At 40.0% G+C, this 72,089-nt stretch overlaps 2 protein-coding genes across 2 annotated transcripts in view; both read left to right on the top strand.

The window, feature by feature from the left end:
- The window catches only part of ADRA1B (adrenoceptor alpha 1B), a gene marked incomplete at its 3' end in the record, with an annotated part of 16,404 nt that extends 646 nt beyond the window's left edge, over window positions 1-15,758 (top strand). Inside the window, exons 1-2 of the mRNA XM_082006440.1 lie at window positions 1-526; window positions 15,187-15,758. The exon at window positions 1-526 is cut by the window's left edge and continues 646 nt beyond it. Of these exons, the coding sequence (XP_081862566.1) occupies window positions 1-526; window positions 15,187-15,758 (1,098 nt within the window). The remainder of the gene's footprint in view (window positions 527-15,186) is intronic.
- Window positions 15,759-30,244: 14,486 nt separating this feature from the next.
- TTC1 (tetratricopeptide repeat domain 1) lies at window positions 30,245-61,912 on the top strand (the record flags this gene model as incomplete). The annotated part of the gene is made up of 7 exons (XM_082006267.1): window positions 30,245-30,568; window positions 41,620-41,680; window positions 43,559-43,671; window positions 45,701-45,737; window positions 47,466-47,614; window positions 53,711-53,765; window positions 61,779-61,912. 7 exons carry the CDS (start codon window positions 30,245-30,247, stop codon window positions 61,910-61,912), a joined length of 873 nt encoding a protein of 290 aa, XP_081862393.1.
- Between the last annotated feature and the right edge of the window lie 10,177 nt (window positions 61,913-72,089).

Below are 72,089 nucleotides of genomic sequence, written 5' to 3'. Positions count from 1 at the left end.
GATAGATATATAGGGGTACGTTATTCTCTCCAGTATCCAACTTTGGTAACAAGAAGAAGGGCAATTTTAGCTCTCCTAGGTGTCTGGGTCCTTTCCATGGTGATTTCTATTGGACCTCTTTTGGGCTGGAAAGAACCAGCACCCAAGGACGATAAAGAGTGCCGTATCACTGAAGAACCATTTTATGCTTTGTTTTCTTCTTTGGGGTCATTTTACATTCCTTTAATCGTCATCCTCGTGATGTACTGTCGGGTCTACATAGTGGCAAAAAGGACTACTAAAAACCTGGAAGCTGGTGTTATGAAAGAAATGTCCAACTCCAAAGAGCTGACTTTACGGATTCATTACAGGAACATTCATGAGGACACATTAAACAGCACCAAATCCAAGGGTCACAATCCCAGGAACTCCTTAGCTTTCAAACTTTTTAAATTCTCTAGAGAAAAGAAGGCAGCCAAGACGCTGGGAATTGTGGTTGGCATGTTTATCTTGTGCTGGCTACCTTTCTTCATTGTTCTGCCACTAGGTAAGTTGGTAATCAAGGGATTGCGAGGGGCGAGGGAGGAAGAGGGTTAGTTGTTTACTACAAAAATATCATAGAAAAAAATCAGATGAATGATAAGTAGGTATCATTTTGAGCACTGCAGTGAACAGATGAAAGGAAGGGAAGTGAAAGTAATTTACTTGTGATGTTGGCTTTTTCAAAGAGTCATGCTGAAACTTTGTAAAGTGTGCAGCCTGCAGAAAGTCTGCTCATCTGGTAGTTCTTCTCAGTGATGGGGCTGATGTCAAATCAGGGGACTGTATCTTCAGAGTTTAAATATTAAATCCCTTTTATGGTCATTGTTTGAATTCAATTAGGTTTCAGAAACATTTTTATAGGATGCTTTAACAAAAATCCTAGATAAGAACACAAAAAGAGTTTCAGCACTGAAATGTTGTTGTTTTAGTTTACTGTTAGATGTTCAGAGAGTACATTACTGTACAGTAATGACAGTACAATACTTCTGGCATTATTAGGTGTCTTAAATGGAAATTAACCTGATCTAAAGATGAGGTGCAAAACTCTCCTGAGCTTTGGGAAACTGAAAAAGTTCTAGTTCTCAGTTCAAACATCACTGATCAAATCCCAAAAGCAAACACACAAAGGCCACTGATCCCCACAGAAAGGTTCTAATCGGCTTCAATAGATCTTAGTTCAGGCGTTTCAGGAGATTGCCATGTGAGCTTTTGGCAGCCAGTTTGTTCACTTCCAACATTAAAATATTATTAAAGGATTTGACCTAGCCTTAACACAGTGCTCTGTGTTCCCAAGTGCTTGTGAAATTTGCTTATATTGTCTTTAATACTAGCACTACCTCTGAAGTGGAATATCATTGAATTACTAAGCTCTCAAAAATATCTGTCCAAAATTCATTTCTCCGAGACACAGCAATCTGTCAGCCTAAATATGGAAAGAGGTGGAAAAAGAAAAGGGAGAAAAAGCCTTTATTAATGTTCTGTATTCATGTTTACTTAGTTACCCTACCAAAACATTTCTAATTGAGTGGTAAGCGAATATTTTTAGGGACTGTTGTAGAAAACTAAACTGAGTGCAGCAACCTGGTCCTGGTGAAGTGTTATAAAATTACAATTTCAGTGAATATGTAATATAGTTTAGACCAGAATCTTTACTGCAAGACACCTAGCTAAGCTATTGCAGGGAAACTTTATAATCTCTAGCTTAATGTATCACAAACTTAAAAATCTTTATGAGTCAAGATCTGCATAAAGCTAATGTTAAGGATGTAAAAAATCCCAAACAGAAGGAAAATTGCGAGCAAAGTTCTCTTTGGCTACTGAAGTTTAAGTTCTTGTGCAGGTTCTTAAAGAAAGTTTATACCATAGAGCAAGTTTCCAACTACTGCAAAAATACATATCTGTGGATAGAAATACATTTTCACCATATGGTACCAGTAGTACTAGATACGTAGCTAGTAGGTCATGATCCTTTGATAAAGTAGATTCTCACCTTGATTTTGAATTATTGAAGGAACTTTGGGGAAAAAAAGCAAATGTGAATGCAGTAGAGCATATCCTTAGCTAGCAGAAGCCAGTATAGCTACTGATGCTGTTTAACAAACACACATGCTGACCAATCCATTAAAAACATTATGGTCATAGGGCAGATGCAATGTGAGAAACAATTATGTTTCTTGAAAGTGTGTCAGCTTTGCCTTTGAGAAGTTATTTCAAAACTCCTGTTTTTTGCTGGGAGGTTTAATGAGTTGTTGCTTAAGACACCAGAGTGGAGAATTTATTACTTGTCACAATACAGTTTATGTCTCATATAAATTGTGTCCAAGGCATCAGTGAGGTGACAGGCTGAGAGCCTCCAGCACAGCACACTGTGTGCTGACAGAGATGCCGGGTGGGCTGAAGGGCTAAACCCACTGCTGTGGGCTCTGACTCGACACAGACTGAGTGCCTGTAACCCCCAACACGCTCACTTCAGCGCTGTAAGCACTTGGTGCCCCACAGAGCTGAGGTTCAGAAAGAGTTGGCGTTGTGGCAGTTAGAAAAGTAAAAAAATCAGCATCTTGGTATTGTAACATAAACTGCTGGGTCTCCTGTCCTCTGTCCAGTAATCCTTTCAGAGGCCCAACTCTTAACTGACAGCCTTTAGTCTAAGAAAGGGGGAGAAAACCGTATACATATTGTCCAATACAGTAGCCAAATGCATTTAAATAGCAGATACTTTCCCTTTGTTTTGCTGACTAGGAATAATGCTGGTTTTGTTCCTTGTCCCTGATCTCTTTTTTTAATTTATTCAGAACACTCCAGAACCTTGTACTTTTCATCTCTGTTTATCAGTGGAAAGTTAATTAATGATGTTAGGCACAACTAAAGCATTGCTCACCAAAACAGGCAGGGAAAAGACCTTTTCCTGACATGCATAACGCAGCCATTCTTAACTGGAGGAGATGGTAGAGCAGTGGAGGAAGACATCTTAAGGAGCTTGCTGTGTGCTGCTTTCTTTATAACAGAAATCTTTTGCTTTGTGTCTTGAAATGCTATTAAGAACCCTTACAAAAAGCGCACAATGGTACGAAATCAATTTCAGTGATAAGCAAACTGTAGAATCCAAAAGGTACTGATGATTTACAAAACTCTCCATAGGTGCCCTGGACTGCTTTAATCACAACCCACGTGCTCATCACTGCAGGACTGCAAACTACAATGTCTTTTCTGCTACTGAGTCCAGACTAGATACTTAGCTTCACCACACTGGAAGGATAGGCTTCTTCTTAGCCTGTACTTTTCAGACCTTATATTTGCACCATTAACCCAAATCATACTCTCACATCTGCATGTTTACTTTTTTTTTTTTGCTCCCTGTTTCACTCAGTAATGCCATGACTCTGCAGAATGGCATTAGTAGAGCAGCTCTGGATTTCTGAGGATCTAACCACAAAACATTTGACAAGTCAGTAATCATTTCTGCAACACCCCAAAACCATGTCTTAACAAATGTGCTTATATGTAGAGGAGTTTCCTTGATGTTAAAAGTGTTCTCAGGTCTTCTACTAGTTTCTCAGACAAAATTATAATTCTTCCACTCTGGCATTTCAATATATTCCACAGCTACCCATTTTGATATCCCAGACAAAGGATTATTGCATCAGGTGGCAGATATATGCTGGGAACTGATGAAGTGCTGAAAGCAGGGATATTGCTTGAATAAACATTATACAACAAAGGAAAAGAAATAATATTAACATTTACAGAGTGTTTTTTCAAGCAAGAATCAAAAGGCTTTACAAGGAAAGCGCTCTGACAGAGCTCTGTATACAGCTACAGAGACGAACTACAGCACTGACACTATGATGTACTGAGCATCATGAAACGATCAGCACAAAGAATGACCCACAATCTCTTTTTGCAGGACTGGACCATGCTGCCTTTAGTGTTAAGCACCTGGTGATGCAACAAAACTGGTATCAAAAAGAATAGCGATATAGAGCTATAGAATATAGCTCTGATAGCCCACTCTGATACATCAATTAACAGGAATGAGACTAAACTTCTACTTAGTAGTGAGGGGGAAACGTAAGATCTGTCATTTTGGATTCATTTTTTTAATAAAGGTATTGGCATAAAATTGGATATTTCTTTGTTTAAAGGAGGGAATTTTAATGAGTGTTACCTTATTTCTGCAGGGCTCTAATCTTTAGATTAAAAGACTATTTTACTCAGCATTTTTCAGCGATGCATATTTATTACAGTCCTGATGCCTAAGAAAGGATTTGTATGAAGGGCAAGAAAAGAAACATTTATTTTAAAGAAGCAAGATATTTAGTCTTCAAAGCCAAGTCACTGAATTTATGGCACAAGAAGTTGTCTCAAAGACACATATGTCTTCATTTCATTTTTTATGCTGTACCACAAATAATTTTGAGTGGCAAGACAACTGTTTACACAGCCATAGAGCATATATGAATGTGCACAACAAGGGTATACATAGAATCGTAGAATCTTTGGGTTGGAAGGGACCTTTAAAGGTCATCTAGTCCAGTCCCCCTGCAATGAGCAGGAACATCTTCAACTAGATCAGGTTGCTCAGAGCCCCGTCCAACCTGAGCTGGGATGTTTCCAGGGATGGGGCATCTACCGCCTCTCCAGGCAACCTGTGCCAGGGTTTCACCACCCTCATAGTGAAAAATTTCTTCCTTATACTTAGTCTAAATCTGCCCTCTTTTAGATTAAAACCATTACCCCTTGTCCTATCGCTACAGGCCCTGCTAAAAAGTCTGTTCCCATCTTTCTTATAAGCCCCTTTAAGTACTGGAAGGCTGCAATTAGGTCTCCCTGGAGCCGCCTTTTCTCCAAGAAGAGAAAAGGCTGTTGTTCTCCAGTAACAACCCCAACTCTCTCAGCCTGTCCTCACAGAAAAGGTGTTCCATCCTTCTCAACATTTTCGTGGCCCTCCTCTGGACCTACTCCAACAGGTCCATGTCTTTCCTGTACTAAGGGCTCCAGAGCTGGACGCAGGACTCCAGGTGGGGTTCCACCAGAGCGGAGTAGAGGGGCAGAATCACCTCCCTCGACCTGCTGGCCATGCTGCTTTGGATGCAGCCCAGGGTATGGTTGGCCTTCTGGGCTGCAAGCGCACATTGTCGGCTCATGTCCAGCTTTTCATCCACCAGTACTAACTCCAGTGTAGATCAGCAGAGCATTATTCACTTCCCAGTTCAGAGCCTAACTCCCCTTGCTCCCACAAAACTTGTGATCTTATCCACTGAAGTCAGAAACAAAATTCTTGTAACTTAACTGGCAGTGGGATAAGGTCCCAAGAGCCTCATAATGAAGATACAACTGTTTTGACTATCCTTATATATTCAGCTTTTGAAACCTCTCTATGAAATAATAAAAAAGAACATAAAAATATTCTGCATGCTACAGGTCAGCCAATACAAAATTATTCTTAAAATAAAATGTTTTTCAAGTACAGTATGTAGATTTATGTTACATAAGGCCAACCTCTGCATCTCTGCACCAAGAATACCAAATTAGGCCACTTAGCTTCCCATGGGAAACACTTCAAGGCATTAGGTCCGGTGCTGTCAATGCTACTGGGTTCTCCTTCCTGTAAGGCTTTAGGCCTGGTTTGTCTTTCATCTCATTTTGGTCTTGTCCCCTCTTCCCCTCTCTAACTAGCCTAGCTCTCTAGATTTGGAGGCCTCAAGTTAATAGTTATACAGAATTTGGACAAATTAATGATACATGTGGCAATCTGACCCTCTGCCCACTTGCAGGTCAATCTCTAGTACAATGTCCAATTGCACAGGTGATACCAGGAACCTGCTCCTGCTATTTTCTAGCCAATTCCTGTAAAACTAAACATCATAAGGGCATTTCTTGACTAGTACAGCATGTTTTGTCACACGTGGAGGACTAGATTATTTCAAGATGATTCATATTACTACTAAAATAGCCTCCCTTAAACCCTGGTTTAAGCCTTTTGGTTTGCAAAGGATGCCAACTATCACTTACTTACAGACTTCTATTTTTTAGAACAAAGTTGTTTGTTATCAAAGCAGATGAAGCTGCGCAAATTCTGGGGTACTTCCTATGTAGGCTTTTGATTTGCAGGTCAGAGGAACAAAGGGAAATCTTGAAGTGTAGAGTCTTCAAAAGCAAATACACAAAGCAATACAGAAAAAATACAAAGAAATCAACTGACCGTGACTATTCAACCTCAGGGATGGCAACAACTCCTATCTCAGGTGATCAGAAAGCTCTAAGGAAAAAAAAAAGCAGCACTGAGCCACTGGGCAGCAATATGAAATCTCAAAGCTATTGAAATAAAAGACAGGAGAGAAGTGATAATTTCAGAGGAAACATTGCTTTCAGCATCCAGCAAGGCAGTGGACACAAGGTCCTTATGCCAAAAGCATTTGCAAACACATGTGCTACTGCTCAGATTGGCAGTCATGACGAAAGCACTGTTATACAGGTGTATATGGTCCTAAAGCATTGAGGCCATACCTTAGGATATCAGCTGCATGTTCTTTAGTGTACCTATCTGTGAAATACAGACACGAACAAAAAGTGATGTGTTTTTTAGTATCTTCACTAAAGTCCTCCTCAACAGCCCATTGCAAGACTTTGAGCTATTTTGATGGGCTTTCAAGTGATACCGAGAAACTGAAAAGCAATAACCATCAGTCTCTAAGTAACAAAAGAGAAAAAATGTAATGGAAGTTCATATAATATCTTTGTAGCTGTGTTATTCAATTCCATGCTAGAGTCCTATTATTCACTAATGATGTCCAAGACAGATTGCCTCAGTTATGTCAGAAGCAAGAAGGGGAGAAAAAGACACCAAAGCATGCCCAATAATTGAGGGTATTTAAGTACAATAAATGAAATGTCAACACACTTATATTAGCTTTCCTAGGCTCCCTTAATCAGCTAATCCTTTGCAAAATAAGCATAAACTTGGCCCATATTCTTTCTAGTTAGCAAGCTGCAAAAGTCTGTAACTCATTTGGACAAAATAATAATAAAAATAATATCATGTTTCTGTCCCTATCTACTGTCAGTTTTAGAGTACCGAACGTGATTCTTACTGAAATTGACCTTGATTTTTATCACATTTATGTGAGGCAACATAATTTAAACACACGCGAATTCTCTCCATGGTGTAAGTCATCACAGCTATTCTGGACCGAGAGGTGGTAGACTAGTATGTGCAAGGATATATAGGGTTTGTGACAAAAATTTAAGTGCTTGATGGAATTTTTCAGTGTCTCATGTATTTTCTGTATGTCATGTGTTTTCCATACCTTGTTTCTCCATATTTTGTTACTCAAGATATACCTGGAACTTTTGCTAATACGACAACTATGGAGAAAAACCTTGATTCTGTTACTTTTTTTTACTCTTCCTTTTTAAACTACAGCTTTCCTCTTTTTTTTTCTTTCTGGGCTGGGCAAATAAAGCTCCTATTTGTCTTTTCCATTGGCCTTCTAAATACTAACTTGCAAATGGTTCTGTTGTACCATAAGTTTTTAAAAATTATTTTTGACTCTCAATGCTTTGAGCACCAACGCCATATTTTGTATTATGCTGTAGGAAAGACAATCAAGGACTGCAGATCAGAGCAGGATCTCTGGAAATAATAGATTATCTCTTAACTTCTGCCTATCAGAGACAATCTGACCATGCCAGGAATGCCAATGTTAGCAGCTCTGTGGTTAAACACATAGGCACTGCCCCTTTAAAAATGCAAATACAGCTACTCTGCTTTGCAACTGCTTGTAATATAAGAAAGTGTAGCAACCCTGGGTTTTAGTAAAAAGATCTGATCCCTATCTGTACTACAACTTCCACCCGCAAAGCTTCAATGGAGGTAAAGTCCTGGTTTTATTTTGGCCATTCTAGATAAATCTCTTTTTTTGGAGCCTTTAAAAGGCTCTCAAATTTGAGCCATTGTGAATGAAGTTCATGCAAGTGTCATAGAAAGGATTTGTTCATCTGAAATATGAGGCAGCCTTTATCAGAGATAGATAGTGTGGATGATAAGAAATTGTGGATTTTAATTAGGATAAGAAAACAGAAGCAATAACCTTCCTCAACCTACAAGACAGCAAGGAAAATGTTTCCTTAGGATTTGCTCTTATTCATGAACACGTCCATAGGGGGAAGTACTCTTAATGGTCAGATTCTGCATTTGTGTATGTCTGCTACTTTCATTTGCCTGCTTAAGAACTTGTGTAAACAGGATCAGGCCTCAAGTTGGTAGGAGTTACTGAGTTTATTTAATACCAATAATACATTGGTTTGCTGACATTTATTTCCCTGTTTGAATGGGAGGAAGGAATGCATATAAACCACTTTTACCCTGTCAGGACAGTTAGGGGAGACTTCTCTGTCTGACTTCCTTGATTCAACTGGAAAACAGGGAAATTAAAGACTCAAGAGCTGAGGACTGGTTGAATGATACTTTCACCACCCCTCACAAGTGTTTGCTCACTGTAGGGCCAGAAGGCTCCAGCAAAGATAATCCCACAACTGTTATAGGTAGTCAGTTCTAGGGCATAAATTCCTCACAACCAGGACACTTTTCTTAAGAGCTGGCCTAGATCCTTGGACATACACGTAACATAGCTATTAATACAATGAAGAATGAAAACTGCTGTACTTGCGACTGCATTGTATTTGTATTTCTATTTCTCCTACATTATCTTCTGCAATATCATTGTCTAGTCAGTTATTCCTTATTTGATATTTCTCCTTCCTCAACACACACAGAGAAGTTACCCACAAACACACGAGTGCAGCTCTGCACCATGTTGTGACTACGGGGTTGCTGTGATTCCCATGGCGTCCCCCAGCCTGGCAGCCCAGCCATCGCTGGGATACGCACCCTGAGACATCCCACAGAGAAACCAACGTGCTCGAAAACCATAACCAAATGCTAGCCATCATCACTTGTTTGTAGTAATAATGTAACAATCTTTCCTTTCATTTTCTTTATTGAATTTTATTTTGTTGATTTTGGATGCTCTTCCTATTTCTCAAGATCTTTTTTCACTGTTATCCTAACCCTCTTCTCCAGAAGGCCTGCAGTCCCTCCCGGCCTGATCAACTCTTAATTTTATAACCATACTCTCTATTTCATCCTCTACTGTTTGTAAACTGCAGGGTTTTTTCCTATAATAAATAAGTCCAGGGGAATGTAAACAAACATTGAATGCTGGAAGGAAAAAAATCAGGAGCTTTGGAAATCCAATTAACTTTAAAACCTTGGCATGCTGACTTGGTTAAGCATGTGGTAAAAAGGACTGCAGAAAGCTTAAATAAAAGTGTAACACATCCTTTCCGCATTCTCTAAACTCATTCTCATAACAATTCTGGTCAGAGGCAGCTTATTACTTTTACAGTGAGAATTTTACTAGCAATACATATGTAGCATTTGAGCTTTCCCTGTTCATTCAGAAGTGGCTGTAACTCAGCCATTGGCAGCTACCTGCAGTTACAGCTGTAACAGGAATCACAGTGTGAATTGCAGGGGAGCAGTGGAGGTTCCCAGCCAGGCCATCAGCAGCCATCTACTGCCTTGCACTGGGAAAGTCTCTCGTTGATCACAGTACAAATTTGATCAGGTCACTTTTCACAGGAAGGCTGAGTTCCATCACGAAACAAATTTCTTGCAAAACAATACTCATTTTTGCAAAAATTGTCTTCTTGAGAAAAGACTGAGAGACAGGTTTTGATATTGTTGAAGCTTCCTGTTTTTCATGTTTCAGAACTCATTTGTTACCATTTTGTATTTTGCAATGCTTTTCATTACTACAGTGATTTTTTTAAACACTGGCATTTTCTCTTGTGGAGAATGTTGAAAAGTTCAGATTTAACTCCAGTCAGAACAACTCCAATCTGCACCAAAATGGAATAATTCTCTCCTCTGAATGAAGGAGGATATGTTTGCCTTCCAAGGTTACCTTAACTATTTAAATTTGACCAGATTCTATAACAAAACTTCCAAATACTTATTACCAATCCTCTAACTATTTCTATTTTATGGTATTCAAACAAAATGGTGGCTTTCTCTGCAGAATACCCCCCACTCTGTGTTTCGAAACACTTCATTTTCTACTTGTAATGAATAGAGACAAGTAGTTTCAAATTTTATGTTTTGTCTTTAATCTTAAGACAATGACAAAAACCTATGTAGTGAAGCTCTCCTTCTACCCCATTATTGTTTCACAACATATTTTGTTGTAGCTAGTTTGCTATTACTGCAATATCAACTGACACACAGCAAAGCACTTAATCAACTCCAGACCATTTTGTTTCAATAAAAACAAATGTTGTATTCTAAACAGGAACATACACTCATCCTAGGTTGGCTCTCATCTAAGAAAAACTGGTTTTAGAAGACTTTGAAATGTGATTTTTTGTAACAGGCAGAAAACATAGGACCTGACAACCCAAAACTCATCCATAGAGACCTCCTTAAATCCAGGAAATTCACAGTGCTGCCCAAGTATTATCTAATCTAAGTATCAAATGCTTGATTCTGAACAGAACTGATGACCCTATGAGTAATTTAGATACCTAATTGATATGAAATACACAACTTATTAAAAATTCATGTTTAATTGATAGAAAATCAATTATCACAACATAAATTGATTAGACAAGAGATTAGCAGTTGCAGTTAAAAACTAAGACAGTCATAAGGAGAGTAGAAATAAATATTTAAGAATTAAGAGGAAAAAAGGCAATAAGTTACTGGAAAGTGAACACGCATGGATGGAAAAAGGAAAAGCAGAGATATTAAACAGAAGGCAGACAGCAAAAGCGAATGTGGTTTATTTTAGACTAAAAAATATTAAGAGTTTAAAATTATTTAGCACATAACCTTCAGCTGATAGCTTTTACCTTCCTCTAGCTCAGATTGCCCACTGGTAAAATCAGGAGGATGGCACCAAGTTAGGATGACTGACTGATGAAAAGTGCTATCTGAGAGTAGATGAGTCGTACCCTGTATATGAACTTATTCTCACGGGGACTGTAGTGACCTCTCTTGTTGCTAGGGTATTCTTGGAATAATCATCTACCACATGATTTTTGAAAAAAACTAGGAAGTAACAGCGCATTATACCATAGACAATATTCATAGATTAGATCCATGTCCTGGCCTGGCCCAACAACATCCAACTGTATCAGAAATAGCGTGGCCAGCAGGAGTAGGGAAGTGATCGTGCCCCTGTACTCGGCACTGGTGAGGCTGCACCTCAAATACTGTGTTCAGTTTTGGGCCCCTCACTACAAGAAGGACGCTGAGGTGCTGGAGCGTGTCCAGAGAAGGGCAACGAAGCTGGTGAGGGGGCTGGAGCACAAGTCTTATGGGGAGCGGCTGAGGGAACTGGGCTTGTTCAGTCTGGAGGAGGCTGAGGGAGACCTTATCGCTCTCTACAACTACCTGAAAGGGGGTTGTGGGGAGATGGGTGTTGGTCTCTTCTCCCTAGTAACTAGCAACAGAAAAAGAGGAAATGGCCTCAAGTTGGATATTAGGAAAAATTTCTTTACTGACAGAGTGGTCAAACATTGGATCAGGCTGTCCAGGGAGGTGGTGGAGTCACCATCTCTGCAAGTGTTCAAAAAACATGTAGATGTGGCACTTTGGGACATGGTTTAGTGGGCATGGTGGTGTCGGGTTAACAGTTGGACTTGACAATCTTAAAGGTCTTTTCCAACCTTAATGATTCTGTTATTCTATGATTCTATGATTCAGAGCAGCTGCATATATATGCATATGTAAATACATATTAGGAAGCATGGAGGACTTAAGAAGAATTCTATCCAGTTTTAATACATCAGACTGAAATAAAAGCAATTAACAGACTAGTCTATAAATTAATGGCTTATTTACCAAATTTATATTATTTGTTCAGAAAAGCATACTTCCTCACTTTCTTGTGAAAACTTAATCTACTAGTTTGTGTATAATTTAAGAGTTAAGCAACACTTGCATTGTGTTGTTTGCAGAACCAGGAAAAAGTGGAGAATGAAGTAGTGTTTAATGAACAGTGTTTTCATTAACTCCTTGACATTTATTCCTGAATTTCATAGTTTCAAAACCTTTCTACTATTGTAGCTAAACACTGATCTTTATTTTTAAATCACACCACCACATAGCTTTCCAAACTGATCTATGCCCAGATTTTCTGTTAATGAGTCAGTGAGGGTCCTGATAGCTTTTAAATGACTGATTGGGGCTCAGTCTTTTTTCTAGAATCAGACCTGAACACAAGGTGCCTCCATCAGTCAGGGTTGCTATGAGGAAATTCTCTGCTCTTTTGTGTTGCCACCCTTTAATATAAAAGAGCTTTGCAAATGCTTGCTGCAGCTGCTGAAAAAGGCCTGCTGTCATTTTCTTTCAAATGGCATTTGAAAAATTATCATGAAAGATAGGCATAAGCTCCTTACATTTATTTCTTAAGGAATACTTATTACTTGAAGCAGTTTACAAAGATTAGCCATTTTTCATCACTCAGCTTTTTAGCTTTTTCCTTGTTTGGTCTCTTAGCCTTTACTGTATATAGTCATCATACTGAGTTTATGTGCAAAACAGATTATACAAGCACAAGTCATTTCTCTGCATTGGTTCCCAGTTTTCTTCTCTGCAGCTTAGCTCATTTTATTTGTCCTTGGAGAATTTCACAAAATTTATAAGTAAGCTTCCTTAATTTTTTTTTTTTATTTTATTGAAAACTGTACCACACCATTTACTCTGTCCATTTAACCTACCTAAAAATATTTAAATCTGGTAGAGGAATGTCCTGTAGATTTTCAATTGTTACAGCAGGAGAGAAAGGCAAATCAACTGATCTGGAAAAACTCACCACTACTCATTCAACATTCACACATAAGAAAAAATGTGTGAATGTTGCTGTCTCTTTAGCCACTTCACGAGCTTTGCTCAGATTTAAGAGCTAAAAATCATTTCTATTTTAAAGGAGCTCCAGAAAACAATTTAAGAAATTTATAAGTATGAGCTCCAAAATGTTCCTTATTGTACATAATAGTGCTTTGTACTTGTTTTGTAAAGTCATAAAGCTTCTCTTTACCTAAACTGAAGGGAAAATATTAGCAATGATTATTTACAAAATTAATCCTGAAAAGGTTTGCAACTGTGCATGTGGGAAGTTTTGGAGCATCTTCCTCATCTTGGCTGCAGTTATAAACTTAGATAAACTTTTCCTAAAGCTTTGTAAGAATCTGACACCCATTTAACAGCTTATACCATAGAATCACGTGAATTGCCACTGAATCTTTCATCAAAGAGTATGTAACACTAAAAAGACACAGTTTAAGTGCTTGCATTGGCTTGAGTTATCTGATGGAAGTTTAACAAATACAATTCATCATTTCTCTGATGTTAGACATGTTGTACTCTGCACTTTCTGCAGTATCAATCAGGACTGATGTAGGATCTCCATCAGATGGACCAAAGAGGCATTTGTCAAACCCTGCAAGTCATTAGCAGCAACAAAGCAATAAGGGACAAGGGTTCAACTTAGAAGAGTCTTGCACATGGAATAAAAGGCAGTAAAGTGCAGGAGTCATGAAAGAAATACTATGAACCTTGTAATTTAAAACCTCTATTTTAACCTTAAGGGCTAGCATGTTGCTTAGCTCTGAGGCAATAGCTAGATCTAGTGCTAGTTGGCACCATCCCAAAATATTGCCAGGGAAAAAATCTATTACTCTGGATTCACAGGATCCTTCCTGACTACTACTGCCCAAGTGAGGGGGAGGAAGAGTCTCTCCAGATAGCTGATGCCATCTCAGCATCTTATTTTCTCTTCTGAGCCAGCTCAGGGACTAGGTGACACACCGAGGAGAGCAGTGCATGTGTGAAGAATGGCACATGCTTACATCCCTTTGGTTTTCTTGTGAGCTGAGGAAATTCAGATGCCCTATAGTCAGCATCAGGCCAGCAGTGTCACCTAGATAAACAGCAGCGTCTGCTGTGGCACGTAAGAGCTTAAGAGCTATTTACTCAAGAAGTTAGGAAGTGTTTTTGCATAGTTTTGTGGCCCAAGCCATGGCCTCTACATTGCTATGACATGGGAAATATGCCTAGAATCATATCCCTCCCCACAAAGGCATCCTGACAGTCACAACTGACTCAGCTGCTTTCACAGCCCAGGGAATCTGAAACCACTCCAGTGTAAAAGGTCGCTCTTCTCACAGATGTTACATTCAGGCTTGAGTGTCACCTTCCATTTGAAAAACTCTTCAAATCTAACTTCAGTTCTTGACATAAGAATCCCTGCTCTTTGATTACTTTAGTCAGACACAAGGTGTTTTCCCAGCTGGAAAACTGCTGAAAGCCTGTTTTCTTCAAAAATATCATACATTCTTTTATAAAGCGCCATTTGCTAAATTTAGCTGATCAATTGCATGTTTTTAATACTAAAAGTACATTAAATGGATTTGCCAGTATGAGTTTTTCATTTGGGCAGCCTCTTTAGGGAAATTATTTCATTGTGAACAGAAGAGGAAGTATTCATATAGTAAATTCTTTGTTAGGGTTACACCATTTTTATGAATGCCTGAGATATGGGAAGTACCACAATTAACCTCAGGTTTCAAGAGGTTTGTACTATCATAATGATCTAGATAAATGGGATGATGTTTAGGAGCTGCCACAGGATATATTGGAAGTTATAAGGTATGTCTGAGGACACTTCTTCCAAGAAGCCTGGGAACAGTTAGATCTTTTTCTTCAAAAATTACATTTGAAAGCCCTTTGAATAAGGCACAAACTTATTCCATGTGTGCATTGTGCAGCAGCTGGGACAAAGGAGGTTTGATCTTTTATTGGGATCAACAGATGTTACTGCAACAGATGTGTACATATAAACACAAGGACTGCTTTTTATTCTTTAATTCTACATTAATTATGTACTCCTTTAGCTTTCAGATGGTGGAAAGCATCTCCTTACTAGCTTTAAAAATATTAAAAATAACATTTTATTACCAAAAGACCAAAAATGAAAGTAAGATGCATTAAGAATTTTTAATAAACAGATTCTAACAGTGATCTGATGGGACATTTACCCTTCCTAAAGGCAGGTAAACCAATCATCTCAGATATTGTCTCTGCTTGTTTCTTCTGGACAGGATCTCTGTTTTCGGCTCTGAAGCCCCCTGAAATGATCTTCAAGGTAATTTTTTGGCTTGGCTACTTTAACAGCTGCTTGAATCCAATCATCTACCCTTGCTCAAGCAAAGAGTTCAAGAGGGCTTTTATACAGATCCTAAAATGCCAGTGCCACCGTCGAAAGCAGTTGGGGTGGTGGGCCTACAGCTACAGAAACTGGAATCGGTGCTCCTTTGAACACCCTAGGAAGGACTCTCTGGAAGACAGCGGGAGTTTCCTAAGCGGCAGTCAGAGGACATTATCTTCAGCATCTCCCAGCCCTGGTTACCTGAGCAAAATCACTCACCAACATATGGAGATGTGTACATTCCAGGAATGGAAAAACTCCAGCTCTTTCCTGAGTCCCTTACAGGAAGGCAGCAGACAAAAGGACCCATGCCAGTTCTTTACCTTCAATATCTTAACAGAGCGCAATGGACACGTTCCTGCTGGCAGCCAAGCTTCCAGCAATGGGGACCACGAGGCCATCTGTGACACGCTGAATGGCAAAACCAACTGTAGAGAAAACGATGCTGGAATGAACAGATTCTAAATGGTCTGTTATTCTAAACAGTCTGTTCTCTTTGTACACTAACCTGTTTGACGTTTAGCACAGGTAAAAAAATGGACATTTGCACAGTTTCTCAGTATAGCACTAGAAGGAAGCCAGTAAGGAACAGGCAGATTTGTCACCAGGGTGGCAAAGTGCAGGGGATAACCATATTCCCAGTCAATTGCCAGCGAGACTACTGAAGCAAGAACAGAATGCAGGGAAGGTGCCGCATAAACCCAGGGAAGTGCACATCCAATTATTTAGCTGTTGTGGAAGTGCTGTGGAACAGCCAAACACATACGTATATAAAAAGAATGTATAAATACGGGGGTGGGCAGGGGAAATGTGTATGAATGTGTGTGTGTACATGTGTGCTAGCCGCACGTATGGATGCCTGAGAGTGGTAGTGAGCAATGCAGTGTTGTTTGTACCTCTCCAGGGTACTAGCTGCCGCTGATTTTGCCTGTAAATTCTTATTGTTGTTGTACTTCACTGTACATTAGCACTTTAGAAATGGAAAACAATGTCAAAGATTAAAGTAATTTCACAACAGTTTAAATGCTTGCACCTATTACTATATGACTGGAATTCAGCCAAGTTCCCTCATCACAATTTTCACTTCAAAATAAAACACTCATAGCAGTTAATTTTGCCATTGTAACTCCTGGGATGCTCTTGAATATCTCTGCAGTTGCTTCCTTTCTGCGATTCCCTTATCACCAAGATATGTAACTCCTCTATCCTTCACCAGGTTCCCTTCTGAAAGTTTGAAAATACAGCAATAATGAGAGCTCACAATCTAAATTTCAGCACATTAGTAAGTGTCCTGTACACATACAGGCTACCAGAGGACCTGAGCAACACTCATAAATCACTCCAAATACCTCATAAACACTGTCGGGGACACATCACAAAAGAGCACACACTGCTGGAGGCCCAAAACACAGTGGTAGGACAAATACACTGAGCCCCTGGTTCTTCCTGCGCACTTTGAAAATAGTATTGCACACTTAGAGGCTTTTACTTTGCCACTCAGATAAGAAGAGAAAAAGTCAAAACAATGGAGTAGTGTTAAGTTTCACTGTCAATATTTTTCAGCTCAGTAATACAGTACTGTAACAGAATTCCTGAGACTATCTTCTAGGACATTTTAGGTCATGTTTGGAAGTTATTTTCATCTCTTGCAATTAAGTGTGAATCATTAAATTAATGACTGATTTTTTTACATTAAGCAGTACAAACCGTGAAAATTGGTATTTACCCCTTCCTCCAACCAAGACTTTCCTTATTAGGAATTTTAGTGACTTTTTTAAAAATTTGAAACAGAGAATGAGCCATAAACAGATGTACTAAAAACACTTACGGACAATTTAACAATGCAAGGTCCCAAGGGAGAGCCATTTCCGTTTGTTCCCTTAAATGTGTATTCTCTCATTAAGTTGACAGGGATGGATGTGGCTTGTGGTTAGATGAAATATCCCCCAGCTCCATGACCAATGATAGGAAAGTCATGTTCCAAGGTCTTCCCATGGTCATATGTTACAGTAAGCGCCACATAAGTATATTTTGAGTCTTATCCTGATTTAAGTTATGGCCAACCTCCTAATTTAATAATTCCACTTTGATTGTGGGGAAGACTAATTTCCTCTTAAAAGGACAATGCTTATAAAATGTAAATGTATTATAAAACAGATAAACAAACTCTTGCTGCTCATATATTGAGGCTGCCATAAAGAATATTCTATCTAGCTGTGATATACCAGCATGAAGCTATCCTCTTTGGGCCTCTAAATGGCTGAGAACTGTATTTCTAACCTGTTACAATTTTTGGAGGGAACCTACAGTAGTCTGTCAAACACTTTTGGGTTTTGTAAAGCTTCTTCAAAAATACTGTTAATTGTAAATAAACTTATTTACTCTAACCACCTGAGAGCACACTTCAGCTAAATTTTGAGTCACATCTAAGTTGTATAGTGTAAAGTAAATCCAAGTAGTGTTATCCATATTTGAGAACTCCTAAGTGATACTGCAAAGTTTCAGAATAAGTATCATTCCATTACTCTAAAGCCTTTAACTATGTACCTCTCAGAGACTGATCATTCTTTTAATTAGTTTCTAGTCCTAACAAAGGCTGTGTGATCTGTTTATCATTCAAGCTCCTTAAACAATGACATAATTCTCTAATTATCTATGAAATCAGTTAGGCTTTTATCCCATACTGAAGTGACCTATGAGTACTTATCATCTTTGTACATTTTTACATGTAATGTTAAAAAAACTGCAACGAAAGTTCCCTTCCTGTTTTTTTTAAATCTATAAAAAGATAATTTCATCCCCATTTTAGTACTGAAAAAACCAAGCTTTCTCTAAACACTGTAATTGATCAGGAGAAGATATGCATTAACATCATGCTAGTCCGTGCCATTGAGAGTATCCAGCGCCTTTAAACTTATGAATCATATACCAAAGTCCTCAGAGAGCCAAATACCCCAAGACACATGTCCCATAAGCCTTAAAGAGTGGAGAAGAGAAGGCATTCCACGGGCAGACAGGAATATTTTTCCCCAAGAGCTACATCGCTCTTCTGTAAGTTTGAGCTGGGAAGGCTGCTGGACTCTGCAGGGACAGCAACATGGACTCATCCACCCCTGCTTAGCTTGCCTTCTCTCACAGCCATCCACAGCCCTGCTGCTCCACCCATGTTTTACCTAGCATGAGAGGCACATTTGAACTGCATGCGAAACAAATGTGGCTGAAGAGCCACAGGATCTCTGCCCTGTAGTGCTTCCCTTCCTCAAGCCCAAGTCCTGCAAGTATGTTAAGGGCAACCTCCCTGGGGACCTGACAAGGTTATGCTGCCTTGACAAGAAAACAGGAAAATAAGAAAAGCTTTGCTCGGGTTTTCTGATACTAGGGAAAACAAGAAGCGGAAAAAAGTTTATTCACCATGTTGAAGCTGGAAGACAAGAAGTTGGAAATAATCACAGGCAATCAGAACAAATATATTCTGCTGTTTCTAAGACATATATTTACATCGGCCCATTTTTCTTAGCATATTCTTTAGGCCACATTAAGGGATCATCTCATACAATACCTAGCATCAGACAGATGAAGGAATGACAAACTGTAGGCTCCACCACAGCAACCAGGTATAATAGAAAGAAGTGAGAACAAGTTCCGGCAATACTTGACATATACTTCTGATATCATTTTAACAAATTATGTCTCATTCTTAATCACTACCCAATTACATTTGAAGACTGGAGAGCCTCCAACTTGTAACTGTAACAAAAATAAGATGGAAGGATTCTTAATACTTCTCCAAAATGTATTTCTCTTCTCCAAGCTTTTTTCCAGGTCATGTACATATCTTGCCATGCCAAACTCTCCATAGTCTTGTATGATATTACATGACTTCCCAAAAACAAATAGATGACTGCTCTTCTAAGCTTTTTACTTTTCATCTCATAAATTCATGGTTTTTGTAGGGTCCCATACAGCCTGTTCTTATACTAAGCAACATTGTACCAGTGGGGACTCATCCATGTAAATACGCTAAACTATGTAAGACTTCAAAAGAGTCATGTCACGTCTGCTCATAAGCTGCCAACAACACCTACTTCATCTCCAGCCACAGATTCAGTGAAGGTACAGGCAATAAAACTATACTTTCGTTGGTAGGTAGGAGGGACCACAAAGATTACAGAGGAGAAAGTCTGACATGCCACCTTAAAATATGAAACCTTTGCAAAGCCACCTGACTTCTCTAGAACAAATCTATTCTAAATGTCTTTATTTTTACCACTGGAATCTTCTACGACCTCCATCAGGCAAAGCCAGCCCAAATGAGGACATACAAATTGCCCTCTTCCCTTTGTTAGTCCTTCATTTGTTGAAATGTTTTCCTTTAAAGGAAAAACTATTTGGGTCAGGGCATCATCATCAAACCTTGTGGGACAAGCCCATATTAGCCCATTCTTTTAGTACAGCCAAAATTAATTTGACAAGCAGAACATCCACAGTCTAGTGAAATGGCAATTGGCACATGATGGTGGTCTATCAGATGCAACTACACTCCATCATGCATGTTTTTTATGCATATTAACAGGCCTTCTGATGAACCTATTTTGTGGGCAAATAGATTTGCCTCCAAAGAGGAGTTGCTGCCATTTAGCACAGAAGGTGTTCATAAAACACTGTGAATTTCTCCAGGTTAAGCTACTATGCAGAGTTTAATCACTAACTAGGGGCTTGTACAAAGCCATTCAGTTGAGAGGCACAGCTGTAATGGCTCACAGGGTATTGTTACAGCCCAGCTGCACATAAATTAAACCCATTAGGCTTCAATGCACTCAGCTATTACAAGTGCTTCTGATTTTTGAAAAGAGTTATGGTAAAATCAATCCAACTGAATGAGACTGAAACTCTAGCACATTCTACACTTTTTACTCTTTGGAAATACAGTTTTCTATTATCTTTCCAAATGTTACAGGGAGAGAAGAGGGGACATTAATATTATAAAGTGCAGTTCTAGTTTGGAAAATGTAAAAATAGCAACTTTCTATTCAGCAGATGTGCTCTCAGCTCTCAGTTTCTGTGTTTGACTTTCACCTAATACAAATGAGCATAAAATTGCACAACACAGGAGATGATAATCCACAGCAGCTATGGTGTGAAAGTATTGGTATACTAACAACTGCTTATTCCTGCTACTGGCCACAAACTAACCAGCTCATTCCCATAAGAATAAACTGCATTCTGTTTTGATAGACTCAACAACAGATATGCTTAGCCTTTTTCCAAACCAGGCTGGCAATGCTATGGCTCACACACTTTGTTAGGGCAGAACATGGTATTGCAGGGATGATGCATCAGACAAAGAACCACCACTTTCATCCTGAAGTGCTCAAAAGGAAATATTTCAGAATATGAAGACACATCACACTAGTTTAAGTCACTTCAGTGGAATCAAAAAATGTTTCCACCCACTATGACTTCTTTGGGACGGGAAGGGGTACAAGTTACCTTCTTTGTGAAGGATGTTATTTGTGCAAAAGGTAAGTCATGATTCCCGAGATCAGTTAAAACACCTGAAGCAGTAACATAGTGATCAGGGCACTAACCTAAGAAAATTCCAGCCTCTGCCTTAACAGCTGTTTTTATGTTTCACCTCCAGGCTGTATAATAATCTGCACAGACAGTGCATGAACCAGAGAACAGTACTTCTCCCTTTCAGATGGCTGTGAACAGCACTGTGGCATGATATTCCCTCTCCCTTGTACAATGGCTCTTGAGGTCCCAGCTATACAGTAGCATGGGTTCTACAGGAAACATCCAGTAAAACTTTTTCCTCTAGAGTGAAGAGAAAATTGAACCCACGAGTCCGTCTTACAGAATGACTGCTATGCCAATTGCCTTTTTTTCAACTGTTGGGCCTCCTCTAACTGTGTTTTTAAAAAAGAGTGAGCTTTACTCTTCCCTCCAAGGAACAGTTGAAAGTGCCTACTCTCAGCAGATACAGCTAGTCTGTGGATCCCAAGCGTTTGGAGATACCTTCCTGCAGCATATAGCAAGGTCCTTGGACAAGGCAGGGTTTCAGGATGCCTTCTGTCTCCCCAGCAATGTCCTAGTACATACCTGCAGACAGCTTTCAGCTTAGGGTCTCCCAGGTAGTCTGTATTAGATCCCATTGTCAAACACCTAACTCTCTCCACACATTGCACAGAATCCATAGACAACAGTATTTTGTTGTCTTTTGTTATCATCCTAGATAATCCTTATTTATGCAGGCATATTTTTTCCTTTTATCAAGTATTTTTCCATACACTTGTCTTTCTTATAAAAGTTTAATACTTTCTAGCAGACCTATGTAAAGCATTCAGCAAATATGTTAAGTATGAAAGAAAACATCCAAATGCTCACAGAAGAAAGGGGCTATTTTACATATAAGTAGCTCACTGGAGCCATCTGCTCAGCTGAAATTACAAGCAGACAGAAATGATATATCTTCTTAAGCTTTCTCTATCCTTTACTTCCTATTTTAGGTTTGTATACTTATACATGCAAACAGCTTTAAACTCACTCATTATCCTCTTGGGATGTGTAATTATTGGTTTGTCTATGAAATGGAAGAGAAATTTCTCTCTGAACACATAGTAATCAAAGGATCATCAACCATGCTTTCTGTGGCAAAGTGTACAGAAATTTTTTTACTCCATTCTCCTGCCTGTGTAGAGATATTTGTGCCAGACAGCTGAGAACAAGCATGACGTTTGAAAGGCATCAACAAAGTTCATATATATTGGACAATGCGTAACATTTTCTGGGAAACAGAGAATGAAATCTAGATATAAAAATAGATGTGGTTTAGCCTATTCATAGAAAATTCTGGATTCAGGAACACAGACCTTATTCCAATATATTATGCACACCTGCTTTCACCTTTAATTGTAGATGAATATATGAATATATATAAAAGTTTGCGAATAACGTATTGCTCATTAACTTGCATGAATCTTTACCCTGGTATTTTAAAGAAATGAGGCTCACACAATCATTCTGTCTGTCCGTCCGTCAGCTTCCTTTCCCATCCTCTTCTTATCATCCTTGGAACCTCTTCACTGATTTCTACCAAATAGAACAAAAAGTTAAATTAAGAAAGATAATAAATTCTGTATTATAAAAATTTGTGGCTGAATAGAGGGAAGGGACTCATATTAGCGCTTACTCTCAGGAGAAGACCTTTGTACGTCTGTCCCTTGACCAGTTAAGCTGTTAAGCTTGCACATGCTGACTAGCTAGTCAGCACACACATAGCCCAGAAGCAGCTAAGTCACATGTTCTCATTTGCCTGATAATACAGGCAAATAAGACAGGAACAGGGCATGTGGGAGGACAACATGGAAGACAAATAAGGGTGCTGAAAATACCAAGTGAAAGGGAGAAGTGTTAAAAGGTAAAGTTGCAAATCCATAAATCAGCCTTTATTCATCCTAATGGTCACAGGACAACTTGTTATACCATTTTTATCTGATTGGCTTATAACTAAAATGAGGAGATAAGCAAAGATGCCCTATAAAGAAAAGCAAGGCTATTATGTCAATTTATGTCACTACGACATGGACAGATCCATCTGCATTTCTCTGTTCTCTTGCCTTGGTTGTAAAAGTATGAGGTTAGGTTCCACTCATACTCAGTTGTAATCTATGGTTTGGCTTTTTCCTAGAATATCCATAATTTTAGGAATATCACATTCAAATATAAGTACACAGTTCTAATAAGACTAATCTCAATAATTTTTTTCTGCTTTTTAGTCATTCACAATGATACATCTATTGCTGATTTTAATCAAGCACTGGCTTAATGTTAAAGTTGCATTTTTTATTTATTCCTGTAAGCAGTGAACTCCATAGAGATCACAAATGCGTCTCAGTGACTTCACTTTTCCATTAGCATTGTTGAGGGTGTGAGTCTGAAACCAGTGTAAGAAGCACACCCCAAATGAAAGTCACTGGTAGGGCACGCAATCCTACCAAATCAATCAGTGACTTCACTATGGCAAATCCTGCTTTAGATACTCAGTTATGTGAATTGGCATAGTTTTGAGCTCAGATGAGACACATTCATTTACACTGGCTGAACAATGACCATCCTGCCTCTACAAAAAATGTAAAGAGTGAAAAAGGCGAAGAGTAGTCTTAATTAACAGTCTGGACCCTTACTTTATAACCTGTCAAGTAGAGTCAAACTGATGAAAACAATGGAAGGCTTGAAAAAATACTGGGAGAGTGTCATTCAGATAAGTGGAAGGTGACAGTTAAAGGAAATCTGGTAGTGTTACTGGAAATTTCTTATGGCAAAATATATTAGCTTGACCAATGAAGAACATGTTCCCTATCTAGTAGTTCCCATCATCTTTATATGACTCAAGCCAAGACATGGAAAAAAAGAGAATGGATGTTCAAAATTAATAAGAAACCTTCACAATTTTTTTAATAAGTCAACCTAAAAAGTGGATGTAGTGAAACTTTAATTTATAGGTGTGATTATAAAGCCTTTAATTGCCTATTTCACAATTTCCTTTAAAATGTTCATTGGGAAGCACAATAATTTGATTCCACTGAGACTTGTGTGCAAATGTTTAATTATAGCAAAGAACTTGAACTTTATATGACCTCTGGAAAATGGTAATTATTTTTTCCTTGTTTGATTTGTTGAGCTTTGGTTTCTTCACTATGAAGATCAAAAAAGCTGTCCCAAAAAGTAAATTTAGCATATGCTCTGGAGCCTGAGGTAATTATGGAACAGTTCATCCCTCTTCTTCCAGTTAGCTTAGAGTCCAGTCCTGCACTAATATAAAACAGGGGAGCTTCAGCCCTGATTTCAAGAAGAACTGGCTCAGTTTTACAAGGAAAGGCATGGGGACTTGGCTTTGAAAATCCAACATCGCCATCTATTGGATTTCTATTCCGGGTGAGATTCACAAATACTCTAATCCAGCTAAAGAGTTCCCTAGATTTTACACACTACAAATTCAGCCTCTAAGAGTACATCAGGAAGACTTTTTCTTGAGGCAGCAAGAGAACTTAGATAACCTATCTTCAGTTTCAATTAAGTCTCTTTCAGAAGTGATGAGTTCCCAAAGCTTGGTTTGTTTTGTCAAAACGTTTCTTTTTTTACAATAAAATCCATGAACTAAAGCTGATTGGCAAGTTTACAGAAAAAGAAGTCAACTAGCTAAATTCTGCAGATGTCTTTAAAAATCCCACCCTTAAAGCACATAAAGTGGCAATTTGGTTTCCATAGAAATTAATGTGTCTTGAAGTTTTATTCTCTTTTATTTTTAAAAAAGAGAGAATGATGTTCAGGCAACTCAGAACTAGAACCTGTAAAAAAAGGAAAGCTGTGAAAAGCACCGCTTCCTTTGACTGAAAGCTTGCAGATGTAACATGCATTGTTTTAGTAGAAACTCTTTCATTCAATCTTCATTTCTAAAATACATCAGTTCTTGTGCAAAACATGAGTTTACTATAACAATAACAACAACAACAACATAATAACAAAAGAGAAGCTATTTTCCAGAATGCTGAAGTTTAGCAGCAGAAACTGTACTCAGCTGCAGTACACACCAGACAGCCTATCTGCACCCTAGCTGTGAGTGCAATAATTCTTACGCGTCTTTGCAGTGCTGGTATTGTACCAGGATTGCACCCAACGTGACTTGAAGCACCTTAACATCCACATTAATAAACCTTGTTGTATGCCTGTTCATTTACATTATTCATGCCTTAAGCAGCACAAGCCTGATTTCTTCTCAAGGAATGCATACTTTTGAAATACATCAAGAGTTACCAGCAGCAGATGCTTTATAAGCTTGAGTGTAAATTAGCCATTTTCACCGAACAGCAAAGGCGCCTGCTTTCATGACTGGGTAAAAATAGAAAGTCCAGCCTAGAGATCCTAGTGCAACACTTAATTGAGAGGAGTTGCACTTAGGTGGGCAACAGAGCAAGACCAAAACAGGTTACAGGGAAAAGATTCTTTTAAAATGCAGAATTTGTAACTGAAATTTGTTGTAGTCCTCCTGTGCTCCTTCTGCAAAGCTTAGACATTCTTTGAATAACAAGAAGCATGTATATACATCGCTCAGTTTGTGTGCCTCACATTGGCTCTACCTTGAGAATCTTCTGCTGTAAATATTAGTATAAAGAATGTCTAAAGACTGCAAAATTCAAATGCATATCCTCATAGCCTCTGGCTGTTTGAATCCAGGGTTTTGGTTCCGTCTACTGGCAAAATTTAAACCTCCCTTCAGGATCAGATTTTAAATACCTTAACACCTTTAATATTGTATGAAACCAGAATGGTATGTGAGACTTAACAAGTTTAGGATCATCTCAAAGTTACATGGGAAAATCCACATATTCCTGAGATCTATAAACATGAAATGTTCATCAGGAGAGCTCAGAGCTGCAATAACTCACAGTTCATGGAAGCATTTAGAAAACAATGCAACCTTCTGGAATGAAACATTAGAAAATTGTTATCCACAAAGACAAATGAAATATGTGGGTATCATAAGCCTGCAGGAATGAGTACAAGCTCTAGTAAGCAGAGAGCTGCTTTTATTTACCACAAGACCCAGGTACTCTTAAGGATGATTTTTTTCAAAATGCAGGTACATCTTTTTTTCTTATGCTCAGCTTTCTTGCTTTTTCATATAAATCAAGCAAATGAGAAAACACATGAAATTCAGCAGTAAAGTGTCACCCAATGTGTCCCTGAAATCACTGTAATTATGCACACAGATTAGATGCCTAATTGTGTGCAGAACCATCTTGAAAATATGGCCATAAATACTGGAGCTACAATCTCCCAGTGTGAGATTTAGTTGCCAGGTATTGTTCTCAGGACTTTGTTCAGCATAAAATCAGCTGGCCTGTACATTCGAATGATTGTATGTCTGTTGTTCCATTTTATGAACATTTTACACTTGGAAATATGAGAAAGTCTTATTGTCTTCAGACTTGTTAGAGGATGTTTTAGTGAACTCAAGGATATTAGGTTATGAATTTCCGTAACTTTATTAAAAGAGCAGAGTCATTTCACCAACTGCCAATTAGGCATTGCTGCAAAATAGAGAGTAATTATTATGAATTTTAAAAAGATATGGTTATAACAATCTGAATAAAATGCTCTACTCCTCCCAGTTGCTCTCTTGTCTTCTATAATAGTATTAATAGTTATAAAAGGTAGGCAGAATCTAAGTTTATCTTGAAAGAGGTAAGAAAAAAAATTTGTATACAATCTAGTTGAAAACTTTCATGCCAGAAACAAAAGAATATCAAATCTTTCACATTGGTCCTCTATATTTCTTTCAGCAGTAGTGAGAAAGCTAGTCAACGCAACATTCTTCACTTCCTGCAGCTTTTCTTTTGGCACACATTGTACTTGAGTCTGTTGATCATGCCAGATAACATCACCATCATCATGCTGTGGGTTTGGGAAGAAACAGGAAAAACTCTGCAAGTTCTTGCTGGAAGAAAGTATTGAGATATACACTCTCTCTGAATTTACCTCTTCAACTTATGATTGGATAGCTAAGGCTTCCATCACTGAACTCTTACCCAAACACGTCTACTTATTCAGGATTATATGTTCTTGATTTTTTTCAGCAGGTGTTCATGTAAACAAACATCAATGCTCTGAAAATTTCCTTAGCACCAAGAAGATTAAACAAATGATACCAGGTTTTCATTTTTTGTATGTATACAATTTTCAGCTATTCATACACTTCCACTTACAGCAATGAATTAGAGGTTCTAGAAGACTGATTAAAGCAGTAACACGTTCTGTGTTTGAACAAGTAAGATTCAGTGGTAAAAACAGGCAACTGCCCTATAACCTCCAGGCTAAGTGTTTCTTACCAAAATGTGCATGTTTGAAAAAACTGTAAGACAACTTGTTCTTCTATTTTCCAAACCTAAAGTAGCCTATGAACACAACACTCCTGTAAGGAATGTTAAAGTGTAAAGAAGAGACAGTGCGACATACAGACAGTTAAGTCAGCACTTGGGAACCTTAAAGACAGAAGTCATACACATTGACTACATTGATACCTAATGAGGGGTTAGAAAGTCTCTGCCTCTTCATTTGCTACCTGGAGGATTGGTCCCTTGATGGTAAGCAGAAAGCCTCTCGTTCTCCTGGAGGGTGTCTATTCCCTGAATACCAGTGAAGTCTTTGGGATTTGACTAAAATAAAGACTAGCACATCACTCTGGATGGGTTGCTGACCCCTGATATCCAGTATTATTCTTACCAGTTCAATTCCTTCTAGGGATGAAACACCATAACTAATTCAAAGCCCTGTCCTCTTTGCACAGCCAAAGGAGATTTAAATAGCATTTCAGCAAATTCAAAACTGCATGGATTGATTTTGTACCACAGCCGTAATTTCCTTCTCCCTTTTCAAATGGCATGATATTTAACAGGACAGTGTAAAGGTTCATAAATATTTTCTGTAAGTCAGAATAAATTACACAGTCCTAGCAGAACAGCAGAAAGGAACATTTTTGTGGGCTAAATCATTGCAGCTGGGATCTTGGAGAATGCTGAATCTACTTTTTATCCGGAGAGAGAAGGAGAAAAGCCAGCCATAGAGCTCCTGTTTGCTTTCATTGTAACTAGCTATGCTCTTGCCAACGTAGTGCAAACTATTCCAATCTCTCATTTATACCCACATCCATCACTGGCACCAACAGACTCCGTCATCAGAAATGTTCATTTGGAAGCATTGACCAAAAAAATTAAGACCAAAAATGAATCCGGCATCCAAATCTTCAATTTCTACCCCAACTTTGAAATGCCAAATATCCCACAGGCCTTTCAGGCTTGAATCAAAGCCTGCTGATGTCAGCTAGTTCAGAAGTCAGGACACCTCTCAAAATAGTTCTAAAGAGGAACCTCCTCCTCAGCACCCTCATATGGGATAGATACAACTCAGTCCACTAACGGATTTCTGCCAGATTTAATACTTTCTTGGTATTTTAACAATGGTGGTTGCTAACTCCAGAAGACCTGACAGGGCTTTAACAGTCAGGATATTTCCCCACAGTATTAGGGGAAAGAAGAAAGGGAATCACCCACTCAATAAAGGATTGATTACCTTCTGTTTTTACTGTGTCCTACTGATCAGAACAGATTCTACCTAAACCAAACCTGGAACGGCTTATATAGTGCAGAGGCTTTTTGGTTGTTGTTGGTTTTTTACATTGGAGTTTTTTTCTTAAATTAGACCATTTGAGAACTTATTTAGAGGAACATTTTAAACCCGTCTTTCATCAGAACTTGCTTCCTGAAAAAGCTGTTTAGAGCAAGAAAAAAACCTCATAAGAGTATGCTTTAACTGCTTCATAGGGTGGCATAGTGATTTTCAATGAAAAGGCATTGCTTCACATGCCTTTAACTTCAAAACTCGTGAAAATTCAGTTTTGTTTCAAAATTTGGGGATTAACATTTGTGGGGCACACAAGGAATGCATGCAAAACAAGATGAAAGGGAGTTTTATTCCAGTCCTTGATTACATAGAATGCAGTTTTGCCATGTCACTGGTATAGAAGAAACAAAACTGAAGTCTGTACTGGAAACAACCAATTAACGGTGCCTTAGACGTGATGCAGTTATCACAAGCAGGCTAAATAGTCACTCGCCAGATAAAGGATCCACTAGGTTCAAGTACTGCAGGCGACAGAACCTGAAACAGCATCACTGGTCTGCTGCTGTAGATATGACCCCTGCTTTTGTCCATCACCAAGACTTTCCTATTTTCTTCTCTCTTTTTCTTTTTTTTGGCTGATCACATTTTTACCTTGATTTATCTTTTCAAGCCATGTGGTACTTGCCCAAGCCTGCACCTCTCCCACGTCACCCCTTAGCTTCCTTATTTACCACACACACCCCGCTCCCCAGCTGTGCCCTCACCGCGGCGGGGAGACCTGGCACAGGGCTCTACCATCCATGGGGCTTCCCACAGCTTTAACTGCGCCTGAGCCCCTGGGGAGCACCTGGGGCGTGTGCAAGCGGCCCGCGTTAAAAAACTCCACCCCAGCGTTCCACGCACACGCGAGTGCGGCCTCGAGGGGAGAGAAGCTAAGGCCAAGGGTAAGGCACCTCACCTCACCTCAGCCCCCGCCGGGCGCGGCCGCCGCCCACACCCACACCCGCCCCCGGCCTCGGCCTGAGGCGAGCCCGCGCCCCACCGGCGCGAGACACCCCAAACCCGCGCGCGTTATGACTCCCGTGCCTCCGCGCGACTGCAAGTCCCAGCAGCCTGCGCGCGGCCTCCTCCTATTGGCCGGCGCCCGCAGGAAGCGACCCGCGAGGTGACGGGCGAGGGGCGGGAGCGGCGGCGGCCGGAAGGGAAGGCGCAGGTCTCTGGCGGGGCTGGGAGCGCGGCCTGGGGTGGGCTCGGCCCGGGGGGTGTTGGCTGCAGCCCGGCCCCTTATCTCAGGGGGCGGTGTAGGGCTGAGGCGGCCGAGCCGGGAGCGGCTGCCTGGGGCCTGGCTGAAGGGGAGCGCGGGGCAGGCGGGACCGCCGCCGCCGGGAGACTTGCTGCACGCAGCCCGCAGGGAGCCGGGGTGCGCGGAGGCTGCTGAGGGCTGCGGGTAGGCAAATGTGTGTGACTTCAGTGCCACTGCAAAGGAGAAGCTGCAGCATAGCGCTGTGCCGTGCCGGTCCTGGCAGTCTGAGCTTGTGAGTTAACTTGTTTATGGGACCAGTGTACTGGCCCCATGTCACTGTACAGTGCCTAGAAGAAGCATGTATAAGTTGTTCCCTCCCCTGAGGGGTAATAGTTTCCTTCCGGTGATGTCAAAAGTACTTTTAAGTACTTTAGAGATTCCTTTGCTGACAAGGCATTTATATTATACTTATTGAGGGTTATTTCTTTCTCATTTCTAAAAACCTAACCCCTCCGAGGAGTCCAACATGGAAGAGTTTAAAGATGTAAGGCCACTTGAAGAATTACTTGATCACTTAAAGCTTTCTGATCAGAAGTCTTCAGAGACTGGCCCCAAAGATGCACAGAATCCCAAAAACACTGAAAGTGGATATACACCATCTTCAGCCAGAGAACCCACAACAGCAGATGAGTGTTTCCATGACTGTAACGACTCATTTGAGGCAAAAGAAACTATGCTGGATGATGAAGGGAATTTACAGGATGATGAGAATAACTCAAGGAAGCAGACAGAAGTAGATGAAGAATACTTACTAGAACTAGAAAAAGATATGCCAAAGGAAGAAAAACAGGTAATCCAAAGTACCAATGCTGAGTATAAAAAGACAGTATTTTCAGTGTCACGTTTCTGAATGGTCTGTGACTGGTGTGAAAATGGACTTTTAAAACTCTTTATGTGTCTAGTTTTATTGTTCTTAATTTCTTGGTTTAGATAACAAATATTTTTATTAGCTTTCCTTACTCTTCTTAATCATCACGTTCCGTTGCAGACTTTTGTCTACTTTCACCAGTGCGTAAGGTTACTGTGACTCAGTTTATAAGAAAAAAATCCCCCTGTTTGATGTTGTTTAGTTTTGTGCATGCATTGTTTTCTCCTGAGTAGCTGCAGGGTGCTTTTCCAAAACTCCGAGGAGCAGGTTTCAGGATAGTTTTCATACCCGAAAGGCTAGTTTATGTAATACAACTAATTTAGATTAAAGTTGAAAGTATCCCTATCGATTACTTTAGCTTTAAACAAACAAAACATACTAAATGCGCGGTTTTGTTTATTTTCAATGCAGCTACATTGGACAAAATGTTTGGATAACAAAGTGGATAATGTTGTGGGGACTAATGAAGTAGGTCTTGGGGGAAGTCCAGCAGCCTCTGTTATCATGTTTACTCCCCTGTAAGTCTGTATGAACTAGGTTTTTTGGACCCTCAGTCAGTGGTGTCACTTGACAGCAGTTAGTTTTCAGGGTTCTAAAACATCATCAAGTCAGTTAGGTCATCAAGTAGTTAGGAAAAAAAAAAATCCTATTTCTTTATATCTTTTTTGAGAAAACTTGTTAAATCTTTTTCAGGACTAGTTTCCAGATTTCACTCTGTTCTCTTGAGTAATGCAGTGAATTTCTGCTGGTAATTATGTTATTTTAGTAAATGGTAGAAAGCTTTCTACCGATTCATGGAATATTTTTTTTCCTAATTTTTTTCAACTTTAGTGTGCAAATGGTGGGGGAGTAAGGATATTAAACTAAAACCTATATTCCAACATACAACTCTTGTAATTTTTTTGCTTTTTTTTGACCACTCTATTTTTGACAAGTTACATAGTTTGGCCTCTTGAACAGATCATTATTCAAAGAACTGATCCAGCCACTTAAAATCTCATTGAATTATCCAAATGAGTAGTTACTTGTACTGAAAATTGAAATAGTGACAAAAAATACTACTATATTCTTTGGCAGTGAGGAAAAGGTGGAATTCTGGCGTATTGTAACTTATGTGAACAGAAGACTTCAGCATGAATTAGGCCTTATTTAATAAAAGAAATAGTATCCTTACTGGAAGGCTAGCTGCACAATTTGGATCATAGGTAACATTGAATAACTGATTATGGAGAGAGTGGAGTAAGGAGTGGCAGCTGACAAGAGAAGGTAGGCAGCATCTTAGGAAAGCATTACTTCCTAGGGAAAGATACTGTATTGTATTGCTGTAAGGGTTTTATTCTGGAAACTCCCAAATCACCAGGAGCAGTGGAAGTTACTACTGTAATGGACAAGTACTACTAAAATGAGGCATTTGATGAAAAAGCAGAAATGAAGGGTCATATCAATTTTTTTTTTCTAAAGTGACTTTATAGAGGCTTATTACTCTTTTTGTACGGGCAGACTCATCTTTTCTAATTCAACTGACTTTGTAAACCTGGACCATGCTTTCTTAACTGTTGGCTAGCCCTGTCTGTGTTGTATAAGTAAATAAATGCTGGCTATACATTGCCCAAAAAAGATGGAAAGAGGGAGGGGCTTGGCAATAATTTGATTATGCCATGGTCTTGCGCTGTCAGTTACTTTAAATAGAGAATGAGGGGCAGATAAGTGCAGAGCTAAGATGCCAGAGGCAACCAAATGTCTAAATTGTTTGTTACAAACCAGTATACAGAAATTTAATCAATTGTGGCTCAAATTTTTCCCTTGCTTGGGTGGGATATCTGATCAAAATACACCAATGAAGACAAAAAGGTAGTTTTTCATCTGTAGTACAGAGTGTCATGTTAATGTAGAAGTTCCTTGCAGTGGACAAGCAATATGGAACTAGTGCAGATGGGGAGCATAGACTTAAATCTCCTTGAGGTAGGAATGAGGCTAAATGTAACGCTTGTCTGCTGCTTGACCTTGTGGGAACCACTTTGTATCTCTCTCTGGCTCAATTCTCCTAGGCTGTCTGCTTAGGTTGTGATCTCCAGTGTCCTGACCATCTTGGGGGCCTTCCACTGGACTCCCTTTGAGAAGTTGATTTTTTTTTTTTTTTTTTTGGTACAGGGAACACCAAAAATGGGCAGTCTCCAAATACATTCTCTCAGATGCTGAACAGAGCGCAATAATCACTCTCCTTGACCTACTCACTACACAGAAAAAACATTATCACATTGCCCTTGTGTCTTTTCCAGTTTAGACTAAATGGACCTTTTTCTCTACTTGTATTTGCTGCTTGTACAAGGATCATTGTCATCATGAGTCATGATCAGGCTTCTGCAGCAGCCTATCACTTGAAGACAGCTTGAGAGTTTCATAGGCAAAATGCTAAGAACTGGGTGGAAAATTATGTCATAGAATTAAATTCTAGAAAGAGCAGCAGGCCTGGAAATTGAGGCTCTTTTCGTGCTGCTTTTGCTTCTGTTGTATTGTTAGGTAATCATTTAATTTTACACATCAATTTTTGCCTTCTAAAATGAGCAAAAGAATCGTGAATGTTGAATACTAGCATTCAGCTTTGTGGAACTGCATTGAAAGGTGCTATGGGAGTACAAAGTAATAACTGTTTAGAGCTGGAAAGATTTCCTTAGATAAAGTATTGAGGCAGCTGCAGTTCTCATCTTTCTGTAGGTTTATTTCCAATGGTTTAAGCAATTGTGCCTTTCGGCTTGGTTTATCATTATACCTAATGAAATGGAGGGATTCCATCTCTTGGTATCTCCGTAACTATTAGATTGGCAATATTTATGTTGTGAACTTCGTTTATGTTCCATAGAGAGCTTTCGGAATGAATTATTTAAGCAATCTTTAAAAGGCAGCTCTTTTTTTCTCTTAACAAAATATTGTTGGTATCTCTTCTAAGCAGAGCTTGAGAAATCCAGAAACCAGAGATGAATTAGAAGCTTACGGCAGTTGTTGTAATTACTGAAGTAGCCTATTTGCATGATCTTATCCTGCATCACCTTACATTCTTTGGGTAGTAAAACCATGGGGATGCGTCATTCCTGAATTGCCTTTCCAACCTTCCTCATATTACTTGAATTGATGGTTACAAATTTTATTTTATTTTTAAAAATGGAACGTTCTATATGTTTTGATTATGAAAAGAATCTGTTAAATGATGGAGCTTTTAAGAAAATATACTGCAGTTACGGTCTGAAAAAAGCTGCTGTACATCTGTTTATTCAGAGTTTTGCAAACATTTTAAACTTCCTTCCAATTACTTAAGAGGTCATTTTTGAGAAGGGCAACATGATTTTGCTGGAGAAATGAGGCAGCAATAATCAGAACTTGTTTATTTGACTGTTTAGGTTGTGACCAGACACTCAGCAGCAGTTCTGTGTTTGCTACTTCGGCAGTCCTTCATCAGTTATTCTCAGCCCCCTGCTGCCTGCTTCATTGTGCTAGCACACCTCTCTGTGTGAATGTGCAGTGAACCAGTTAGGGGGAATGATTCAGATGAAAAATAGTGCTGTATTTTTAGATCAACGGCAGTGCTGGTAAAAGTAGACATCAAATAGCAGCCTCATGATGGCATACAGGGATAGGTGGATTTTCTTCAATTAGACTACTTGCCGAAATAAGAAAAACTTCCTATGAACTGTGGTGCAGCATCAACCATAAACTATGTACTGAAGTCATAAGGAGAGCTGGATGTTAGCCCTGCTCAAATCAGATTTAGGTATTAATAGTATTTTTTACTATTAATACTACTTAATAGTTTGGATTTTTTTTAAACTAAGCCCATTGTTATGTTTTATCAGCTTTAATAACTGAGTTCTTTTGAACGATGTTCTCCCATAACTAGGCTGTAGAAAAGAAGGTCTCTAATTTATTCTGGAGATGCAAAGACAGATTCCAGTCCTTGCTCTGTGTATTTATGTGTATCCTGTGTGCAAGCTTTCATGGCAGCAGCTCAGACAAGAAATTCTCACCCATGCAGAAACTGCTGCAGAGATCTAAGTGAAGGAGCAAGTGGCTGTGTATTTTCTCTGCTGTATTTTGAGAGCCCCATAGAGTGAGACTTCTAATTTTAAGCAACAGGAATTACTTCCAGGGAAACAGTACCAATACCGTAAGAAGTCTTCTCTGCAAAATGAACCAAAGTAAGAACTTGAAGGGATGCTAAGACACAACCCTGTAAGAAGTATTCTTAGAAACAGATGTAGCATAGAGCCTGGTTATTTGCCAGGACTTGTAACTCTGAGCTTTTTAAGAATTAAGCAGCCTGAAACAAAATTCACTTTTATAAGATGATGTTGTTGTTGTTTCAAAAGCATGCTGATTGCTGCCTCAGCCGAGGCACTGAGCAGTAAATTGCTTTTGATGCATTACAAACAGATTTTTCTGGTTAGTTGTCATTGACAGTGATGGCTTTGACGTTGGTCTAGTCTGCAAAATTAATCAGAAGACACCCAACAGCTGTTACATAGTAATTGTTTCAGTCTGACCCGGTCTTCTTCTGGAGGGACACCCATTAATTATGAGTTTATCCAGCAGCAAGATTCTGAATCCCTCATGCTCTTCCATCACGACAGATGTTCTTTGGGCCTTGTCTGGCAAAGACTTTAGCACCTGGCCTTAGTAAGCTCTTATTTTGGATATAGAACACTCCTTTCTAGCTGCTGTGAGACCCTGGAATAAATACGTAATACTCTTCAAAAGCAGTTCTCTTCTTTGGGCTGTTGCATGTGCATTAGAGCTACAGCTGGCTCTAATCATGCTCAGCTTCTACTTTAACACTAGGAAATGTGTCAGCAAAACAAGGAACACAGCTCTAGTAGAGATTTTTCATTAGTATCTTGTTGGCAACTCTGTAAGAATTAAGTGAAACTGATCTTTGGGAAATAGTACTTTTGAGTAATACCTGAGTTTTTTTCAGATCTGGGCTAAACAGTAAAATTTCCTTCCTTTTTTTCCCCCCCCTGTTTTCTCCAGGAGTTCTAGGCTGTGTTTGAGAACATTGTCTTAATCAAGAAATTTCCTTTAAACTGTTCTCCTCCTCACCCTTTCTTCCCCATGCTTCAGGGTGATCCCTGTTCTTCCATAAATTATAGCTTCTGTAGAGAATTAGCTTTTCCAGGGGTTGAAGAACTGGTTTGTGATTTCTTCTGAGATAGTTTCTCAGGTGTAGTCATTCATTTCAGCAGTTGGGGTTCTCCTAGTTCTGTCAACATTGTACAGTAACCTCGACTCTGTCAAAGTTGCTGTTTTTTCTGTAGTATTTACAAAATAAAAGCTAGGGAAAAAAATGGAAGATAGGCTACAATAACGCAAGTCATATTTTGGAGCAGTCCTCAGGTGTTGATCACTTGGAGATGGTCTCAGAACTCTTTCCAGGAAGAATTATGTGGTTGCACCAAAAAAACCCCAGGTTATTAATACATGAGACAATGCAACTGACTGCACAGCAGTAAAACTTATTACATAAATTACTGACAGCTACCAATAAGGAATATATCTTTTGTTAAGAATTCTCATTAGCATTCAAATTATTTTGTATAGCAATAAAACTTGCAAGACAATTGGGTTTTGAAGGCATCACAATGCAATCTTGTGGAATATAATAAAAGGTGATCCCCTTATTCAAATGACCTACTTTAATAACCTGAATCCTGTATGCAGTATAGCACCAATACTAAATATGCTATTATTTTGGTCAAATTGGAGGAGGAGATGGATTGCTAGACTAAAACTGCCCTGTCTTATGGCTTGCAAAATAGGACAAAATATCTTGTTATATTTTCTGAGTTAATCAAAGCTTGGAGAAGTACATTTGATAAGTATATCTGTATCTGCTAGGGTAATTAATTCCATGTGCTGGTGAGGAGAACCTGGATAAAATCTGGAGTTAAAATCTCCTTGTGTGACTTATAGTTCCTTGAGTTACATCTTTAAACTAAAAAAAGTCTTTTGCCAGATGGCAATTTAATAGAAAGAGTGGAAGAGTATACCTTCATCTTTTTTTCAGTGCTGCTATCTGATTTTAGTCTTATATTCATTTTTGCTTTTATCGGGAAGATGCTGATACTGTCAAATTGAGATCTTTTCGACTTGTGGTGGTGATAGATTAAGTGGTGAGCTCCACTTTTCTGCCTGAGGCTGTCGCCTCTGCAACAGGAATGCCGGAATGGCATGTATTGTCACTCAGGAATAGTCACAGTGGCATGTTAACTTAAACTGACTGTCAAGGATAGATGTGACCTATTGTCTTTGGAAGTGCTGCTTACAATTTCAGGAAAAGGTAGTGATTTGGCAGTAGAAAGACTAATGCCTCTTTACCATGGAGTTACAATGAGCAGAGATCGGCCAGTCTAGCAATGCTTATTACTCTGCCTCTCGAGTATAGAGGGCAGATTTGGCACAGTTTTCAGGTGACAACTCTAGCAAGATTTGAAATGGGATTTTTTGAGTGACTACAACCTTAAATTGAAATTCAAATTCTTGAATGCCTGATACAGCAATAGCTTTACAAAACTGCAGAGGGAAGCAGATGACTGCTAACGGATGACTTACAAATAGCATTGGTATTTGAAGCTGAAAAATATGCTCCTTATCTGTTTAAATTCCTTGTTTCTGTGCACCCTTTGAACTCCAGTAATTTTAAATTGACTGCTACTTGGTGACCTTACAAAAGGGTATGTGAGATGCAGATATGCATTGTCACACTGTATAAATGGCCTTACAGAGAAGAGCATACCCATTTGCTGCTCTTGACAAAACTGGAGCCAAGAACACTTCCCTAACAAAGTTAAATCAATTGATCAAATAAAATGCATAGAACAGCCAGAGGAAGCATAGTTGGAAGCATTGCAAGCTGAGGGTGTTCGTCCTTCAGCTCTCACCAGCTATATTTAAGGACTTCACTTCCAGCACTTTTGGTTACTTCCAAAACAGTGAAAATGTGTAGTTTGCTTGCTTCTCTAATAGTAGAATAGTGCTTTAATGCTTTTATTTTTAACTCTGATTTTTTTGGCAGAGTAGCTGAGGTCCAGGGACTGTATTTGATGGCCTTTTTTTTGAATTGTTGTACTTCATTGTCAGAAGGCCAAGCTGTCTTTTCTCATTACTTCAGATCAGGCCTTAATCTTCAGCACCTCTTGCTTGCCAGGCAGGTTTATGTTAATATCCAAATTTCTTCAGAATGTGCATGATTGTAATTCAGTATCCAAATCTGTAAACGTTTCTAATCAGATCATTTAAGAATCATGTTACAATTCTTTTACTTTGTACATCAAAAACGAATGCCTGCCAATTGGAATTTGTCATCTTTGTGTTAATAAAATTTGCAATAAACAAACCTTAAGATTTTGCTGACTTTGAATATCAGAAAAACTCCACTCATAATGGAGTCTAAGTTGGGGAAGTTGTGTGTGACCCCAGTGTTGTATATGAGCAGCCTCAGGGAATGTAGTGGGTCAAGATTATCTTTTCCTTAGGCAGAGCATTCTAGGAGTTCAGTCTGACCTAGTTCCCTCGTTGAGGAAAGGGTAGCCTGCCCTGCAGCTACTTAAATCTTTTTCTGAAAAATGAGTGGGTGGGGACACTGAAATGACATTGTGCAAAATTTGTCCCAAGGACAAGTCACTTGCAATTTTTTTCACTCTGGGCTGATATGATCACAGTAAACTGATGACCAGTCAATTTGCAATTGTCCATCAAAGCTGGAAATGCATCATACTGAGTGGAGAGGTTAAGTCTTCCAACAGCGTTTTCTGGGGTTATTTTTTAACCTTACTTTGAATAGAAGACAGATTCTAACAGCATCCATTGGAGCAGTCCTTTGAGGTTAAATGTAAATTCATCAAAATAGTTGACTTTCCACTGCTTTTGTGTTAGGATTTTCTGTTAAAGAAATGTATATATGGAGGAATGAATGATTTATTTATTTCGCAAATATATACTGTGCTTCAGAGTGCAGTGCGTTTAGGATGTGACCTGCTAATATGTACGCTTGTACATTTTGTGGGCAAGCCAGAGGAATTTAGTTTTAGGGATAGTCTGCTACTATGTATTGCTTATATATTATATCGTATACTTCAAATGCAAATCCAGCATGATGCATGAGGTACCCTTATAGACTTTACCTTTTTGAAAAATACTGTGAAAACTTGTACAGTTTGGAACTTAAGGGACAGCCTGAAACCTGTAATACAGGGATATCTTTAAAATGTTGGTCAAGCTATAACAGAAATACTGGTTTTGAACCAGGACTGCCTTGCTTGCATTGCTGCTTTCCAGGGGGCTGAGTAAGCTGAAAAGCCGTATACGGTGTTCTTAACAATGCTGCTGGCTTCTGAAACATGCTTAGACAACACCTTTTCTGGTTAAATAGTCAGAAGTGACCACAAGACTGTCACTGACATTTGTATGTCTGTAACAGTTCTGTGACTAATAGTTCTCTGTCCTTCAGGTTTGTGCAGTTTGATTCGCAGGCAAGAGGACATACCAAGGAACAGGCTTTCGGAGGAGAGCTGCATGAATCATCAGCTTCCTAGTGTGACAGTCCTTAAACTCTTCAGTTGCTCAGAGTTTTCGTCTGCTCACGTTTCCCCAGCAAACATGGCCATGCAGCCACCTTGGTCTTTCTTCTGTGCTGTTGAGACTCTTAAGTCACAACCCTCTTGGCTACCTGAGAAGGAATCCCACAATTGAAGAATTTTATTTTTTTGTTCCTTTTACTCTTTTTAATATAGAGCTTATTCTTCTGAAGCCTTCTTGCTGCAAATCACTTCTTATATTAGTATTTAATACTTAATTGGGGTAAACATGTAATATTTTGTAATAATTTTAATAAAATTAAACAAAGTAACGATAATACAGGTAAAGCATTTCATCCAGTATTCCATGATTTTAGGATTTCTGCATCAGGACTACTGTGGCCGTGCTGCAATTCTCAATTTTATATGAAAAAATGTCTGTCTTTGTTGTAGAGTTGTAACTCTACCTTATGCAACAGTGAATCAGTTAATCACACTTAAAGGCCAGTTCTAAATAGGTCATGAGCAATGAAGTCAGTAGGGCTAGTGTTTCAAGCATTTCTTATCTTGAATAAGGGTTGTCTGTTTAGATCTTTCATGTTTTCCAGTAGGGTCATCATCTCCAAACCTTGTTCTTTGCTTAAATCTGACTGCTTTGTTCACTGGTATGAAAATTACCTCTGTTGTGCTAACTTTCACTTTATATGTGTTCAAGATGGTTTTAAAATTTCTTTCTGTGGAGGGCAAATTGTGTGTGTGGCAGTCACCTTGCTGGAGTTGTTCTATGTGGCACTAGGAAAGTTTGGGTACAGCTTTGAAATGCGGTTATGTACTCCCTGTGCTGAACAGCAGAATCCTGCATATACAGAAAGAATTTGTGCTTTTAATGCAGCTTGTGCCTTCAGTGCACAAGTTTGTATGCTCATATTTAGAAAGTACCAACTGACTTGTGTACATTGGTGCAAGTGACATTGTGAAAGGACTTGTTTAGGTTTGCCATTCCACCCTGGAGGAAAGCCAGCTTCTAAATAGTGGTGCAAATGTTTTGTCTGACCTGTGGTTTTAGTTTGGGTTTTTTTGATGCGAGGAGCAATGAGTATTAGAAAACATATTTAGTAGGCAATAGGAAAAAAATGTAGTGAACTAGGCATGTATCAAAAAGGTCAGATGATATTTTGCTGTGTAATTTTGTGTGTCACAACTGAATGCCATTCTCCTGAGCCTAGTTTTCAGAGCATTGTGATCTGTTATTACTAAGATGGTGACAGTGGTTGGGTGAATTACTTTCCAAAACCAATAAAAACAAGAGGAGAGAACCTCTGATTTTGTATTGTTTGTCAGCTACTTGGCATAGCTGTGAGATGGTGCAGTGCTCTGCAAAGAGTACTATATTTAGCTGTTTCCAAGGAGATGTTCTGTGCGATATTGATAATTGCATTAATCCTTGATTTACACAATCTGCAGGAAACTGCTCCTTTTCCTAATGTTGGCTTTTTAATTGCTCAATGATGCGTAATTTATAGACACCTTGATTTAAATCCTTTGTGTATGCACGTGTGTTGGGGGCAAAATCAGTGGTCAAATGTTCATTTTTCTACGATAGAAATGATTCATGAACATGAGCATTGCTTCTGGATGTTACTGTCATACTGCTTTGTTTTTACTTGTGTGAGGTATGTCTACATGTGAAAGACTTCCATTTTAAATAGGTTGAAGAGATGGCTTGATGACATCCTGTGTTTTCTGTGTCAGAGGCTAAGAGCGTTCATGTCAACTTTGCTTGTGCCAAGAGTACTGTTAAGATATTCATGGTTGAAAACACAACTCTGCTCAGCATGTGCAATTTTAACTGTATAACTGAACAATCTTCCTGTCTCTGGATCTGATGGTTTAGTCACTCTCTGCATAAGAAATCTTTCAGGGCAGTATTATCCATGGACCTGCTTCTAATGCAGTCAGCTCAACATGATTTGTAAATCTCTGAAAGTAACTATGGATTTCTGAGGTGGAATTATTTCAAGCAAAACTTTTGAGACTTTGCATCTAAAATATATTCTACATAGTCAACCTGCATGGATTGAATTAAACCAAGTTGGAAAGGAGAAGTAAACAGCCAGCTAAAAAGCTGACATATTAGTTTAAACCATGTAATTCACTATGAATACTTTTTCTGCATACTATTGTCCATGAACTGGAGCTTTTTAACTGCCTTGTTGGTATACTCTAGTATTTCATGGATATATAAAGTATATCATGACACAATGACTACAAGCAAGCGATCTTGGTACTAGATAAAATTCTTCAGGTTATATTTTATTCTGATTTCCATTCATACTTTATTTGGAACTGCAGCTGACCTACTTGTTCATTTCAATTAAATACTTTGAGACATTGTCTTTTCTTTTGTAGAAGAGAAGAAAGGAGAGCACAATGCTGAAGGAGAAAGGCAATGAGCAGTTCAAGAAAGGAGGTGGGTTGATAATCTTTTAATACCATATGGATGTTAGAGAATCTTAAATTAAAACTTGGCCATCACGGTGATGTTGCAGAAAACCCATAGGAAGATCTCACACCTATCATTGTTCAAATTTATCATCTATGTAATATTTCATCCAGCTCTAGAGAACAGAAGGAGATAGCAGACCTTCTTAAGAGTTAAGTTTAAATCACAAAGACTTGGATTACTAAAGCATGATTCTCATGAAAGCAAACTGTTTAAATCCAAGAACATGATGCAGAATTTACTTTGACTGCCTTCCAAGTGCCATGGTTTCTTTTACTAATCAAAAAAGACTTCCACTAGCCTCTGAGGTTTCCTAATGCTTGTGCTTAGAATTGATGCAGGGCTCAGTGGCTCGGTAGCTGTCATACCTTTGTATATTTGCATGTTTCTTTTTATCCACTGACTTTCTGCTACACATTTTATTCAAGTATGTGTGTGTACGTATATATAGGGACATTTACATATACATCTACACATACACACATATGTACATCTATGTATACTTATGTGTACATTTATATGCATGCATATATATACATGTATATGTGTATATAGAGATGTACACACATATATGTGTGTGTATATAGAGATGTACCCACACATATATTTTTTTAAAAATCTAGAGGTAAGTAAATTTCTCTCTTATGCCAGAACTGGACACGTTCTGAACATAGTTAATACATAACAACAGGGTTGAGGTCAGTAATAAATAACTGTACCAATGCTTTTAATTAAAAAACATAAAGGGGGAAATGATATTGACATCTATCTTTCATTTAACGTTCTGGTGGCTAGAGGGTTCACAAGAAACCAGGAAATGCAGATTCATACTTTTCTCAGTCGGCAGGGACACCAACAAGTGACTTCCCTTTCCCAGAAGTATATCCCGATAACCAGACAGTGGCCTTTCTGTTGGAAGTCTCTTATTGTGTGCTAAGAGAGCAAGATTCTCGGAGAATGGTTTACCAATTCAGGCCAGCATCATAGCAGGCAAAACAGCATTGCTCGGACCATGAAAGCAGCAAGCCTGTAGTGTTGGCTGATCTTGTCTGAAGTCTCATCCATAGCCTCTTCTTGACAAATTCTTTGGCAGATCTTTTCAGTGTGCCTGTGCCAGCCGAAGTGCTTACGAAGCAGAAATACACCACCTTTTCTGCACCTTGATGGTCACCAGCTAATGTGCACAGAAAGAATTGCTCTGTTTTGAGGACAATGCACTTGTCAGCTGGCAGGGCATTGTTCAGAGTCAGTATTGGGCCTTTTCACTCTTGACTCTACCTTTATTAGAAAATGAATAACTTCATAATCCCATGTGGTTTACCACTGGTCCTTGCTTTAGACCAGATTTGATGACAGATGACCGTTGGGTGATAATGGGTTTGCGGTGACTGACCTTTAAGTCAGTCATTGAAGATGATGTGGCAAATAAAATATCTCTCTAGCTGCTTGGAACAGGTATCTGCACTGACGTGTTTCAGCACATGCTTCCTTTCAGGTCAAGAATACACTTAATCTAAAGAGATTCTACCTCTAAGGCTGGTACTGAAATAGAATGAAACAATTTCAGGGATGAGAATTATATGCATATCATGCTGCACTTGGTAAATTAAGCTCAGAACTGTATTTCTGCTTTTACAAGGGTGTTGATTGTAAAATAATTAATTGTCATTGATCTATGTACTACTTAGTAATGCACTTCGTCTGAGAGCAGCTACTGATTCTGGTTTAATATTGCATCATATACTGAGAAATGTTTCCAAGGAAGTCTTAGCCATGTGGTTCACTGACTGTACTGGCATTTGAAATAAACGATCTGTTTTGGTTTTTCTCCTATTGCATCTGCAGACTATGGAGAGGCAGAAGACTCTTACACGAAGGCTCTGCAGATCTGTCCAGCCTGCTTCCAAAAAGATAGGGCTGTTTTGTTTTCAAACAGAGCTGCTGCAAAAATGAAACAGGTGAATATTCTTTTTATTTTATGAAACACAATATATTGATTATATGACAGATGCAATAACAAAATCATTAGGGGTGCATAAAGGAGAGCAAAGCAATAAAGCTGTTTGCAAGTTTTGCTGCTTGCTCAGTCTCTTATGCTCCCAGTAGAAGTGCTAGTACGCTTGGTTTTACTGAGGGTTAATACAACCTGAATGTTGCAATTGGAACAGCTGTTCAAAGTTGCTCTGCTGCATTGTGTTTAACACTGATTTTTCTTTCATTCTCTCTATTTTAATGAAATTTAAAGTTCATGTGGAACAGATGTCTTTAAGCATGTTTAGTTTATGCAGACCATGTATTAGATTGTTTAGAATTGTAGCTAGTTAATTTTTTTCCTAAAAGCCTGGATTGTCATATACTTGTCGTCCTTTAATTGGCTCAAATGCTTTGAGGCATAATCAGGACTTCCTAACTATGGCTTTATTAATTTAGTTACTCTGTTTCCTTCACAGTTGCTATACAGTAGGCCAGACCTACATAGTAGGGTTCTACTACCTAGTAGTAGAATGGCTGCAGCTTTCTTCATATGTTTTCTGTTACTTGACCAGGGACAGGTGCCCACATGTTACCAGAATCAGCAATACACTTAAGTAGCATGGGAGGCATAGAACACAATCTGTCTAAACAGTAACTTTCACTTCTTTAGAAAGAGGAGATACTAAGAGTTCAGGAGAAGTTACTCACTATTTTTGCCTTTGTTTTTAAGATTAAATTGTTATAGAAAAATAGCACAGCAACTCCTTAACCTCAGTTTGCCCTCCTGCAAAGGGAACTTTCTTGCAGTTTTCCTCCAGTATTGAGGCAGATGCAGTTCTGTTTAGAAATGTATCTTGCAGCTGAATTTAGGCATAAATAAATAAATCCTTACTCAGCATAGTGTATTCTTGTTCAGCTAGAATTATCTAACTTGCTGTTGGGGTACTGAATTGCTTGAGCAGACAAGAAAAAGCTGGAATAAGGTCTGTTATAACAGATGCTGGAACCTTTCAAATACAAAATCTGTAAACTGAAAAACCTCCACATAATCCAGATGTTAACTGTTCATATCAGTAGGAAACTAATCCAATAGTCCCCAAAGGAGCCCAAGATGATAAAAGAACTGTGCACAAACTAGTGTATCTCACCACTATAGATCAGTGGAACATGACAGACCAATACATTACTCTGAAAATAGGTTCATATTGTTAATAACTTCCCCATTAAGTTTGTTCTTCCATACCTGCTGCACGCATTTGCGTTGCACCACAGTACAAGCTTATGAGGCAAGAATCTGTGAGACAATTTATGTTTTGTGGAGGAGAAAATAGTTCATTGGGTGTAGTAAGATTACTAATACTTAGATCAACAATAGAAGATTTTTATTTTTTTTAAAGCACTTCTAGTTTGCATGAAAATAGCTGTCTCAGCTCTTTTGTTTGTTGTTTGGTTTGTTGGGGTTTTTTTTTTTCTTGTTTCATTATAAGCAGACTGGCTGTCCCTCATCTTCTAACTGTTGTTGTTTGGGTGCACTAAAATCTTGTCCCTACCACTGCTGGAAGTCTCATGCATTGTCCCTTGTAGAGAAAGATGAGTTAGTGTTAACGGCAGTGTCTGCTTTCCAAATGTCTTAGCTCACACAGACAAGAATTTATCTGGGAGTTTTGGGAACCATCTATCCCAATGCCTTAATTGACAAAGGTAGAAAAGCCGTAGCTTGGTTAAGCCGAGGCCTGCAGTTGTGACTCGGCCCTTTGACTGTAGCTTGCTGCCGGCTCTTCAGTGCAGACCGATTAGTGGGGCAGCCATGCAATTTGGACACTGGCAGCCTTCACAGAGAGGAAGCTAATCACTGATAAAGAGCTTTACATCAGAAGCAACGGTATGAAAAGCCTTGATTACATGAAATCCCAGTTCCTCGGAACGCGAGACAAACCTTTTTGCTTACAATTGTAAATAATCTGTTTCCCAAGAAATACGACTTAAGTATAAGAAAACTGTTTTGTGTTCTAGGACAAGACGGAAGCTGCCCTAAGTGACTGCAGCAAAGGTATGACTTTTCTGAATGTGTGCTGCTCTTATGCTAGATCTTTCATATATAAATTATGCCAGTTAGTGCCTTACTGCAGAACTGTAATTTTGGGCATAAGGGTCTTTAAAGAATTTATAGAAAAACTGTGGTGGAAGACACCACACTGAATCTAGAATTATTTATATTATGTATTTTGTAAAATGTCTATCAAACTTCTCCTTGTCTGTAATAATTTACTTTCTAGTCTCTTGTGCCAATAAGGCTGCTGTTTGGACTTCTTTTTAATAGGAAAGTCTTTTTATCATGGAAGCTGTTTCCTTATACCTAGTATTTTAAACACACTTCCACCTGCCATCCCGCCCCCAATCTTGATTTAATCCCAAATTCCAAAGAACAGTGAGGCCTTGTAGATTTAAAAGCATTATCAAGGCCCTTTTATGCAATGCTTTTGCTTTGTCACAAGGGCTTATGCTCTCCTGTTCTTGTCCTGCATAGTTTTCTCTCTGTAACTTCTGGTGAAATCATTTCAGCTGTGCATGGCTTTATTGCTTCCACCCACTCACCCATGCTCGAATATTTGTTAAACTCCCCATGACAGCTGGGAAAAAAAGTCCAAATTACCAATCAGAAAACTAATGCAATGGCTGGATGCCAGTACTGCTTGTACAGTAAATATGAGTTTGCACATGCTAAAAGTGTTATTGAAGGTAACAAATTCTAGCTGGCCTCTGTCACTTTGGGAGTTTGCCTAGTTTTGGTGGTGGTGCATTTTGAAAAACACTTCTGCTAATTTTGTAGTGGCTGAAAAGGAATCACTCTGCTTTGCAGTAGTGAGACTTAAACCTACCATCGCTTAACACTCCCCAGGGACTTGGCTTACAAACTGCAATGCAACACTTGGAGAACAGCAGAACCTGCAACTTGCTGACTGTAGCATTGTCTTTGTTTTTCCTGAAGAAATAAGCTAGAATATTTAGCTAGATAATCCTACCTTTAATTGTCCTGAGAACCATTTTAATGGGTTACTAATTATAAAATGGGCAGTCTTTCATATGATGAAAAATGGATAAAGAAATTCTTGAGAAACTACCATTTGCAGGTTACTGTTAAGTTTAGCATTCAGTCTTAACTGCATCTGTAAACATGGTCATGGCTGCCAAGGGAATAATAAGAAGAAAAGCTTAAATTCAGTCAGTAAGCCCGTCTGCTAACTTGTAGAGCTAATATAACTGTTTGTGGATTCCCAACACAATTTTGACTGACTGATATTAAATTCAGGACACCAGTAGTTCTCCTGGAGTTTATTTCAACTCAAACTGAGATAAGCAGGGAAATGCTTAGTTTCCCTGCTATGTTTATCTTTAGGCATATTTAACTTCAGCTGTAATCTAATAATATACACTTACTAAATATATAAAAGCTGAAAAATACCTTACAGGTCCTTACAATTTCTGAAGCATCGCTTAAAATCTCTGCATATATAATATTGCAAAATTAAATGGTTTTGCATTATAAATTACTTCTGTCTGTGATAGACATGAAATGAAATAGGATTAGTTGCATTAGACTTTCCCAGGCAGATGTATGCCTTTCTGAATTACAACTTAGCTTTTAAACTGTAACTCTGCTTGATTCTAAGCTACATTATAAATAGAACTATTAAGAATTTGATACACACTTAAGAATTCATTTGAGAGGTGTAGAAACGTTTCAAGTAAAATACTCTGCTTTGTTTTTGTTTTCTAGCTGTGGTACTAGATCCTAACTATATTAGAGCTTTGCTGAGGAGAGCAGAACTATATGAAAAAACCGAAAAACTAGATGAAGCTCTGGAGGATTATAAGGCAGTCCTAGAAAAAGACCCATCAGTTCATCAAGCCAGAGAAGCTTGCATGGTAAGCCATTTTAGTATACTTTGGCCTAACTTTAAACCAAGGACTTTTCTTTCCAATTCTAAATATTCAATGCTGTTTATGCAAGCAGCTTCATATGCAGTGGTGATAACTTTATTTCCGAGTCTGAAAGCATAGTGGTTTTCTCATCTGGTTTTACGTAAGGAAGATTATGGGAACTGCTGCAGCTTCCATGACAAGTCTCAGGTCCATAAAGCGTAGTCCTCTTTTAACCTTTGTGAAATGAGTGAAAGTAAACATGTGTTCTGAGCTGTAGGCGTGTAATTACATGTTTAGCTGTTGAATAGCGTGCGTGCGCACACACACACACTTCATTTGAGTTTTCTGACTGAGGCTGTTAATTGTATTTATGCATGTGCTAGAAAAGGTTGCCTGAACCACTGCTGCATTTTAGTAGCCATCATTTCGATAAGGATCTGCAATTTTGAGATCAGAATACAAGCACCCTATAATACAGTACTTGCTAGCTGTTTAATTAGTACTAGAGAGTCTGGTTTTCTTTAAGTAGAATTATTTTTCTGATTTGATAAATTTGCAGTCGAATGCCTTTACGACATAATTATAAAATAATAACTTTTGTGATGACTTGATTATATAACTTTGAGAATGGCAGAAAGACAGGATTCTATCAGTCTGTATCTATCTTTGTAGCTACTTTAAAATTTTGATGGTTTTGTTTCTTGATTTAGTTCTTTTCTGTTCCTGTTCTTTGCCATGCCTTGTGTGTGTATTGGCTACTTCGAGTTATTTTACTAATAGTGACTGAAGGCTGCTATTAATCTTCAAAAACTTAGCCTTTCATGTTGAAGAAAAAGGCACCTTACGGTTGCAGACAGAACTCTCTCCTGATTCAGTTATTTTCTTCATTCTTAAAAAAAAAAAGAATTCTGCAGCTTAGTACTATGTTCCAATGTCCACTTTCAATCACATTACAAATACTTCAGGATCAAACATTTCTTGCAGAATCTTTGCTATATCTCTGTAAGTGTAAGGAAATGCTTTAAAAGCTTCGTTGGCCTTTAGGATGTGTCAGCTTGGATGAAAAAAGGTAAACCTCTAGCACTTCCTGAAACCCCAATCTAACATGTAAGTAATCCCTGCTCAATGGGGATTTAAAGTCACTGCCACAGACTGCTGATTTGAGGTTTTAAGTAACTCTTTGTGTAAAATACCAGCAGGAAGTGATTTTTCCAGTGATATTTTGTATGTTAATGCTCAGTGTGGAAAATAGCTGTGGATTTGACAAGTTCAGAGGGCCTTTTCACAATGGTAGCAAGAAGGGAAATTTATTTTGTGCAGAAAGCTCCTCTTACAGGCTGCTTGCTGTTCTTATTATTTAAAAGAGGTTATGAAGGCTGTGTTGAAAGGACAAGTGTGGTAGAGATGTGGCCAGACAGCCTGTGGTTTTGAAGGAACATGTGCTAATGACAGGTAGCCATTATAAAAAGTACAGTGGTGGTCACTTTTTATCCAAGTGGGAGCTTCAGGTCGTGGTAGGTGAATGGTTTGCAAGCACCAGAGAGCCTGGAAAGAGCTGACCATCTTCTGCAGGGAAAACAGCTGCTGAACTAGTCTTTACTTCCATTTTAAGATAAATGGATGCAATTTTAAAACGCAGTTCTTAGTTGGGTACCCAAATCCATGTGCCGATACTTGACTTTATTTATATCTGATTAAATTTTCAAAGTGTGTCGTTATTTTAGTTCAGCTTCACATCAGTGAACCTGCAACATATTCTGCCCCATAAAGGGAAAAGAAGAAAAAAAATCATTTGCTTTGTCCACATTATCTCTAAAACCACTTTCAATATGTCGATGCAGAAATATTTTTGAAAGGTGTAGGTTTAACTTTTTTAACTCTCCATTTGGGAAAACAAATCATTAGTAGTGATTCCCCCCACCTTCCCCCATACTGTTGTGTTGTAAGTGACAGATTAGAAACTGCTTTTATAGCATATTAGATAAGAAGCCGTGCCTGAAATTACTTCCTTTGGGACTGGATCAGTTGCACTGATGGTAGAAAGATACTCTGCTTAACTATGTAACTCCTGTTAAGGGTATGGTTTCACAAAACAGCTAAACTGCTGCTTACAAAGCTGTCCAGTTGCTTTCCTTGTGCTAGCACTGGTACTAGCTCGTGTCTGGCCCTGGGGGATGGCTGGTTCTATGTATGAGTCTGGTAGACAACTAACTCTCCTGAAGGGAAAAAACAGCAACCAAAAAGCCCCAAAGTAAATACTTTTACATTGCCTTGGCTTTTTGCAGACAGACAAGTCCTACTGCAAATGCTAGTGAGAAAGAAAGAAGACGTGGTCGAGGCAGTGCAGGAATTGGGGCTATCCCTTTTGGCAGCACCCACTGACAAGGTCAGTTTACTGTACTGTGAAATGACCCCCTGATGCTTGTTGCATGCATCTGGTTGAGAGCAGGAGAGCACTTTATCACCTAGCTCTTGGCAATGGGTTAATAAATGACAAGCTTGTCAAACATCATTACTGCGTGGGTAGTGAATATGATGGGTCCATCCCAGTCTAGGAGATAGTATTTATGTTGGCCTTGTTTCTAGTCTCCTAGCTGAGACTATAGTTGATTTGATCCAGGAATTCAGCCAAGGAGTCTGCTGACATTTCTAAAGGAAACAATGGAGTTTAGTATCTGTAGCTTGTAGTCTTTTAGCATTAGACGAGCTCCAGAGCGAGGCCTAGTGTAATCTAGACAGTTACTTGGTGGAATAGTGTGTAAAGAGTGCATCTTAGCAGCTCATCATACAAAGAACTGTGAAAGTCAGACAGATTGTTATGAACCACCAGTAGGACTCCACAGATTAAGACTTGGGAACGCTGTCAGTAGTTGGTACAAAATATAAGGAGTTTAAAATACATATGTTTTGGCTGATTGGAACCCCCTGAAAGTATAGATACTGTCCTTTATGCCTCTTGCAAAATCACTATTTTCTTTCAGTGAGTATGCCTCTAATAGTCTCTCAAAAGAGCCCTTGCTCAGTAGCAGTGGAGATTTGGGCTAGAAGCGAATCATAAAGCGTGCTGCTGTTCTTTCTGGCCATCTTTTAGGAATGTTTTAGAACGATCAGTAATTTAGTCTTAATATTTGTAGCTGGGAATACAGAGGTTGACTGTTTTCATACACCTTCTGCTCCTTGACCTCATTTTACTAGACAGAGGCTTTAGGCTCACATGTGGTGCAGAACAACTTTGTACAAAATGCCGTCAATTGACAGTGCAGTGGGATTTAGGACGTTCTGCCCTGAGCTGGTCCTGTTCTTTGTCAAGTTTCAGGGTAGAAACAAGCTGTTCAGACTGGAGCTTAAAACTCCCCCCTTGAAAAATTATTAAGGAAATACTGGCAGCTAGTTTTACACTTTTAAAAAGATTCATAATCTCTAGATTTTGTCATACCAAAACCATTCCAGCTCTAATGTTGACTCCACATGGTTAACGTATCTAATATGTAGAAGACTAAGAAGCTTTGCTTTATTCTAAGGTATGTTGCTCTTTGCAGATATATCGTAGCGTTTTTTCCCCCTCATTGGTAATGAAAGTGATGCATCAAGAGAATCTGCAAATTAGCTTCATTCACCTTTAGAGCAATATTTGTCTTTCCTGTACATAGAAAATATTTCACATACTGCTTTAGGGAATGTCATGATCTTGTTAAATGACAGTTTAAAAATATTAAAGATGCAGTAGTTCTTTGCTTTGATTCCTGATTTGGTAGCTGCTCTAAAATTTCAGTACTGTTTATATTTCAGGAGTACAGTGCTAGTGTTTTGACTTAAATCCTAGTGTCGCACACTTTAGTTACTTTTGACATCTTCAATGCCGAATTAAACAGTTTGAAATTATAATGTTTTGTGGTCAAATAATCCCTGTTGATGCTTTCCCAGAACGTGTTTAATTATATGGTATCAATCTTTAGGTTTTGTTTTTAGCAGGTGTCTAAGTCTTGTGTGAATTTTAGCTTCAACACAGTTTTTGAGGGATTGGCAGGCCAGATAAACTTATTTACCAGAAGCAGCTGTACTTTGAGATAAGTATTATAAACACCAGATAAATAGCTGTCCTTATGGACACCTTTCTGTAGATAACTAACCTGGAAAATACATTTCTGGAGTGAGAAATGCTGAGTCTTTGGAACAGTAGTATTCAGACAGACAAAACATGGAGTATGTATTTCAGATTTGTGTCTTCATTTCCTGCTAAAGCCTAATGCCCAAATGTGGGAGAGACATGCTATATATGGCAAACTCATCCAAGATTCAGCAAATCTCACAGCCACAATGCAAACTGAATTTAGAGCCTGGGGATATCCACACATGTTTTCTTGCAGGCAGCTTCGGTCCAGATCTGCACCCAACTTAATAAGCCCCTCTGGGTCAGCAGGAGTCAGATGAGGTCTGACTGGGCTAATTAGATCTGGCTCACTGGTGATGATGCTGGGCCTGGGCTGGTTTCAAGCTTACCCATACAAATACAGCTGCATTATAATCCTTAGTACTTGTATTTCTGTTTTGCTTTTTTTCTGGGGTATACCACCTCTCTTCCCTACCACTATAGAAAATGAACCGTATTTGCCTGTGTTCACCAGTGTATCCTGCACTGAAGAGGAGAGGAATAGTCAGTGGCTTGTCAGTGGCTTTTTCTTGAGTTCAACATCTTATTTCACTGTAGCAGTGATACCAGGATGACAAACCTATCCATGATGACTGGAGCTGTAAATGACAGGAAGGAACAAGATTAGGAAATGAATTCTTTAACTATGTTGAGAAGCCAATTACCACAAGGGAAGTGTATCAGGAGTGAATTCCACACCTGTTACCATAGTCTCCAACTGTAATTAATTTTATAGGCTCATAATTTACTGATAGCACCATTACAGCACATCTGTTTTACTTGCTATGACGTCCATGAGAAGAGACAGCATAGTTATGCATATAATTGCAGGCAGAACTGCCAGAATTATAAAGTAATAAGCATAGTATAAAAGCTTGAACTAGTACTTCTGAAAAATACAAAAAAGATGTCTAAAAAATTCCTGTCATTCATAACCTATTTTGTTTTAATACTGTATTTAAGTGATGTATAGAAAAAGCAAAATTTAAATGATACAATGGTAAATTTAGTTGTAATTAATATAAAATTCTAATTAAATTGATCGTTACAATCATATAGCAAAACACCAGTACTGTGTAAGGATGGAAGATGAGCCACAGCTGTTGTAGGCATAAATGGGAATCTCAAAGCATTATGAATGCATAGACCATGCAGTTACATAATGCTCATTAGAAACGTGTGATGATAAGCTTGTTTGTGATGGTGTGACAGATTTTAACGCTGGTGCCAGTTCTGAGGAGGGAAAAAGCACATTAATGAACTGTTACTTGGACTAGTACTTGCTCAGGATGAACTGCTGGAGTTCCTTCCTCATGATCAGTTGCCAAATGAAGGCCCTTATTTGTAATGCCCTGTCATCCTTAGAACTATACCATATATTGCATAATAAGGTGCTGCTCAAACTATGTCCTGAGGTTCATAGACAGTTAATTTGGTGATCTTCTGATAAATATTTGTATTTAGAAGACATCAGTGTTTTCACAGTATGAATTTCCCTGAAGTGTGATGCCACTGAGAACTAACTTGGATGTTTTCTTCATTACTCCTGTGTTCATGTTCAGAAGTCATGCTGTTCTTGCTTAGTTCCTCTAGCCTCTCTTCCCAAATTTAATGTGTGAGCAGAGGAGGTAGGACTAAAATATACTTTAATTGTAAGCCTTTTAAATTCCATAAGCTTTTCAGTTAAAACCCCAAGCAAACAGATCAGATCTGTTTTTCAGCAGTAAAAATGTGTGCCTGTATGAAACCTGCACTTACAAGTTACTGTTTATGTGAACTGATGCCATAGGATGAATTACAGGTTTCCAAAATAAGATGAAAGTGTGGTTTGACATAAGGATTCCTTTTAAGCCATAAAGAGTGTATCCTGGGTATGTGTATGAAAATTCCATAAGCTTAACCCACAGTAAAAGCATGGGTCTAATTCCCATTTTTATCTCTCTCCATAGCGATTACCTAGACAAATTGAAGAGCGGAATGAAAAATTAAAGAAAGAAATGTTAGGTAAGTAGTGTGTACATATAACTTGCATAATGATCTTCATAGTGTACCAGAAAAATAAAAATGCATGAGCAGAATCTCTTGTATAACATTTGAGGAAGGTAAATCTTAAAGGAAGTACTTTTTCTGTGTTAAAACTGATTTCTTCATAGTTCACTGTTGCTTGGTTTCACCTACGGTAAGTTCTAGCCAAATAATTCTCCCATACAGAAAAGGCTATTAGTTAAATTTAAAGAGAGAAATACTTTTTCAGAGAGTACTATTTTTCCAAGAATACTATTTCCAGGAGTATAAACAAGACCTTCTAAAACAATTTAATATTAATGTATGTAAAAGCAGGGGGAAATGGTTTGAAACAGACCAACTGCTCTGCCCTTTCTCTCTGCAAGTAAACCTTCAAAGGAAACATTCCCAAGAAAGGGATAAAACAGGGTTTTCACTAAACCTTTACATATAAAGAAGTCAACCAGCTGTAATAACTGAGCATGTTTGATCTTGTGTCTGAAGAAATAAATTTTGTCCTTTTTGTAGCACATCCAACCTCCAAGTCTTCATGTTTACCGTGATCTATATAGTATTTCAGTTCTGTTTGCGTGGAAACTGAATTAGACCTACCTAGTGTCACAAACAGACATCTGGCCTTGCTAGGAGTGGAATTAGGTTTCCTAACTGCATAGCTCATTGTCTCTTGACTTTTTACAATTCTATACGAAAGGATACTATTGACTCTACTTCTTTGTAGAAAAGAGAATTTAATTAATATAACTCATTTGATTGCATGTGCCCCCATCATCGTGTTGTATGGTATTGCTTGGATAATATCTTAACTGGATTGATGTATTTCAAAAGGACAACTACTTAAATAAGATTGCCAACAAGGTTGGTTTTCATGTGTAATCTTAAGTATAAAGCACTTCCTTGCACCACTCACAGTGTTGCGGTGAAACTAACGGTTTTGGAGGGAACCTCCTGCCCAAAAAAAAAGTGCCGTCAACATTGTCTCCTGTCTCTTAGTTAACAGGGTTTGTTAATTCTTACAGGTTCAGGCACTACATAAGCCAACCTGACATTCTGGTGCTTTTTAAAATGAGTTTTTCTTTTTATATACTCTTTTCGTTTGTACTGTTTAGAAAATCCACGCAAAAGAGTAAGGACAAATGACAGTATAAGATTAACTGTCCTTAACCTGTGTCAGAAATAGCTTTCAGTAGTTGCCTGTTTATTCATTCTAGGTGTGACATGTAGTAGATGAAATGCTATTTTAAGATGAGTAGGCTTTGAGGGTTTGGGATGGGAAAGGGAAAGACAGTGTTTTGCTATTCTGCAGAGAATCAGGTTAAATAAATTCAGTCTGTCTTGCATACTATAATTCTTAAAATATTTGGGAAGAAGAGACTGTTTCAAGGGCTTATGCTGAAGCTGATATTTTTCTTTATTTTTTTTTCTTGCTCTGCAGGGAGTCTGATTAGCTCTTGCTTTGTACCTGATTTGACCTAGTAAACTTGCAGTGAGGCTTTCTAGAGCTTTACATCATCAGATTCTGTTTCTGCCATTGTTCTTAGAACAAACCATAAATAAAGAAGGTTAAATGTGATAGTACTATAAATAAATGACAAATGCAGAAAATCTCCAGAAGGATTGTGCCCAGCTGTAGGACATGGGATGGGTTTCAACACAAAATAATGTGAAAACAATTCCTGATCGTTTTTGAACTCTCCCTTTGTACCATTGTTACCAATGTCTAAAGGGCCTTGCTAATCACAAGGGACTAAAACAATAAATCCGGCTTTATACACTGCCATTACAAACCTAGTTCTATACTGCTAATCTTTGCCTAGATTGCAGACTAGATGTGATATTTTTAAAAAGTGTTAATCCAGTGGCAGACAGAGTTTCAGAACTGAACTGGTCTTTTGGGAACTAGTTCAGGCTGTTTATATTGGGATTCTCAAAGAAAGGAATCCCTTCTGAATGATCTCACATACATGCAAGGAGATACCCTGATGTTTACTGTTGTAAACAGCCACGAAAACCAGACTAAGAATGGGGTAGTACAGCATATACCCCTGTGTTCATCTACAACCTTTGTGTGTGACAGAATTCACATAAATTGTCACATGTATCGTTAAAATTATATGGTGTCAATTGGGCAGGTGATTGCTAGTGTAACGCGAATTGAGGATTTCTTCTATAATACATTCTCTTGATAGAACACTTCAAATTAAGTTAGGAATGTGGGCAGCAACAAGACTAATTTTTCTAAGTGTTATAAAATTCCCTGTGAGATAGCAGTGATCTCATGGATGTAACGATGAAGGCCTGGGAAGGAAGTACTTCCCGAGGTTTACAAAATGCCACTGTTCCGTCTGAGGTCAAGGGAAAACTCTTAACAATTGAAAAAGGGATTTTAGGTGGGAGTTCTGGAAGGAGTGAAAGAAGATAAACTTGCTATAGCGTGGTGGTTTAGAGATTTCTTTGGATTGTTTTTGTTGTACAGTGTATTTGTTTTAAGCTGTTTCAACTTTTCTTTTTCAAGAACTTTGTATTTACCGAGTACTGTGTCAGAATAGGCAATTGCTTGTGGTAATCTGTTAGGAGACTATCTGACTACCGGTTAAATGGTGCCAGGCGTGCACGGATTTGTTCCCCCGCCCTCTCATAGGGGAGTCAGCTCAGGTGTCTGGGATGTACCCCAGAGTTTTTGGTTCCAGGAGAGCAACTCAGATGCATCCTAATAGTTCCAGGCTGGGCCTGGTCCAGGAGTACTGACATTAAACTTAAATTAATAACTAACAAAATGTTTAGAAAGAATGTCATACTTCATGCTTTGGCTCCTTTGAAGTTCGAATATTGAATTGAATTCTAACTTTAGTCAATGAATCAGCCGGTAACATTGTTTTTCTAGGCTTTTATTCTTTCAACTAAGTCCTAGGATACCCAACTAACTAACACTTATGAGAACTGGAGCTGTGTACAAACAAACCATAATAAATGGAGTGCATCTTCCTCCTTCCCCAAGTGTGTTTCCTGTTTTCCAGTGCTACAGCTCATTACCACATAGTTTGTCAGAAGCTGAAACCACTTCTTAAGTGATTGTGTGTAAATAAGTCAAAGTACACATTCTTGGCTGGATTTTTCTTCCAGACTACCTAACAATGAATTCTTGCGTGCAAGTGGTAGCACATGTGATTGTTGAAGTTGATGTCACTAGAAAAAACATGTTTTGTTGCCAAACCAAGTCCTTTCTGCTATGTGTTCTGCAAGGGTCTAACTTTTCCAGAGCTGACATTTGTATTTAAATTATTTTCACATTTCCAATTCAGCCTTTGCAGGTTAGTGCTGCCACTTTGCAACTGAAGTTTGCTCCGCATGAACTAACTCTGAGTTTCACATTAATGAAAGTTTAACCTATAGCACACTTTGAAAGTAGCTTATAAATCCATGTCGCTCTTTCCCTTTATGCTTTCAGAACATGAGTGTCCTCTGCCTTAGTAATTACTCAGGATATGAATATATACTGACCATTTTCTGTGTTCTTTTTTATTTCTCTTCTGACTTTAAAGCCAAAGATTGCCAGGTATTGTGCAACAAGCTAGTCTTGTTTAGAGAAACTCTAATTGTCGTGATAACTAGGAACAGCTCCTCTGGGGAGAGGGTATGAGAAGAGGGGAAGTTTGGAATACTTTTAGGAAGGTTTAGCAGCTTGGGGGCTGTGACAACAGTAGAGTTTTCTGCATGGCTACAGGGGAGCCAAGTATATTGGATATAAAAAAAAAAAGCGGGGGGGGGTGGAACATATGCCAATCTGTGTAACCCATCTGACATAGACAGAGTTCATCAAATGTAATTAAAAACTATTGGGACCTTCAGCTGAAGTTATAAAGGAGTGCATTCCAGAAGATAATGAAATGCACCTGATTATCAATATGGTTCATGGGAAGGCCTATCAGGCCGTATCCCCTGGGCCTTTCTGCCAAGAAGAGATTTTTCCAGCTATGTGAGATCAGCAAAGATATTTATTAGACTTAGTACCTAAAGAGTTCTGTTCTTTTCTTCTGGTACTGAAGGATGTTTTATTTGCAACTAAGCTGCTAAACCTCAATACTGTATATAGGGAGGTCACTTTAAATAGTTCAAAACAGAGCTAATATACAGTTACTTTTAGTTCAGTCCTTACTTACCATTTTGGGAAGGGAAAAGGATTTGCCCTTGCTCTTTTAACTGCTTAAGAAATGTTGTTGGTAGTACAGAAGTTATACAAAGATGAGACCTCATCAGCAAATTTGTCTTTTATCCAAAAAAAATTCTTAACACAAACAATATATAGCTTTTCAACTTCCAAACATCACATTAACACTAGCAACTATGCTAGAATTATTGCCAGAAAGATTGAGTAGCAATTAATTTTGGCTGTTCCATCTTAATGTAAATCATGAGAAATCTTTTTGTGCATCTGCGTTTTGCAACAGGATGTTCCATTGCAGTTTAGGTGAGTAATGAATCAGAGTTCTGAGCCCTAAATTGATTTTTAGCCGTCAGTTTTCTTGTTAACCTCTGAATGTTGCTTTGCTGAAGAAGTTGAGCATGCTTGAGTTCCAGGTGAAAAGTAGACACTTAGTAGTTTAGGCTCTCTAAAATATAAAGAACAAGGTCTGTGAAAATATGGTCTCAGAGAAAAGAATGTGACCCTGCTCAGGGACAAATGAGTGTTTGACTGCTGAGAACTCCTCGCAGCTGAGTCACAGCTCCTCATGCCTTTTTCCTTCCTTCAAGCACAGTCTCTGTTTTAAGAGAGCTTTTCTTTGGGGGGAGGGGGAGGTTGGATTTAACTACAGATCTTAATTTAGGGATGAAAGGAGAGTGGGGGAGGAGGAAATAGTGTTTTCCTACAATGATGGGTTTATGTGCACCAAGATAGCAGAAGCAGAGCTTTGGGCTTGAGTTCCCGGAAAAGGCAAGGCTTTCTTTTGCTTCATTAACAATTTATTAAATCTGGCTGCACCAAAAGGCATTGCTGTGTGTGTATTTAAGTGATAGAACAGGAAAGTGACCTGTGGCTGTATTGTTTTAATTATCCAATTCACAGTGAGATGAAGATTAAAGTATTAAATATATCATCTGGTCTTTAGCTTCTCCCAAAGAGCTGGCCTAGCTACAAGCAAGAATACCAGGGCAGTTGTTCTGCTTGTTGGCTCTAGTACGACCGGAAAAGAGCCATCGTACTAACACCGATTAGAAAAGAGCTTTCACAGCTTCCTGAAATGGGCAAACTCATCTGCCTGCTCCTGAGCCAGCTGCAGTGCCTGGGTAACTGGTGAACTGTTTACAGCTGACTCCAGCAAGGCCAGACTATGCCAAGATTCTTCCACCAGTAGACAAGGACCCTTCTTACCCCAAACCTGAAACTAAGCAATGACCAAATGTTTGTCTAGAAGTACAATAGCAGCTCTTCATCCCAGTCACAGAGATGCTATGAACAACTTCATAGTTTTATAACCAAAATGCTTTTAGGATACAATATAAAATTAACCTAATAGTTAGCTTTAAACGGGTGTAGCTTTAAAACAAAACCCCACCGTCAGTACAAAGAAGCTAATCCCAGCTGAGCCACTCGCTGGAGTGACTTTGGCCAGATCACACATCAACCTCATCTGTTAATCCAAATGGAAAAAAAAAAAAAATTGCAGGGAAATTGTCTCTTTCCAATTAGCTGCTTTTGTAGGCTAAAGTTGTCTTTTTTTGCTGTGTGAGGCCATGGAATTTCCATGTTGACTCTCAAAGACCAATCTTGCCTTAAAGTAATTACACAAATCGCTGAAATACACCCAGTTGTGAACCAGCACTTTGATGCAAGATCTTAGTTATTTTGGAATATTTAGGAGTACCACAGTAATGCTTTTAGTTTCTTTTTGCAGGACTGAGTTGTTCCTTAGATTAAAAAGTTTACATTTTTCCCCAGCTATTGTTTCTTTTTGTATTTTCTGTGAATGTATTCCAAAAAGCTTCCCCTGGCCCCAATTCAATTTTGGAAATGTGATTGAAAAAAATAGCATATTTTGGTTTATGGTGATGGTATCCAACCTGACTTGAACTGTTGCCAGATTGTAAGAGATAAGGGGCATACTGCCATGGGGTAAGTTCGGACTTGGATAGAGTCTCTGTTTTGAGCATGGTCACAGGCCTGCAGTGTCATGCAAGGCAAATCTCTTGATCTCTTTGTACTCCGTTTGTGCAACACAAATACCGTTTGTCTCTTTCTGTTAAGAACTTCCATATGGCTTTGCTCCTTCTGTTTCTATACTTCTTTATCAGGGCTGTGAAGTTACTGCTTCAGTATGGCTCAGCAACAAAGCCTGATCTACATTCTGGCTGGTGTGTTGTAGTGAGGAAACTTCCTTGATAGCGGCAGTGATGATTGCACTGCTGGGCAGAAACTGGGTTTTCAAATAAACAAAAGAACATAGGAAAAGCAAAGAAACTAAATGATACGTGTTCATATGACTTTGCATTTAGATTCTAATATGTTAGTTTAGAAATAGAAATAAAAGTGAAGATGACTAGAAAAAGAGAGATGTTTCTCATGACTTAAGGTGGTTTGCAGAAAGCACACACATATGAGTAGGAATGTGTGTGGCATTTGCACATTTTAGTTACATGATTGTGACTACTCCCATTGCTCAACTGGATTTCCCGTGTGCAAGCTGTTGTTGTTGTTGTTGTCATTTTTTCCCCACTGTGTATGCGCACAAAACTCCCAGCAAAACAAAATCCATTGCCTTGAGGATATAGTAAAGTTAAAGCAGTGAGTAGCCTGTAGATGCAAACCTAGGGTAGGCTTCAACTTGTCGAAACTTCTCCTGTTTGTTCTTTGGGAAATTAGTCTACAATTCTGCATTGAAGCCAGGAGGAAAATAATGTTTTTCTTGGAAAAGTGACCATCTTCCTCCTTTGTCTTGTCATACCAGGGGCTCAGCTTGTGTTTAGCCAACATTAAGTTGTTACTTCTGCTGCTTCTTGTAACTTTATACATTTTATCTATTCTATCATCTCTATATAGATATGATTTTTTAAAAAGGATGTCCTTTGTTGCCCTTGCCCTTTTATAGGTGGTAGCAAGATTCCTTTTCTAGAGTCAGAAAACATGTATGATACATATATATTGATAGAAACGTTTAGATTTTATTGCTGTCTACCTTATGTATATTTAACAATGCTTGTTAAATAATCGTTGCTTAGAGCTCTTAGCAGTGGTAAGTTAGTCCTGGAGAACTGTAGTTTTGAAAATGAGTTCGTGATGTCATACTGCATGACATCATGCTGAGGTTTTTTGCAGGCAAAATGGCTGTGAAGTTGTGTGCTTCAGCTGGAACTGCTTAGTTTGCAGGTGTAATCACAGTTGCAAGGATGAAACTTGTTTTGTTTTTCTTTATATCAATATACACATTTAGAAAGGGATTTTTAATAATTACAAAGGAGCAGTTTGAACTTTGGCTTTCATTGGTTTTTTGGGTAGTCTAGGAAACTGGCTAGTTCGTTGATTGTTTACAGAGCTGCAGCTGCATCAAAAATGACCAGAACTGAAAGCTGCCAACATTCAATTTGCAAACAGAAAGTTATCAGTTATACCCAAGCCTAAGTATAGGGGAGACCAGTGCTTTGTTGTGAGCTGTTAAACTCTTGTGCCTCAAGAGCTTATAACTGAAGAAATAACGTGTTTCTGGGGAGCTATAACCACACAGCCATGACTGTCTGCAGCCACTGGCTCTTCATCAGGGCTGCCTGACAAACTGTTCAGAACCAGCATGGTGATCTCTTGTCAAACCCAAAGCTGACAGTAACTATATCACAACTGGGATTTCTTTAATTCATGTAAAAGCCTAAATATTCAACAAACAGCAGACCTCTCCACAGCATTTACCTTAAATCGGTAGAGCTGGACAGTGTAGTTGGGCATAATTCAATGGGAGTTTTCCCTCTGCTTAATACTTAATGTGTTATCTTTCCTTTTCATTGTAGGCAAACTGAAGGATCTTGGGAATTTGGTTCTCCGCCCCTTTGGCCTGTCAACAGAAAATTTCCAGATAAAACAGGATTCATCAACTGGTTCATACTCCATCAACTTTGTTCAAAATCCAAACAACAATAGATAACATTAATTCAATCTAGTTCAGCTGGCTTTCAGGCTTTGTGACCGTGTGCTTGCACATACCAGTAAAAGGATTCAGCAAACATTATTCATGCTCCCCAAGTGAAGATAAGACTCAAGCATTTTCATTTCCCTGCTTGTGAAGTTATTTACAATATGGATGTAAAGCAAGTCATTTGACTTCTCTTAGTGATAACAGTGTCCAGTGTGTGATTTTTTTTTTTTTTTTTTTCTTCCCTTGCGGTGTTTGGCTTGTCCAACAGTCAGGTTCATTATTTTGGCCCATTCAATGCTGGCAACAAAATTCTAGCAAGCAATTCAGTTGAATCAAAATGCCCACGTACCTGTAGCCAAGAACAAAGCCTAATGGTATCTTGGGGAATTAATGAATCTAGCAGAAGCACTTTTCCATGCTCAGCAGGTGGATATGACCGACAGCATGCATGGAAGCAAGCCAACCTCTTCTGTGGAATAATTTTTCTTTGTAATAAAGGCTTGGTATTTCTGTCAGTTTGATTTGTGAAGTTCTTGCCTTATTTGAGTCCTTCCCAGGGTGGTATTGTTTTAAAAAGTGCTTATAGCCACCTACAAATAACATACTTGCAAGACATTAATTTTTGAAGCATTTGGTAGTTTCTTTTTTTGTCTTGCTTATAGCAATATCAGTAAATTAACCTCAGGCCACTCTTACATCACAATTTGTTTGCTTTTTATTAATTTTTCTTTAGGTAACAAGGAAATTTTGTGCCTTCGTGTATATGTATACCCACATGCAGTTTGTAATGCTACCATAAAATTAAACTTGCTTGCCTGAGAATAATTCCTATTACAGATACCCATAATGGCAAACAAGTAAGTGATGTTAAAGTTGATTGCCAAAGATCTTCATAGTGTACTAGACCTTGAAGACTTTGAAGTATCTATCTATATAGGTAGGTACTGTTGAAGTAGTTCATTCAGATTTTGGAGAAGAGGTGTCTTGTAATTACTACTTACTGTTTTGTATTTTGGTGCTGACATGTTTACATTGGAAGCAGATTTTTCAGTTGTCTTTGTGGAGATTTCAGTACAATGATTGATTAAATAATTAGTGGTGGCTGTCTGTTGGCTATTAGTTGTCAAATTAATTTAAGGAAGTCTCTGTGTGTGTACTTAAGGACAGACTTCCAGTCTTTACACTGATACGCCTGAAGGGAATAGTCTCTCAAGCTAAGCCATTCTTGGCGCTTTATTTTTCTTTGATTGTTGTTTAACTCTGTCCTGCTGCATTTTTAGTTTTGACTTTGTGGTTACCTCTTTGTAAACTATCTCAAGTCTGCAGTGAGTGTGTGTTAAATCTATGGGAATTAAAATGTTATTGTCAAAAGAAGAGAGAAGCCCTAATTCAGAGTGAGGCCTGTGCCACCTTTAACATCTTCTGCATAATTAAAATGTCACTTAAATAACAGCAAAGAGCCTCTAGAATCTCCACATGCTGAAACTGTAACTATCCCGTGCTTTACTGGAGTAAAGTTTCTAATGTGCAAGGCTGAGTTTCCTTTACTAATAAAGTTTGGGCAAACAGGTAGGTGTGTGGATGGGAGGTTTTAAAGAGAGATTTTTCTCCTCAGAGCAGCCACGGTGCTGCTGGAGAAGGGTTTGCCAGCCAGCGACTGGATGTGTCAGGCTCCAGTGTCGTGGCGGAGGGCTGAGCTTACCCGGGCAATCCTTCCAGAGAAACTGCTGGGAGAGAAGCGTGCCCACAGCCAAGAGGCTGTGCAGGTCCAGATAGGCTAATTAGCTGTAAAACTACTCTGCTTGCTGATCTGAGCTCTTCAGAGGTGGGCAGAGCACTGGGACCAGTGTAAATGTTAATGTTCTTTCCTGAAATCTGGAACGCTGCAGAGCAAAGGTGTCCAAGCTGCTTCGAGGGAGCCCTGGGCAGAGGCAGTGCTGGGCTGAAGCCCATAAGCTTGGCTTGTGCCCGAGCTGAGGCACTTGGGTATGTCTGAATCGTGCTTCCCTGGAGCTCCTAGCTCAGCGCAGGCCGGGTAGGCAGGGCAGTTCTTGCTGTTGCAGGCTCCATGCTGCCTGCGGGTGGAAAAAGCAGCTGGCCCTGGAAGCAGTGCAGTCTGTGGGAGCCAGGCAGGCCACGACACTCACCTGACAGCAGGTGCCTTTGCGCAGGGGCTGAAGGTTCATGGAGGTGCTTGGCTCATTGCCCAACACTGGTGCCAGTCCTGCATCACTTGAAGCAGCTTGGGTCTGGGCCCGGGGTTTCATGCAGCTGCAACATACATACACATGCTTAGAGCGCACATAAATGGAACCACTTTGAAGCTACTATGGATACTTTAAATTTTCTATATATCTTTGTTATTGCCAATTAATTGCTATCTTTACACATACTGTGTGTGTATATCTATTATTTACCAGTGCATGGCTGTTGTGCAAAGTTATAAGCGGCGGCTTCTAGCAACCTGCTACTTGTCTTACAAGTTGAGTGACAAATCTTCTTTTGTCTATTCTGTTCCTGCTGCACGTCTTCAAAGGGCTGGAGGGCTGCAAGTATCCCTTCTTGGGTGGAGGCTGGTTGACTTATTCTGGAACATAAAAGCACAACACAACTTTTGAAAATACTGCCTGCTGTGCAAACACATCAAGTAAGTGGGCAGCTTCGCTGCTGGATGCCTGATGTGGACCTAGAGTTTTAAAATGAGAGGAAGAACAAATGAAGCAGAAGGATTGCACCTGATTTGATTTTCACACTTGTGTTTGTAATTTAATTGCGTTGTGTAAAAGAGGGGGGGTTAGTGTCACGGGAAATTGGGCGCACTGTTACTGAGGACTCAAATCTATAGGTCACACCTACTCCAAGTGCCACTCCCCAGGTAAAACAGAAACCTCTGAAATGTGTTATCTGCCATTACAGCAAGTTCTCCTCTAGGTAGAATTCCAGTTAACTGCCTGAAAGAAGTCCTTTCGCATTGTCCAGATCCTGAACAATTGTGTTTATTTTGCTTTTTATTTTTAAGGGGTTTTTTTTTTTGTCTAAACTAGTCATCACAGCTGCCACCAGAAGGGTAATTTGTAATTCCTCCTAATTCTGCCTGGTGTAATTGGCCATGACTGTGCCACAGTGCCAGGGTGTTCTGAGTCACACATGTAAGGCTTACAACCTCTAACAGGAAAAAAATGTTTTATGAAACACAATCTTTTAAATATAAGTACTCTTAAACCAACAAGTTCCTTGCTATTTTTTTCCAATAGTTACTCATCCTTCTTGTAAGATGCATGTGCCTTTCTTCCACTTCCAGTTGTCTGTCCTCAGCTCCCAGCCTTTGTTCCTTCTTACTCTGCCTGCCAAATAAAAAACCTTTTAGTACCCAGCCTTTTCTGCCTGAACATGTTTGCATAGTGATGAAGGGACCTGTTGGTCTTCTCCACAAGCCAAACAGACAGGGCTGCTGTAAGTCTCCCTACAAAGAACTTTCTCCAGGATTTCCACGTTTGTGTCTCAGACCTTCCTGTTTTTTGACATTTAGGAAGGGGCATCAGAACTGACACCAAGACTTGTTTCCCTTTTGCGCTATACAGAAGGCACAACATTCTTACTCACTTCTTCCTCATTTATACCCTCATAAAACGTCTTAACCTGTTTGGCCATAGGCGTGCTAAGTTCTAGACCTCCCCCTCAGCCTCTTTGGGGATAGCTGAGATACAGACCTCCCTTTCCTGCAGCTGTGGACAATGTTTTCTTCCTTGTGTTGATGCAGCCAAATGCTGAAGTAAGTCATACTTTGGGTGGCAGGCCTGGCTTACTGAGCAATATATGTTGTTCTCTGTGTTTTCCCACCACGCTGTTGCTTACCAGTGTTTTAAAGGAGTCACTTTAGATTTGCTTCTCAATCACAGATGAAAGCGTCAAACAGTAGGAGGTCTAGCAGTGATCTGAGCAGAATCTCACAGCAAACATCCCTCTTTGAAGGACAGTGGCAAACAGATCTGTCGGGGAAATAATCTTAATCCACGAGTGCATCCTTTATTTTATATTGTAGTTACCTGTAAATCTTGCGCATACTGTAGAGTGCCATGCCAGGTGACACGTCTTTATAATTAGATTTCCTAAGCCTCATTGAATGACAAGGTCTATTTCTGATGGACTTTAATTGCATGTTTGCATTTAATTCTTTATTAATGGATTTCTGATCCTGTTTTCCGATTTCTATCCCTGATGTCAGATTAACCAGCCTATGCTTACCTGGGTCTTCCTCTTTGCCCTCTGTTGCTCCACTGACCTGTCTCTGTATCCAGCAAACATTAAGCCCGTGTCTGGGCTTATTTGCAGTCCTGCTACTGTTCTGCCGAGGTGCGAACAGGGCAGCAAACACACGATCCCACTTGCTTTAAATTGAAAATACCCAGCACCAGTACTTTTATGGTCTGCAACAGGCATTTTGAGCACTGCTTTTGTTCCTAATAGATGAAAATTTCTCTTGTATCATCCTTATATTTGTTAGTCCTGTCTTTTTTAAGATTTCCTTATCAAGATTGTATTCTCTTTATAGCAACTACCTATTTTGTCTTCCCATATGCATTGTCTTTAAATTGCTGCCTTCATATCGCTGTTGAACCTCCTGTCCATATAGCCAAAGATTACCTCATTTTGTAGTTTTTTTTAAAAAATTATATTTCTTTTGTCTAGCATCTTAGAAATTTACATTTTGGTTTTTATTTTCTTACTTCTAGACAAATTTACCCAGTTTTTCCTTCTAGCTTTCGTTTTTTTAAAGCAAGGGTAGAAATGGAAATCTTATATTAGAGAGCCCTTCTAGAAATAATTTTAGGAAATGCAGAGTGCCCAATATGGCTCCAGCAGTTTGTCTTTTCATTACAAGGGCACTTGAAAAGTAGGTCTTCTGTTTTCTGGTGGTCCCATTAGTCCTGTTTCCTGAGCTTTATCATCATGCTCATCGGTATGTGCTCGGTAGCCGTTTTAGTCTACAGTATGTAGAATTGCTGCTGCTTCCTCCTCCACTTACTCTACTCTTCCCGAGTAGGTAATACCTAGTAATTGCTGGTCCAGTCATTTAAGTGATTCCATCGCATTATCATATTCTAAGGCTTGTATCATTATTTTTTCTCAATTGTGAGATTGTGCAAATGTTTTTATTGTACAGGAATATTAGGGGTAAGAATGAGGAACTAGAGACCTCTGTGTGCTCTCTGATAATTCAGTACCGGTTATTTACAACGCTAGATTTCAGATTATATCACTTTTGTTACCTCTTCCTCTTCGTGTGTGATGGGAGTGGGATACTCAAGAGATCCATCTTCACCTTCCACTTCTCTGCTGCCACTCAAGCCAGCTCCACCTCCTGAGCCGGACCTGGACACAGAGAAAGTTCAGAGTGGGTGTTTGGGTTGGCACAAAACCTAAATTACTAAAAATCCAGCAGGTGAGCTGGACTCAGCCCAGTCGAAATGACCTTCCCCACAATGGAGCTCTCCGTGCCGTAAACCCAGGATGTGCAGCGAAGCACCGCCATTTCCCGTGTCGGTCTTCATTTATTCAAGGGATCAGAAGAATTGCTGAGGCTTTATAAATAACTTTATGGGGTCCCTGTGGTGTCCCATACTCAGTAATTCCATCTGTTCTCCTTCCTGGGGTTATCCCCGGCAGCAGACCCTGGCTAGGTCTCTGTAACCCACCCAGTCTCGCACCACCACCAGTGCTCGGTGGTGGCCGACCCGCAGGGCTTCCAGAGCTGGCGTTTCACAAAGCTCTCAGGTGTATACGTGGGTTCCTGCGAAAGCCAACACTCGCTTGGCCCCAGGGAAGGCCTCGGCTTGCTGTCCCCTCGGCGAAGCGCAGCTTCAGGGAAGGGCTCCACAAACCTCGTTAAAATCCTGGTTTCATTTGACGTCACTTACTTGCTGCAGCGGGAGGCGGGGCGCCCCGAGAAGGTCTCTCCCCAAACGCTCACCCTGCCGCATCTTGCCGCGAGCCCTTGTGTGCAAACCCAGCACGGCATCACGACCAAGTCGGCAAGGAACGACACCAGGGCCGTTTCCGTTACCCTGCAGCGGGTGCCCTTTCGCTTGTGGCGCGCCCCATCCCCCTCTTTCTACCAGCACTTGCTCCGTCCCGCCGGCTCTTGCCTTTTGGCTCCTCGACGAGCCGACGCGACGGATCTGTCCCTTGCCCCTGCGTACGTGGCACAGCCGCGCTGTTGCCTCCCCTCAACCCCCGGCATTACACCACAAACTCGGGTGGGCTCCTCAGCTGCGGCGGCCCCACAGGGGCCGTGCCAGCTCCAGGCCCTGCTGCCAGGGCCGAGCGCCCCGGGCTGGCGTCCCGCCTCGCCTCTCGCCTCCCCTCCCCGTTCTCCCAGGTCTCCTGCGGGACCAGGGCCGCGGCTGGCAACTTAACCTGGCTCCGTCGCGCGACGAGCTGCCGCTTTAGCCCACTTGCGAGCGTCGGTGCAGCCCGGCAGGCCGCTCGGCTGCGCCGCGTCCCGCACGGCCGCCGGCCCTGAACTGGCCTTGCCGCAGTGCCCAGCTGCGAGGCGCGTGCTGTAAAACACAGCCCAACCCACTGCACAGCGGGAGTAACCTGCAAAGCAAAGTCCATCCGTGTCCTCTAGGAAAAGAACAAAACCAGGCCCACAAGATGAGCTCAGCTTGCAGGGCACCCACAACGGGCACAAAACACCAGCGCCTGACCCACACGGCTCTGCCAAACCCCCGGGAACGCGGTGCTACTGGGAAAGGCTGCTTGGGCGAAAGTTTTTTCAGGTTTTTCCAGCTAATTCTGGACTCTGACTGTGAGAGTCCCAAGGCCTGGCCTTCAGAGGAGCTGAAGTTCCTGTAGTTCCCTCAACCTCACCACAGATTTGAGGGATTTAGCATCTCTTAAAAGAAAAAAAAAAAAAATTCTCCATTCACATCATAAGATCAGCCTCCCAAAACACCAGCCCCACGCAAGGCAGCAGGAGGTAGCGCTCTGGAGTTCAGAAAAGAGGCCGTGGGACTGACAGATGCCATGCCCGTGACTTACCGTACGCACAGCGCTGCCGATGCCCTCCCGGCCAGCTGTTAAGCAGGGATCTGAAATCTCTCTCAGCTCAACACGTTGGGATATTTAGGATTTGATAAAGTACCGAGCTTTGAAGCCGAATCCTTCCTTCTCCGACTAGCACATTTCAGCACAAAACTTCCTTGAGATCCACCTACCCCTGATTAGCACAGACATAGCCGGAGAGAAAGGAGAAGCTGCCGGTCACCGGCTCCTAGGCTTTAATTAGCTGGGCTGTTCCCGAGGGATTATTGCAACAGCCAAACTCTGATGCCGGCTGCTGCAGCCAAGAACCAATTATATCAAAGTGCCACCTCTGGTTAACGGTAGGTAAAGATGTGTAGGGGCACATTTAATGTGCAGCATTAATACGTTGCTCATTCACAAGCTTCTCCTGTTTGGAAGAATCCCAGCATTTTCTTGTTCAACAGCTTCATTTTCTTTAAACCCGTGCAGCCTCCTGCTCGAAAGGATGTAATTGCTGGGGAGTATCTTTTATCAGCAGAGGCTCTGGTCAGCCCGTTTGCTGAGGCACAGTAAATTGCCAGGCTCTTGGCTGCTGTGGCATTAAGCCAGGGTCATTACAGCCTACTTGGTAATCCCCTCAGTTGGAAACGACACCATCTGCAGCTACAACTTCAGCCTGGAGTCCCCATACCTGCCCATTTCTTGTCCGCCAGCTCTCGAGAAGGTGATTTACAAAGCCAGGATTCCTTAAGCGGACGCAGCAGATCAAGGTTTGCCTTTCCTAGCCCGACGGAGACCGACACTCTGGTCTGGCTCCCAGCGCTGCCTGCACCGCACCCGTCAGCTCCCTGCAGAGACTGGCAGGCACTGGCGTCTGGGTGCACAAGTGCGGGACCCCCCGGCTGCTGACTGAGAACCTGGCCCTCCACCAGCCGCAGTAAAGGAGACTTCAAGCGCTCAGGCATTAGTGGTGCCCGTTCATCTGGGATAAACACGCGTTGTCGGGAAGGTTTTTTCTGTTCCGTTTCCGACTCTGGCATGTGAAATGCAGCCTGGCCCCGGTACAGCCCCACGCACGGCGGTGCGGGAGCTGCTCCCGAGCAACACCCTCCCGGCAGACTGACACATCAGTGAAGTGGAATGTCAGGCAGAGGGGGGGAAATGGCATTATCTAGTCTAGGCGGTAGCTTTGTGCCTGGCTGCTGGAACAGCTTCCTAAACGTGTTCCTGCAGTGGCGCTGGCGAGTGCCGAGTGATACAACGAGCCCCTGGAGAGGCCACGGGGCTGTGGGCTCCGCTTGCCGAACTGCATTTGAGCACAGCTTCTGCCAAGCACATCTTTCTTCACCTCGGTGAAGACAAACACATTTCCAGTAGCTCGTTTGGCTGTGGCCTCCATCGTGGGGCACTTTTCTACCTGGGGAAGGAAGAATTACAGTATTTGGAAACTTCGGGAAGGCAGGAGGCTGGAAGCTGACGGATTTACTGCCTGCAGCTCCAGCCCCTGACCTGCCCTTGAAGCGCCAGTTCTCTCTGTGCCCCAATGTACTTGTGTGTCCCTGCTCCAAGATCAAATATAGCTGAGGCCATGCAGCCAGCAGCAAGTTTACTAAGCTAAGATGCAATCAATGGCTTCCGATATGATTTTGCAGTATTAATGAAAAGGTGTAGGATGTACGGCTACCCCAGCCCCTGTTCTCCCAGCTCATTTGCAATGTTGTCTTTCTAAAGGCAAACAGAGCAAACTGAGGGAATCACGAGAGGATTACGCATCTCTATCTGTGCAGTATTAGTATTTCTGGGATCTTACATTTAGCATAGTCCAGTATCCATCCTTTGACTCTCTGGAGCCCCCAGCCCCTTCCTCTGATGGCTCAGAGTGCTTCTGTGTTTGAATGAGCCCTCCAGCAGGCACAGACTCAGTTTAATATTTAATGAGCAAGACAACCACATTTGGAAATTCCAGTCCCTAAGCTCTTAAGATATGGAGCTCTTAGCTGAAAATCCAGATTTCAAAGTTAGAACTACCCTTCTGGGGCTTTGAATATTTACCCCAAATTCAGAACACCCCAAAAACCTCCACAGGGGTGTCCAGCCTGCCCAGCACAGAGCGCCCGTGGCTTGTGCTCCAAATCCAGCAAGGGAGTAAAAATGAAGACCACAGAAACACTCAAGGGAAAAGCAGGAGCAGAATCATAAAAGCAGGCTACAGAATGCGAATAAAATCCAGCTGCCAGCACTGTATGAACCACAAACAACACGATCCTTTTCCTACTGCCACCCAGCACACACCGAAGCTCGCCGCACCCTGCCGTCGGAAAGCCCTGACTCCACTCGCCCACCCTGCATGAAGAGGGAGAGCGACAAATCCACCAGCACAGACTTGAGCAAGGACAAGTGAACACGAGAAAAAAAAGGATGACTGCGAATGGCAGTTGATACCAAGGCCATGTGCACGTTGGCTTGTTTCTGCCCCAGCAGTTGCTTAGAGGCCTGCTGGTATTGCTGCGTCGTGCTGCTGACAGCGTCTTCGCGCGCTCGTTAGCATTTGGCAATCTGAGCATTGCTTTACCTTTGATTGAGCAGAGGGGTGAGCCGCTTTTCAAAACGGCTCGGGTTCTCTGCTGCACCACGGGTGCTCCTCGCAAGGCACAACCACACCTCACGCGTCAGGGAATCGTTCCGGCCCAGTGGCATTCCCAACCTTCCAGAAAGCGCAAAAGCATGAAGACGACCTCACCACCATGCCAATCTCAGCAGCCCCTTACACTCTTAGCAGCCTTGAAGAATACTGTTGGGGAGATTAGCCCAGGGAGCACAAAGGTAATGTGAGAGCATCCCGTGTGTGATTTCCTCAGCCGCGGCTGCACGCTCACACTGCGCTCTTCACCACATAATGCTTAAAAATAACAAGTATGTGACAGTGCCCGAATTTACTACATCATCTCTCTGTTAACTGATCTACACAATTTCCCTAAGAAATCTGCCCATTGGTCTCACCCTAAAAGAAATTTTATTTCTCTGGACCGATCCCTCATGTTTTCGCTGGCAGCCTATCACAACACCCTCCTGCGCCAGGAGCTGCATGGAGCAGCTGCTCCACGCACTTTTGCCCTCATTAAGTATCACCCTTTTGATGCTTCAGGGCAGCAGTAAA

This window comes from Phaethon aethereus (assembly GCF_964289735.1).
Source record: "Phaethon aethereus genome assembly, chromosome: 14".
NCBI classification, from domain to species: domain Eukaryota; kingdom Metazoa; phylum Chordata; class Aves; order Phaethontiformes; family Phaethontidae; genus Phaethon; species Phaethon aethereus.
This window is presented reverse-complemented; position numbering and strand designations above follow the sequence as displayed.